At 38.2% G+C, this 59,760-nt stretch overlaps 2 protein-coding genes across 5 annotated transcripts; one reads left to right on the top strand and one right to left on the bottom strand.

Annotated features, from left to right (window-relative positions):
• The first annotated feature begins 1,305 nt into the window (after positions 1-1,305).
• Positions 1,306-29,129, top strand: AK3 (adenylate kinase 3). 3 transcript variants are annotated; one of them, XM_082656085.1, is made up of 5 exons: positions 1,306-1,678; positions 14,573-14,692; positions 15,875-16,047; positions 16,694-16,812; positions 26,205-29,129. In XM_082656085.1, the coding sequence occupies exons 1-5, from the start codon at positions 1,528-1,530 to the stop codon at positions 26,323-26,325; spliced, it is 684 nt and encodes a 227-aa protein (XP_082512211.1). In that variant the 5' UTR covers positions 1,306-1,527; the 3' UTR covers positions 26,326-29,129. The 3 variants fall into 3 exon arrangements, with proteins under 3 accessions (XP_082512211.1, XP_082512212.1, XP_082512213.1); XM_082656086.1 differs by lacking the exon at positions 1,306-1,678 and adding an exon at positions 2,706-2,737; XM_082656087.1 differs by lacking the exon at positions 1,306-1,678 and adding an exon at positions 13,762-13,917.
• A 1,821-nt stretch (positions 29,130-30,950) lies between these two features.
• CDC37L1 (cell division cycle 37 like 1, HSP90 cochaperone) lies at positions 30,951-56,686 on the bottom strand. Of its 2 annotated transcripts, XM_082657561.1 has the most exons (7): positions 56,465-56,686; positions 50,876-51,157; positions 47,879-47,972; positions 40,900-41,015; positions 40,415-40,537; positions 36,511-36,675; positions 30,951-32,737 (listed from the first exon to the last, which is right to left on the bottom strand). In XM_082657561.1, the coding sequence occupies exons 1-7, from the start codon at positions 56,594-56,596 to the stop codon at positions 32,636-32,638; spliced, it is 1,014 nt and encodes a 337-aa protein (XP_082513687.1). In that variant the 5' UTR covers positions 56,597-56,686; the 3' UTR covers positions 30,951-32,635. The 2 variants fall into 2 exon arrangements, with proteins under 2 accessions (XP_082513687.1, XP_082513686.1); XM_082657560.1 differs by lacking the exon at positions 30,951-32,737 and having other exon boundaries at positions 36,260-36,675.
• Positions 56,687-59,760: the final 3,074 nt, after the last annotated feature.

Below are 59,760 nucleotides of genomic sequence, written 5' to 3'. Positions count from 1 at the left end.
CCTGTGCTCCGCAACGGGAGAGGCCACAACAGTGAGAGGCCCGCGTACCGCAAAAAAAAAAAAAAAAAAAACTTTATTGGGGTATAATTGCTTTACAATGGTGTGTTAGTTTCTGCTTTATAACAAAGTGAATCAGTTATACATATACATATGTTCCCATATCTCTTCCCTCTTGCGTCTCCCTCCCTCCCACCCTCCCTATCCCACCCCTCCAGGCGGTCACAAAGCACCGAGCCAATATCCCTGTGCCATGCGGCTGCTTCCCACTAGCTATCTACCTTACGTTTGGTAGTGTATATATGTCCATGCCTCTCTCTCGCCCTGTCACAGCTCACCCTTCCCCCCCCCATATCCTCAAGTCCGTTCTCCAGTAGGTCTGTGTCTTTATTCCTGTCTTACCCCTAGGTTCTTCATGACATTTTTTTTTTTAAATTCCATATATATATACACATTGTATTTTATTTTGTTCATAGTACTATCTCAAATTACCTTGCTCATTTATCTGTTTCCTTGTTATGACCTGCTTCCACCACTAGACTTTCAAATCCAAGGAGCAGGAATTTTACTGAATAAATATTTATGGCATCAATGCAAACAGTGGAGCCTGAGGAGGAGCCAGTACTTTTAGGCTCGGCTGCGTAAAAGCAACAGTTCCTTTTGAATCCGAAAGTGTGATCCTGGGAAGTAAGAGACACCCCTCAACAGACCTGTGACTTACAGCACCTCACTCATTTTCAACTGGGATTCCTCTTCTGTGAAATGAGGAGGAAGGCCCTTTTGGTTCATTGCCACCCACTGGGACTCTACCTAGACAAACGTACCTTAACGGCCTGCGTGAGAATGCGAGGGAGCAGGAAAAGTCGCTCAGCAGCAGAGGAGGAGAGGGGAAGGGAGGGGAGGGAACTGCGGGCTTGGGAGGAGGAGAGGGGGACCTCTGACGACCCAGGGAGCCGAGGGGCACGGGTGGTGGCGAGGGGGCAGCAAGTGGGAGCCAAGCGGAGTACGGCGCTGGGGTTGGGAGAGGCCCCGGGCGGGCGCTGTCGATCCCCTGGGACTGGGCAGGACGGGGCGGGGCACTGACAGGTGCGAGGTGTGGATCTGAGGGAAGTGGGGGGCATTCAGAGGTCACGGAGGAGGGCCCCCAGAGGCGGAGGAAAGCAAAGGGGATGCGGGGGGAGCTGGCGGGTGGGGAGGAGGCGCGGAGGGCCGCGGGCTGCGTGGGGCGGCCGAGTCGCTCGCAAGGGTCGCTGCTGGAGTGCCGAGGGGGCGCGGCTTGCGCGGGCCGGGCGGGATCAGGCGCGGGGGATGGGGGGTGGGGGTTCCTGGGTCGCCAGGGGCGGGCGCGGCAGCCCGACGGGGCTTGGGTGGGGCTGGCCTGGAGGCTGTCGCCTCACTTCCGGGAGCGCCTGGGCGTGGAGGCCGTAGCTTTCTTGCAGCGCTGCCAGCCGGCCCCGGCCTGCGGAGCGGGTGAGCGCACAGCCAGGCCGAAGCCCCACTTCCGCGCGGCCCCGGGCTCTCTCGGCGGCCATGGGGGCGTCTGCGCGGCTAGTGCGCGCAGCTATCATGGGAGCGCCGGGCTCCGGCAAGGGCACCGTGTCCTCGCGCATCACCAAACACTTCGAGCTGAAGCACCTCTCCAGCGGGGACCTGCTCCGAGACAATATGCTTCGGGGCACAGGTGGGAGCCCGGGCGGGAGGGGTGGCTGTGCGCTGTCGTCCCGGTGGGGATTTGTGGGCGGACGGACCGGGGCTCAGGAAGTGGGTCCCAGGAATGCGGGTCCAGGGGTGCGGGCGCAGCATCTCCCAATTGCCGCCCGGGGGGTGGGGGTGGGGAAGTCCTCGAGCTGCTGAGATACTGTTCCCCGAAACCTCTGGCCTCTGTGGATAGCTTCAGGTGGTTTATTGAGGGAAGGCACTAGGAAGTTAGGACACATTCGAAGCTCAAAGATTAAAGAAAACCACATGGCTTTGAGAGGTATGTCCAGCCCCAGTCGCAGCTGCTCCTAAGGGTCCATGATCTGTGTGTGGCTTATTCTCTGCCAGCCCTTGCACTTGGAGAACTGTTAGCGCTCTCTTTCTTTTCTTTTTTGTTTTATAAATTTATTTATTTATTTTTGGCTCTGTTGGGTCTTCGTTGCTGCGCACTGGTTTTCTCTAGTTGTGGCGAGCTGGACTACTCTTTGTTGCGGTGCTCGGGCTCCTCATTGCAGTGGCTTCTCTTGTGGAGCACCGGCTCTAGGTGAGCGAGCTTCAGTAGTTGCAGCGTGTGGGCTCAGTAGTTGTGGCGAGTGGGCTCTAGAGCGCAGGCTCAGTAGTTGTGGCGCACAGGCTTAGTTGCTCTGCGGGATGTGGGGTCTTCCCGGACCAGGGCTTGAACCCCTGTCCCCTGCATTGGCAGGTGGATTCTTAACCACAGCGCCACCAGGGAAGCCCAGCGCTTTCTTTTTTAACTTTTTGTTTGTTTGTTAAACGCTATGGAATTTTCTGGTTTTGACCTTTCCCCCATAATCTGAAGGCCAATATTATTTACCCTCCTTGCTGTCGCAAAATTGGCTTAGATCTTTAGACAGGAAAGCTGTTCTTGTGCATGGTTATCTGAAAGATTGTTTTGTTTCTCATGCCAAAAAAATTCTTGCAACTCAGCACGAAATCGAGTCAACAAACTGTACACTTTACAATGGATGGATTTTATGTAAATTATATCTTAAGAAAGCTGTTTTCCAAAAGTAACAGCAAGGTGAGTTTTTTTTCTCTCTCTCTCAAAAGTGTTAACCTTTACTTTCCAAAACAAAGTCATTTTGAAGCTCCTTTTAAAAATTAGGACTAACCCCTTGCACAAGGTAAAAAAGGATTGGAAACAGTATGGAAGTACATAATATTAAAAGTAAAACTCTCTCTCATTCCCTGCCTCAGTCTCATTCTTCAGAGGGGAGCAGTGTCTCGTGCTTGCTTTTAGAAATCTGTATTTGTGTATAAGCACATACAGGGTATATGTATATCCCATGTTTTATGCAATATGTAATCCTACTAAATATGTGTTCTGCACCAGTGTGTTTTCACTATATCTAGGATATTTTTCCACACGAAAACACAGAAATCCATTTCATTATTTAACATTTGTATAGGTATCTATTTGCTGGATCTGCCATGGTTTATTTAACCGATCCCCTATTGATGGGTTATATAGGTTATTTCTAGGTGGGTTTTTTTTGTTTGTTTCAGAATACTGACATTCAAATGAAAAAACTGTTTTTAGCTTGTCTTGTGGAGTTCTTTGGTTTATCACCTAATCTGGTGAATTACTACTTTTATTTTTCTCCTAACATTGATCTTTAAAAAAATCATAAAGTATTAAACTTCAGAAGGTTAAACTGTTTGGCTCACTTCGTAGTATTCTTGATGCAACAGATTGCATTAGGTAACAATAAACAACCCCCGGTACTGCACCAGCTTGGGGCAAGGTTATTCAAAGTGGGAAGGAGTAAAGAATACTTAAGTGATTCTCTGAAAAATAACTCAGCAATGAGGCATAATTGCATGTTAGAGAACACCTTCAGTGAAGAGTTAAAGATATGTTAACTTGGGAAAACACAAAACATTGAAAAAAATTAAATTTAAAGCAAATTAAGTAAACTTTTATTTTAAATTAAGAAACAACCCTCTTTGTTTATCCTTAACATCCCATGACAAGCCCGCCATCCTCTTCCTGACTCCACAACATGAAAAGAGAGGCTAGAGGGAGGGAGGAGAGGATCACTGGGAAAGATGTGCAGCCTGTTTTAGATGCCTGCTCTTTCTGGAGTCTCTACAGGCAATTCTTTAACAAAGAAAACAGAAATGGAGTTGAGGGAGATGTCATGAGATTGTTATTACAGATGTTCTGTATCTCAGGACTAAGAATATATTCTCAAAAAATATATGTGAATGGATTGGATATTTCCCCCAGGATCATAGCCAAAGGAGACGTGTAACCTTTTATTTAAAAAATAACTGCTTAATGTTTTTTGATACCAAGAGTAAAGTATATTTACTATAAAGGAAGGAAAACAATTCATGGGAGTATAAAAAAGAAAATTGAAGTCCTGTATAGTTCTACCACCCAGAGACAATTATAATTAACCCTTTGGTGCTTTTTCTTTTTTTTCTTTCTCCTTATTGTTTCTTTTTTTTTGTTTTTTTAAATATATATTTATTTATGTTATTTATTATTTTTGTCTGTGTTGGGTCTTAGTTGCGGCACACCGGATCTTCGTTGAGGCATGCAGGATCTTTCGTTGCAGCACAGGCTCTTCCTTGTGGTGCGCGGACTTCTGTCTAGTTGTGGCGTGCGGGTTTTCTCTTCTCTAGTTGCGGTGCGCAGGCTCTAGGGCACGCGAGCTCAGTAGTTGTGGTGTGCAGGCTTAGTTGCCCCGTGGCATGTGGTATCTTATTTCCCTGACCGGGATTGAACCGGTATCCCCTGCATTGGAAGGCAGATTTACCATTGGACCACCAGGGAAGTCCCTCTCTTTTTTTCTCTGTTGCATTTGTATGTCTTTGCAGACTTGTTGTAGTCTAAATAATTGCTTAGATACCTTTTTTCACACTTATGTGAGCATGTTCACACATCACTAAGCAGTCTTTTAGTTTCATCAAGATTGCACAATTGTTAATTGAAACATTTTCCTATTATTATACACTTATGTGGTTAACCATTCTTTGTTATAATTAATACTGTTATGACTATCCTTGTACACGAACATTTGGCAGCATCTCTACTTATTTGCTTCAAATAAATTCCCTAGTGATGAATTTCTATAAATACAGTACCATCAGATATGCTAAGGAAGGATGGTGCCAATTTACTTTCCAACCACCATTTCATGATGATGCTGTATTATATAACCCATGGCTGTATTTTATAGCTAAAGTTTAAAATCATCCCAGCAGATGCGATAAAGACACTGGAAATATGTGGGAACCTGTTGACTGTAGCAAACCTGGAGTAACTGTAGACCACCACTGAACCCTGCAGTCAGGAAACGTGAGCCTGCCCCTTTGTCATTAGTCCAGCCCTCTCATTTAGAGATGAGGAAACCGAGTTCAGGAGAGGTTAAAGAACTTGCTCAATAATAAAATCCAGTCACTGGGAGACAAAAGTGGACACCCAGGTCTCCTTGTATGCCAATTAAATTACTCTCTCCATTATGCAACATTTCCAAAATTGAGGTTCATGAGATAATTTTAGGTAGACAAAAACATTTCTCAAAAATTTTTCTCAAAAATTAAATGCAAATAAAAAATAAAATTTTTTATTTCAAAGTGTATTTGAAAAATGATAACTAGCACACCAACCCTTTAATTTTGTGAACATTATAGCTTATTAAATTAAAAAGCTGGACTTCCCTGGTGGCCCAGTGGTTAAGAATCTGCCTGCCAATGCAGGGAACACAGGTTCGATATCGCTGGTCTGGGAAGATCCCACATGCTGCGGAGCACCTGAGCCTGTGTGCCACAATAGTGAGCTTGCACTCAAGAGCCCGCGAGCCACAACTGCTGAGCCCATGTGATTCAACTACTGAAGCCCACGTGCCTAGAGCCTGCGCTCCGCAACAAGAGAAGCCACCGCAATGAGAAGCCCATACACCGCAACAAAGAGTGGCCCCCACTTGCAGCAACTAGAGAAAGCCTGCACACAGCAATGAAAACCCAATGCAGCCAATAAATAAATAAATAATTTTTTTTAAAAAATTAAAAAGCTGAGTCACTTTAAAGAAAATTATACAGTAAATAATAGTTCAGCTATGGCAGAAATTGTAAGGTTGCCATGTGATTGCCCAAAGTTTGAGAAACTGCACTGCAGCTTAGTGCTTCTCAAAGACAATCCTGGACTAGATGGCTACCCCTTTTGGATCTCATTTGTTCTCATTTGTAAGTTGGGGAAGTTGAACTCAGTAGGTAATCCTCAAAGCCTCTGTCAGCTCCCAAGTTTCTGTATGTCTAACAAAACTTCTATTATGTAGACACAGGCAGCATAGATGTGCCTAATTAGAATGATATTGACAGAGCAAATTTTTTTTGTAATGGCAAAAATTTTGATTTGTATTGAAATAGGCAATACATTTGCATGGTTTTGAATTCCAAAAAATTTAAAAGGACATTTAGTGAAAAGATCCTTTCAGAGGTATTTCATGCACATACAACCCAGAGTTTACCTATTCTTCCCTCTGTTCTTTTTTTCTTTTTTACACAAGTGATAGTAAACTGTAAGTACAGTTTTCTACCTTTAACAATATTGCTTTCTGTGAGGATTGCTCCATTTCTTTTTTTCTAACAAGGTAAGTTAGGCCTTTCTAAAATTCCATGGCTAGAATCCAGGATAGGGACTTCCCTGGTTAAGTGGTTAAGAATCAGCCTGCCAATGCAGGGGACATGGGTTCAAGCCCTGGTCCAGGAAGATCCCACATGCCGCGGAGCAACTAAGCCTGTGTGCTGCAACTACTGAGCTTGCGCTCTAGAGCCCACGAGCCACAACTACTGAAGCCCACGAGCCTAGAGCCCATGCTCTGCAACAGGAGAAGCCACTGCAATGAGAAGCTCACACACTGCAACAAAGAGTAGCCCCTGCTCGCCACAACTAGAGAAAGTCCACGCACAGCAGCAGAGACCCAATGCAGCCAAAAATAAATAAATATTTATTTATTTATTTATTGGGGGGAAAAAAAAAGAATCCAGGATAATCCAGGCAGCTCATCTCTCTAGCTGTCCATTCATTCATCCATCCATGGATTTGTCAAGCACCCAATGTGTGCTGGGTACTGGAGATACAGAGACAAGTATATTTCACTGCAGGTGCTCACAGTTGGAACATGGGCAGGCCGATGGCCATAAGTCTACTCAGGCTGCCATAACAGAATAGCACAGACTGGGTGACTTAAAACAATAGAAATTTATTTTCTCATAGTTCTGGAGGCTAGAAGTCCAAGATCAAAGTGACAGCAGGATTGGTTTCTGGTGTAGCCTTTCTTCCTGGCTTGCAAATGGCCACCTTCTCACTGGGTCCTCATGTGGTCTTTCCTCTTCCTCTTCTTGTAAGGACACCAGTCATATTAAATTAAAGTTCCCCTTTATGACCTCATTTAACCTTAATTACCTCCTTAAAGGCCCCATTTCTAAATACAGCCACATTGGGGGGTCAGGGCTTCAACATATGGATTTTAAGGGACACAATGCAGTCCATACCAACATGTAAACAGGTGGTTTCAGCAGTGTGATAAGTGCTGAAACAGAGATAAGCCTGTGACATTATGGAAGTCCAGAGGAGGAACTTTTGGTTGCCTCGGAGGTTGAGGGACACCTCATCATGAAGGACCCTTTAAGATGTATCTTGAAAGGTGAGTGAGAGCTTATCAGGCAACAGAGAGGAGAAAGAGGCGTGTGCAAAGACTAGGAGGACCCAGAGTATGTGGAGCTCCTTGCTGGGGCCATAGTTTGATGGTTGGGTAGAAATGGTGGGGAGGTAGGTGGGGGAGAGATAAGATGAGGCCAGACCCACTTGGACTTTTATACAGTTCTTGAGTTGACATTCTATCCTGAAGCACAGTGGGAAGGGGAGGAACATAGACCTGGAATGGGAATTCTTTCTAGGTGCTTCACTGAGGAGGAGTCAGATTGAGTGATGGTTGGAGGGAGGACCAGGGTCAAGGGATGTTTTGATTTTCAGTATAATTCTTGTGAAATATCCTATGCATGAAAGTATTATAATTTCTTTGATGGTTAGAAGAAGAATAAAATGAACACCCATTTACCCACCATCAGACAGAAAACCAGTACTTTTGGGGTCCCCATATGTGCCTACCCATCACATTTCCTTCCTGCCCCCCCAGAGGTAACCACTATGTTGACTCAGTCTTTATTATTTGAGAAAGTTTCTTTTTTTTTTAAGCCCGTGATTGGGTGTAAAGCTATCATTTGACTCATTCCTGTTGTTTTCCTAGTTTTATTTCAACATGTTTTTAAAGTAAAGTTTTATGTACATTATAATATAACAATGCTAAAAGCACTTTTTTTTTTTTTTTTTGCGGTACGCGGGCCTCACCGCCGCGGCCCCTCCCGCTGCGGAGCGCAGGCCCAGCGGCCATGGCTCACGGGCCCAGCTGCTCCAAGGCACGTGGGATCCTCCGGGACCAGGGCACGAACCCACACCCCCTGCATCGGCAGGCGGACTCCCAACCACCGCGCCACCAGGGAAGCGCTGAAAGCACTTTTGGCAGGAACTAGATTAATTCTCTGTAGCCCTTTCTCTTGGCATATATAAAAGAGAACTGTATTTACAGGTTGGTCAGGCCCTCTTTTGTACTTCATAGCTGCTCAAACAATAAGTTGTTTCCAGTTAGTTCGGATATGAGGTGTGGTTGGTTTGAGTAGTCTTATAAGAATGACCAGATGTTAAAAGGAGATATAGAATTAAAAATGGTTTTTTTTGTATTAATGTATCTGTGTTTTAGAATTTCTGATTATTATCCTTAAAATCAAAAGCGGGTTTTAACCCTTCCTATTCCCTTTTAAGCTTCCTTTTCTGTTTTTATTTGTGAATAACTTTATAGAAAATCAGTTTATTTTGAATGATTTACTTTTAAACTAGCTTTTTGTGTTTTGTAGGTGTGGAAGCTCCCGAATTTGTTAACTTTTTGAATAAAAAAGGAAATGTTTTTTTTTAATGTGGAGTCTATTTAGATACAACATTAAATTATAGGCAATCAAGGGAATAAAAATTTACTAAATGTCCAAAGAATATGCTAGACAAAAGTCCTTGCGTAATTTTAAGAGGGAGTAAAAACTTGAAATATAATAAACAAACTGCTTAGACTATGACGTAGAGAGTTGAATCATTTTTATTTTTCTTTTAAATGGAAGTATTACAGGCTTCAGATTTTGATAACTATTGTGTTTAGTGGTATAGAAAGTTGTTAGTGATATGAAAATGATTATTAGACTATGCATGGGACTATCTACTCATAAAACAAAATATTTGGAGGTTTTTATATTATCAGTTTTTTTTTTTTTTTTGTGGTACGCGGGCTTCTCACTGTTGTGGCCTCTCCCGTTGCGGAGCACAGCCTCCGGATGCGCAGGCCCAGCGGCCATGGCTCATGGGCCCAGCCGCTCCGCGGCATGCAGGATCCTCCTGGACCAGGGCATGAACTCGCATCCCCTGCATTGGCAGGCGGACTCTCAACCACTGTGCCACCAGTGAAGCCCTATATTATCAGTTTTGATGATAATTATTCCTGAGTAGTGTTGGTTTTATGAGTGGCTTTTTTTGTTTTGTTTTGTTTTGCTTACCAGGTAATTTTCATCTTTAATTTTTTTTTTGGCTGTGTTGGGTCTTCGTTGCTGTGTGCGGGCTTTCTCTAGTTGTGGCGAATGGGGGCTACTCTTTGTTGCGGTGCGTGAGCTTCTCATTGCAGTGGCTTGTCCAGTTGCAGAGCATGGGCTCTAGGTGTGCGGGCTTCAGTAGTTGCAGCATGCAAGCTCAGTAGTTGTGGCATGCGGGCCCTAGAGCATGCAGGCTTCAGTAGTTGTGGTGTGTGGGCTTAGTTGCTCCACGGCATGTGGGATCCTTCCGGACCAGGGTTTGAACTTGTGTCCCTTGCATTGGCAGGCGGATTCTTAACCACTGTGCCACCAGGGAAGTCCTACTTTTTCTAAAAAAACATCTTTATTGAGATATAATTCACATTACATAAAATTAACCCTCTTAAACTATGAATCAGTGTTTTTTTTCAATTACATTCAGAGTTGTGCAACCATCACCACAATCAATTTTAAAACATTTTTATCACCCCAAAAAGACACCCTATTCCCATTAGTAGTCACTCTCCATTTTCCCCCAATGCTCCCAGCCCTGGACAACCACTGATCTTCCTTCTGTCTCTCTAGATTTGCCTACTCTGAGCATTTCATATAAATGGTGTGATGTAATACGTGGTTTTTTTGTGTCTGGCTTTTTCCACTTATCATGTTTTCAAAGTTCATACACTTTGGGACTTCCCAGGTGGTGCAGAATCCACCTGCCAATGCACACGGGTTCGAGCCCTGGTCCAGGAAGATCCCACATGCTGCGGAGCAACAAAGCCCATGTGCCACAACTACTGAGCCTGTGTGCCACAACTACTGAGCCCGCGTGCCACAACTACTTGAGCCCGCGTGCCTAGAGCCTGTGCTCCACAACAAAGAGAAGCCACAGCAATGAGAAGCCCACGCACCACAATGAAGATTAGTCCCCGCTCGCCACTACTGGAGAAAGCCCGTGCACAGCAACAAAGACTCAACGCAGCCAAAAAAAAAAAAAAAGTTCATACACTTTGCAACATGTATCAGTACTTCACTTCTTTTTATGGCTAAACAATATAATTTTGTATGGATATTCCACATTTTATTTACCCACTTGTCATTTGATGAAGATTTGGGTTGTTTTCTCTTTTTGGCTATTGTGAATAACGTTGCTGTGAACATTCACATACAAGTTTTCGTGTGAACTTACATTTTTATTTCTCTTGGAAAAATATACCTGAGTTGAATTGCTGCGTCATGTAGTAACTCTGTTTAAACCTTTGAAAAACTGCCACACTGTTTTCCAAATTGTCTATACCATTTATAATCCCACAAGCAATATATGAGGGTTTCAATTTCTCAACATTCTTGCCAACATTTGTCTTTTTTGTTGTTGTTGTTATGTCTTTTTGATTACAGCCATCCTGGTGAGTGTGAAGTGATATCTCATTGTGGTTTCCATTTGTTATTTCCCTAATGACTAATGACGTTGAGCATCTTTCCATGTGCTTATTGGCCATTCATATATCTGTTTTTTTGTATTCAGATCCTTTGCCCGTTTAAAAAAATGGATTTCCTTTTTAAATGCTGAGTCATAAGAATTCTTTAGATAGTCTAGATAAAAGTTCCTTATTAGGTATATGATTTACAGGAATGTTCTCACATTCAGTGGATTGGATTTTCACTTTGGTGATGGTGTTCTTTGAAGCATGAAAGTTTTAAATTTTAATGAAGTCCATTTAAGAGTTTTGTAGTTTTAGCTCTTACATTTAGGTCTGTGATACACATAGTGAGTTAATTTTTTAATATGGTGTTAGGTAGAGGCCCACCTAACCTAACCTGTTCTTTTGTGTATGGATATTCTGTTTTCCCAGCACCACTTGTTGAGAAGACCATTTCTTCCCCCATTGAATTGGCTTGGTATCCTTGTTGAAAATCAATTGACCGTAAATGTGAGGGGTTATTTCTTGGCTCTCATTTCTGTTCCATGTGTTCACACAAAAACTTATATATGAATATTCATAGCAACATTATGTCTATCCTTATGCCAGTACAAACAGTCTTTTGAAATCCGAAGTGTATGTCCTCCAGCTTGGTTCTTCTTTTTCAAGATTGTTTTCAGCTATTCTGGATACCTTGCATTTCCATATGAATTTTACAGTCATTTTGTCAGTTTCTACAAAGACACCAGCTGGAATTTTGATAGGATTGCATTGAATCTGTAGATCATTTTCAAGGAGTCTTGCCATCTTAGTATTAACTTTTCTAATCCACGAATATAAGCTATCTTTCCATTTAGTTAGGTCTTCTTTAATCTCTTTCAACAATGTTGTGGTTTTCAGATTACAAGTTTTGTGCTTTTTTTTTAAATTTTATTTTATTTTATTTATTTTTTTTTTTTTTTGCGGTACGCGGGCCTCTCACTGCCGTGGCCTCTCCCGCTGTGGAGCACAGGCTCCGGACGCGCAGGCCCAGCGGCCATGGCTCACGGGCCCAGCCGCTCCGCGGCATGTGGGATCCTCCCAGACCGGGGCACGAACCCGCGTCCCCTGCATCAGCAGGCGGACTCTTAACCACTGCGCCACCAGGGAAGCCCAAGTTTTGTGCTTTTTTAAAAGAGTATTGCTAAGTTTTTTATTCTTTTTGATACAATTTTAAATGGAATTTTCTTAATTTCATTTTCATATTGTTCATTTTTGTATACTTTTGATCTTGTACCTTGAAACTTTGCTGAACTCATTTATTAGTTCTAATAGTTTTTTAGTAGATTCCTTAGGATTTTCTAAATACAAGATCATGTCACCTGGAAATAGAGATAATTTTACTTCTTCCTTTCTGGATGCCTTTTGTTCTTTTTCTGGACTCATTGCCCTGGCTACAGTCTCTGGTACAGCGTTGAAATGGCAAGAACAGATCATCTTTTCTTAAGGCTATTCTTATACTTAATATAAAATTAGGTACTTTATTAGTTAATCCCATCATCTCAATCCATTTGTTGCCATTAGTTGAGGGCTTGTCCTGAAGAGTGAGAGGGGAGGGGAGGGACCAATACTCGTTTTAGGGACTCAGCCCTGGAGAATTACGATTTTCCTCAATACTGAGTTTGAGCTCTATGTTCCCCAGAGCAGTGGTCAAAACCCTGACAACAGAGAGGTGCACACATTAAGTATGTGGACCTTTCCAAGAGGGTATTTTAGAGAGTCCTGGGCGCTCTCAGAACCCAGGGCCTCTTCCAGATGCCGTTTATAAACCCAAGCAGTACACCTGTCAAATGGCAGCCAATTTCCATGTAGTTAATGTGCTTAGTTAGAAATCTAAAGTTTCATGAATTTGACAATTTAGGATATGTTCTGAAGTCAGTATGTCAGTCCATACCAAAAATTATGAAAACAGTCATAAACTTTAAAAAAAAAATTTTATTGGATTATGGTTGCTTCACAACGTTGTGTTAGTTTCTGCTATACAGCAAAGTGAATCAGTTATATGTATACATATATCTCCTCTTTTTTAGATTTCCTTCCCATTTAGGTCACCACAGAGCTCTGAGTAGAGTTCCCTGTGCTATACAGTAGGTTCTCATTAGTTATCTATTTTATACATAGTAGTGTATATATGTCAATCCCAATCTCCCAATTCATCCCACCCCCTCTCCCCCCTTGGTATCCATGAAAACAGTCATAAACTTTGACTGTTTAATCTCTGAATCCTGAGAATTTATCCATCAGAAATAACTCAGAAGCACCCCCCCAAAAAAAAGAAAAAAGAAGTGTTAAGATCTTTAAAAGCGGAAGTGGTAGGGAAAAATCAAGACTAATTTAAAAATTTAAATGTCTAACAGTATATATTGCCATGATAGAGTATTTTTTAATTTTTTTTTTTAGAGTTCTTTTTTTTTTGATGACTTTTTTTTCGCTGCGTTGGGTCTTCATTGCTGCACGTGGGCTTTCTCTAGTTGTGGCGAACAGGGGCTACTCTTCGTTGCTGTGCTCATGCTTCTCATTGTGGTGGCTTCTGTTGTTGCGGAGCATGGGCTCTAGGTTGTGCAGGTTTCAGTAGTTGCGGCACACAGGCTTCAGTAGTTGTGGCTCGCGGGCTCTAGTGTGCAGGCTCAGTAGTTGTGGCGCACGAGCTTAGTTGCTCCGCGGCATGTGGGATCTTCCCGGACCAGGGCTCGAACCCGTGTCCCTTGCATTGGCAGGCGGATTCTTAACCACTGTGCCACCAGGGAAGTCCAAAAGAGTATATTTTTATCAAACATAGATATATACTGATGGAGTATTAGTTACCAAAAATGACTAAATGACTATATAAAATCACTGAAAAATATTTACAAAATGATGCTAAGTGAAAAAAGAGCACAAAACTATAAGTACACAGGTTTGTTTGTTTTTTTTTTCTTTGTTGGTAAGCGGGCCTCTCACTGTTGTGGCCTCTCCCGTTGCGGAGCACAGGCTCCAGACGCGCAGGCTCAGCGGCCATGGCTCACGGGCCCAACCGCTCTGTGGCATGTGGGATCTTCCCGGACCGGAGCACGAACCCGTGTCCCCTGCATCGGCAGGCGGACTCTCAACCACTGCACCACCAGGGAAGCCCAGTACACAGGTTGTTACAGTGGCATGAAAAATTCTTAATGTGTGTAAATAGTTTGGTAAGAGATGATGAGGAAATGAAAATACTGTTGTGTAAGAATGACATACAATTATAGGTAATATATAAAAGTTGTTCATAAATTCTTTGCATGTATTTCATTAATAAAAATATAACATGATCACAGTGCTGATCTGGTCAAAAACTGAATTGTGACAGCAGCATCTCTTAGAGGATTAGAAAAATCTCTATAGTAACATGATTGCCGGCACTTAAACTGAGCCACTTAAAAATAATGACTATTTCAGTTTCTTATTTAAAAAGAAAATACTTTCAGTTAGTATATATATTTTTTACCCATAGAAAATTTAGAAAAACACAGAAAAGTGAAAATATGTTAAAAAAAAAGAAAAGAGAACAATTCTGTCACAGAGATGACTACTGCTAACATATTGGTTTATAGCTTTCCATTATTTTTATGTAATAGAGATTTTGAAATAGGCATAGATTATTTTGTAATCTCTGTTTTTATCACAAAAGTTGATGATGCACATTTTCAAATGAGTGTGTTATCCAGGGGGTGTCTTTAGGTAACCAATTTCCTAGAGGACTAGAATGGGGTAGAATAGATGCACTTGCTGACTTTTCTTTTTTCCCGCCTCTGCTATAGAAATTGGTGTGTTAGCCAAGACTTTCATTGACCAAGGGAAGCTCATCCCAGACGATGTCATGACTCGGTTGGTCCTTCATGAGCTGAAAAATCTCACCCAATATAGCTGGCTATTGGATGGTAAGTGGAATATTGAGAATATTTCAACTGCCCAAAAGGATGCGTGCAGACAGGAGAGTGAGGATTTCATGTGCTACAGACATGGATGGTGGGCAGGGGGCCTGAGTGCTGCCACTCCCCACCCTGGGGCCTTGGGGGCCAGTCGTCTTCTCTGGCATGCTTTTTTTAAATGCAAAGAGGGAAGTGGACTGCATGATTTCTAAGCTCCTTCAGATATGACTTTTTGTTCCTTCCCCGCTTTTTGAGAATATTTAGGATAAGGGACGATCACAAAAGGAAGAAGGAAGACTGGAGAGTAACTTAAAATCAGCTGTAAACATTCCCCAGCCAGAGGTGTGGCGGGATCCTTGAGGATATGTTGATTTTTAGTTTCTAGAGAGAGGTGTTTATTATAAGGAATTCGCTTACACAGTTATGGAGGTGGACAAGTCCTAAGATCTTCAAAGCAAGTCAGGAACCTGGAGACCCAGGAGAGCCGGTGGTGTGATGGTGTAGTTCCAGTCTGAAGGCAGATGAGACCCAGGAAGAGGTGATGTTTGAGTTTGAGTTCAAAGGCAGGAAAAAGCCATGTCCCAATTGCAAGGCAGTCAGGCAGGAGGAATTCCCCTTAATCTTCTGGTGAGGCCAGCAACTTTATTCTATCCAGGCGTATCCACATTAGGGATAACAATCTGCTTTACTCAGTCAACTGATTTAAGTGTTAATCTCACCCCAAAAGACACCCTCACAGACACACCCAAAATACTGTTTGACCAAATATCTGAGCAACCTGTGGTCTGGACAAGTTGACACATAAAATTGACTATCACGGCTGCCCTACAACTACAACAAGGTTGTCATCAGCCTTCCTGGTGTTACTGCTTTTGTTCAGATTGCTCAATATTAACTAATTTTCTTCCTTCTCCCCTTTCTCCCCATGGCTCTTTCTTCCTTTGTTCATTTTTTTTTTTTTTTTTTTTGCGGTACGCGGGCCTCTCACTGTTGTGGCCTCTCCCGTTGTGGAGCGCAGGCTCCGGACGCGCAGGCTCAGCGGCCATGGCTCACGGGCCTAGCCGCTCCACGGCATGTGGGATCTTCCTAGACCGGGGCACGTACCCGTGTCCCCTGCATCGGCAGGTGGACTCTCAACCACTGCACCACCAGGGAAGCCCCCTTTGTTCATTTTTAATTTACTTTGTAAAGGTTTTCCAAGGACACTTCCACAGGCAGAAGCCCTGGATAGAGCTTATCAGATAGACACAGTGATTAATCTGAACGTGCCCTTTGAGGTCATCAAGCAACGCCTCACTGCTCGCTGGATCCATCCAGGCAGTGGCCGTGTCTACAACATGGAATTCAACCCTCCCAAAACCATGGTGAGTATTTAGGGGGGGAACTGACTTGGCCTTACGCGTAGCCAATTGTCTCCAGTCCTCTTGCACTCACAGGTGACCTTGGATACCTTCGGATGACCAGAACTCCTGAGGGCATGTTCTCAGGTTACTTGGTGTAGTCAACTGGTCTAGTCCAGTCAGCTTGGTAGTAAATGCATCCCCAGGAGCAACGGGGGTTTGTTATTCCTTCAAAAGCATGTATTGATTTCCTACTCTGTGTCAGGGAGTGTGTTAGAAATTGGGGCAGTAGGGATTAATGACACCTTGGGTTATTTAGGGCTTGCAGTTGAGATCCCCAGTCTGTAGCTGAATCTTTTTGTATATATATGTTTTTAATGTAATATATATAATAATAATATATAACATTAATATATAATATAAAATTATCTAGAGGCTGCTTAGAAAACCTTTTGCTCTAAAGAGAAGGTGATTGACACTGTGGAAATGATCGTGGGGTCTCATGGCTCTGTGTTGCAATGACCTGGATTTGGATTTGATTCCATTTATTTAAAAACACATTTTTGTTTGCTGCTTGCATAGATGTCTGTTTAAAAATCAGTTAACTACCTATAAAAATATCCTTCAAAAATATGATATTTGATGCCAGCATCTTCTAACTCCCATTTAGGGCATTGATGATCTGACTGGGGAGCCTCTCATTCAGCGTGAGGATGATAGACCAGAGACGGTTGTCAAGAGACTGAAGGCTTACGAAGCCCAAACAGAGCCCGTCCTGGAATACTACCGGTGAGTTGGTCACTTTTCACAACTTCTCTTGTATGATGAATCACTAAATCATTTTCTGATTATCCATGCTTTATAGCCAAAATGCTAAAATACCAGAAGATCCAACTCAAATTGGCTTAAATAATAAAGGAAATGTTAAAATGTTGTATACTTTGATAAATTGTCTATCAAAACAAAAGCTTAAGCTTAAAAGAAAGTTTTTTGCTTTCATTTGCTTTCATTGTAATAGCTGTGGAAATCAATAAAATAGACTCTTAGCAAAAAAATAAATAAAATAAAAAAAAATAAAGGAAATGTATTTGCTTGTGTAACAGAGAAGTCCAGAAGGTAGTTTGGGCTTCATTTGCCCCTAGGTTTGATCAGAATTTTGCTCTTCTCTCTGTTTTGTATTGGCTCTGTCTTTAGGCTTCCTGCATAGTTATACATGCTTGCCAGGAACAGCCACAGCATTCTCTTTATGAAAGGCTGAGGGGTCGCCTTCCCCCCAGTGAACAAAAGCCTTAGATTGAACCAACTTGAACAGCCACTGTGGTCAGGGAATGCTTTGTATTCTAGGCCTAGGTTACTGCCCATTCCTGAACCAGTCACTGGGATCGGAGAGATTACACTCATTGGTCCACACCCAGAGCAGGGAGTGGGTCAGTCTCACCCAAACTCTGTTATCTAGTGGAGGGAGGGCTGGAATGAATGCCGGGGAGGCAAACCTAATGGTGCCCACTCCCTGTGACAATAGAGGACACTACAGCACAGAAGACTCTCAAAGGACATAATCCTCAGATCATTTATTTGCCAAACAGTCTTTAGAAGTTTATATTCAAACAGAGTTTTGTTAACTCTTAAGGGAAGTCATATCCCACCACAAATATGGGAACTCTACTGAATTAATAATTGACTCAGGCTAAGAAATAATTCCGTTTCTTTACTCAGCCTTCCCCTCTCCTAACAGAGGATTGATTACATTCACTTTCCTTTCATTCATTCACTTACTGAAAAATGACTCAGCATTAGGACATGACAGTGCTGTGGTTAGAGCACAGACTCTGGAGCCAGAGTGCCTAAGTTCAAATCCCAGCTCACCATTTATTAACTTGACCTTAACCTCTTGTTTAACCTCTGTTTTCTCCACTGTAAAAGGGGGATGAGACTAAAGGGTTGAAAGATGGAGTTAATATGTGTAACTCTTAGAATTGTGTCTGACACACATTAAGCACTATATGATTATTAGCTATTATTATTGTTGTTGTAATGGGGTAACTATGCAGTGAATTCTGAAGCAGTAGTCTCCAAATTATTTTAATAGTTATTTCTGGAGGGTGAAATTACAAGGGAGTAGCTGTTACTATAATTTTGTGATTGATTATATAAAGAGCCTGGCTCTGCAGATTACCAGCTGTGTGGCCCTGGGCAAGGTGTTTCAACTTCTGTGCCACAAATTCTTCATTTGTAAAATCAGAGCAGTATTAAATAGTACCCACTTTATAGGGTTGTTAAGGGAGTGAAGTGAGAGAGCCCCTGTAAAGACTTACAGCAGTCCTGGCACTGTTAAATCACTCAGTGGTAATGATTATAATTTACTCGGTTGACACTGTGCTAGCTAGGCCCCTGGTCCACACAGATAATTAGACCCAGTCCCTGCCAGCCCCAAAGAAACTCACCTTCTTTATGAGGCAAAGTGCTGGGTAAACAATATTCATCATACAATGTGATACGTGCTTATGTGAATCAGAGACCTAATTCACCCTAGCTTAAGCAAAAGGGAAATTTATTGGTCATGTAACTAAAGGGTCCAAAGGTAGATAGTTTGGGTCCAGGTGTTCAAACAGTGTCATCAGGCCTTAGTCACTCCACTTCCTTATGTTGGCTTCAATCTCAGGTGGGCTCTCCCTGTGTGAGCCCCTCAACATTCCAGCTTACCTCCTACCAGTTTACCCTAGCAGAAAAGAGAGCCTCTTTGCCTGCAAAAGTCCTGGAGTTAGCACTAACTAGCTCTGATCATGTCCATACTTGAGTCTGGGAAGTAGGGACAGTACCATCTGAATCTCACAGACTGAGTTTGGTGAAAAGGCTGTTTCCCTAAAAGGCATTTGTTATTCGTTCAACAGTAACCAGAAGAAGGGAGAACACATTGTTGCTGAGCAGATAACAACACTGTGAGGCTATTAACAGAGGTAATAACAGAATGCAGTGGAAATACAGTGGCTGTAGGGATTAGTTCTGTAAAATGTGGGAAGGGAATTTGGGGAAGACCGTAGAGATGAAGTGTATGGCCCGGGTCCCTATCTCAGGAGGTAACCTAGTCTTTCTCGGCTTCTGGCTTTTGCTACCTCTTGCCACCAATCAAAGCATTTCCGTCTAAGCTCCTGCACATAAAACTAGGACTAGACTTAACCAACAATTAAAAGTGGTATTTGCAGCAGCCTTAGAGTCTGCATTGTTATTTTAAAATACCGACAGTTGTATTGTTGCTCTTAAAACTTCTCAGCTGTGGGACATCTGATAGTGTAATTAAGTCTGCGTTTACAAGCTTTTACTTTTTAGAGGAACAATAGCTGAAGCTGGCTCCATTTTATTACGTAGAAATTAAGGTGACACATATTCGTCCAAGGTACACAGCTTTAGGACTGAATAGGTGCCTATAGTTGTTCCTTCAGTAATTAACCCACTTCTGACATTGGCTTGACTTTAAGGTGGCTCTTCAAGAGGCTTACAACAGTGAAGAAGCTTGTTCTCTTGAAAGTTTTACAAGATGTCTGTGAATTTAGAAGCAGGAGGGCTTTAGCAGATGTTTCTTACCAAGAAAATGGTGGGAATTATTTAACTTAGTCTTAACTGGCAAATCTTATGAGGTATCCAGAAAGGAATGCTTTTGTTCCCAGTGAAACATCTTAAAATCTAGTGAAGGGCTTCCCTGGTGGCACGGTGGTTGGGAGTCCGCCTGCCAATGCGGGGGGCGCGGGTTCGTGCCCTGGTCCGGGAGGATCCCACGTGCCGCGGAGTGGCTGGGCCTGTGAGCCATGGCCGCTGGGCCTGCGCGTCCAGGGCCTGTGCTCCACAGCGGGAGAGGCCGCAGCGGTGAGAGGCCCGCGTACCGCCAAAAAAAAGAAGAAAAAAAAAAATCTAGTGAAAAGGTTGCAGAAGTATGACAGATCCTGTTTTTAGAAAGTAATAAACCAGAGTTCTTCATTTGCTCTTCTGCAGCCTTTAAGCCAGTGTGTATATGAGTATCTGGAGGAGGACAGTAAATAAGAGGAATGCCAGAATCTCTGGCAGGAATCTGTTTTGAAAAGCAGCCCCTGGATTCTGATACTTCTCACCACTGAACCCTCAGGAAACTGGAGTGAATAGACTTTGGATGCTGGCATGGTAACAAGCCAGAGAAATCTGCCTGGGGAGAAATGGAGAAACCCAATAGGAAACAATAAAAACAACGTTTTAAAATTCCCTTTTCCCTAAAATGCAGAAGGAGAGCATAGAGAAAAAATAAACCAAGTGAAAGAAGGAAGGATAATCAAGTATTAGAAAGCTGTCATGCAAAGGGGTAAGAAGACAGAGAAAGCCAAGGATGTTCTGGTGTTTGGCAGGACCTGTGTTTGGAAACCTACTACCATTTTGGTGATTTGGGTTATTGCTTTACATCCCTAACACATAGTTTTATCAGTAAAATAAGGAAACTTGAGCTTTAAAGAGGATTAAGTGAATTATTAGCACTTAGCACATGCTCAAAAAATGATAGGTGCATCTTAAAAGTGACCGTTTGTGTTAGCCAGAGTGCACAACTGAAACCAAAATCTAGGTTTTCCAACACCCAGCCAAGTGCCTTTCTCTTTTGATCACACAGACCTATACTTACTGACACCCTTAAATCTACACTATCATCTTTTAAGAATCATTTTGAAAAGCTCATTAGGAAAACTCAGACCTGTGGGGGTTTTTTCTTTCATTTTTTAAAAAGTGAAGTATAATTGACTTACAATATTATATTAGTTTCAGATGTACAACATAGTGCTTCAATATTTTTTTATTAGAAAATGATCACAATAAGTCTAGTTACTGTCACCATACAGTTATTACAATATTATTGACTATATTCCCTATGATGTATATCACATCCCCATGACATTTATTTTATAACCAGAAGTTTCTACCTCTTAATATCCCACACCTATTTCCCTTATTCCCCTGTATCCCTCCCCTCTGGCAACCAGCAATTTATTTTCTGTATGTGGGTCTGTTTTTCTTTTATTACGTTTGTTCATTTGTTTTGTTTTTTAGATTCTACAAGTGAAATCATACAGTATTTATATTTCTCTGACTTACTTCACTTAGCTTAATACCCTCTAGGTGCATCTATGTTTTTGCAAATGGCAAGATTTCATTCTTTTTTATGGCTGAATAATATTCCATTTTATATACATACTACATCTTCTTTATGCATTCTCCCGACACTTAGGTTGTTTCCATATCTTAGGTATTATAAATAATGCTACAATGAACATGGAGGTGCATATAGCTTTTTGAGTTAGTGTTTTTGTTTTCTTTGGATAAATGCCCAAAAGTAGAATTGCTGGATCATATTGTAGTTCTATTTTTAATTTTCTGAGGAACCTCCATACTGTTTTTCACAGTGGCTGAGCCAATTTCCATTTCCATCAACAGTGCATGATGGTTCCCTTTTATCCACATCCTCACCAACACTTGTTATTTGTTGTTTTTTTGATAAAAGCCATTTTGATAGGTGCGAGATGATATCTCATTTTGCTTTTGATTTGCATTTCCCTGATGATTAGTGATGATGAACATCTTTTCATGTGTCTGTTGGCCATCTGTATGTCTTCTTTGGAAAAATGTTCAGGTCCTCTGCCCATTTTTTTAATCAGATTGTTTATTTTTTTGATGTTGAGTTGTGTAAGTTCTTTGTATATTTTGGAATTAACCCCTTATCAGATAAATTATTTCCAAATATCTTCTCCCATTCAGTAGGCTGCCTTTTCGTTTTGTCGATAGTTTCCTTGGCTGTGCAAACCCTTTTTAGTTTGATGTAGCCTCATTTGTTTATTTTTGCTTTTGCTTCCCTTGCCTGAGGAGACAGATCCAAAAAAATATATTGCTAAAACTGATTTCAAAGAGCATACTCCCTCTGTTTTCTTCTAGGAGTTTTATGGCTTCAGGTCTTACATTTAAGTCTTTAATCCTTCTTGATTTTGTGTAAATGGTGTGAGAGAGTAATCCAGTTTGATTCTTTTCCATGTAGCTGTCCAGCTTTTCCAACATCATTTACTGAAGAGGCTGCCTTCTCCCCATTGTATATTCTTGCCTGCTTTGTCATAGATTAATTGACCATACAAGTGCAGGTTTATTTCTGGGCTGTTTATTCAGTTCAGTTGATTTATATATATGGTTTTGTGCTAGTATCATACTGTTTTGATTACTGTATCTTTGTATTATAGTCTGAAGTCAGGGAGCATGATGCCTCCAGCTCTGTTCTTCCTCAAGATTGTTTCAGCTATTCAGGGTCTTTTGTGTAACCATGCAAATTTTAGAACTATTTGTTCTAGTGCTATGAAAAATGACGTTGGTATTTTGATAGGGATTACACTGAATCTGTATATTGCCTTGTGTAGTATGGTCATTTTAACAATATTGTTCCAATCCATGAACATGGTATATTTTTCTATTTTTTGGGGTCTTCTCCAGTGCCTTATAGTTTTCTGAGTACAGATCTTTTACCTCCTTGGTTAGATTTATTCCCAGGGTTTTTTGTTTTTGTTTTAATGCAATTGTTAGTGGGATTTTCTTAATTTCTCTGATAGTTTATCAGTGTATAAAAATGCAGCAGAATTCTATAAAAAGAGGGAGAGGACTCAAATCAATAAAATTAGAAATGAAAAAGGAGAAGTTACAACAGACACCGCAGAAATACAGAGCATCATAAGAGACTATTACAAGCAACTCGATGCCAATAAAATGGACAACCTGGAAGAAATGGACAAATTCTTAGAAAGGTATAACTTTTCAAGACTGAACCAGGAAGAAATAGAAAATATGAACAGACCAATCACAAGTAATGAAATTGAAACTGTGATTAAAAATCTTCCAACAAACAAAAGTCCAGGACCAGATGGCTTCACAGGTGAATTCTATCAAACATTTAGAGAAGAGCTAACACCCATCCTTCTCAAACTCTTCCAAAAAATTGCAGAGGAAGGAACACTCCCAAACTCATTCTATGAGGCCACCATCACCCTGATACCAATATCAGACAAAGATACTATAAAAATAGCAAGTTACAGACCAATATCACTGATGAATATAGATGCAAAAATCCTCAACAAAATACTAGCAAACAGAATCCAACAACACATGAAAAGGATCATACACCATGATCAAGTGGGATTTATCCCAGGGATGCAAGGATTCTTCAATATACACAAATCAATCAGTGTGATACACCATATTAACAAATTGAAGAATAAAAACCATATGATCATCTCAATAGATGCAGAAAGAGCTTTTGACAAAATTCAACACTCATTTATGATAAAAACTCTCCAGAAAGTGGGAATAGAGGAAACCTACCTCAACATAATAAAGGCCATATATGACAAACCTGCAGCAAACATCATTCTCAATGGTGAAAAACTGGAAGCATTTCCACTAAGATCAGGAACAAGCCAAGGATGTCCACTCTCACCACTATTATTCAACATAGTTTTGGAAGTCCTAGCCACGGCAATCAGAGAAGAAAAAGAAATAAAAGGAATACAAATTGGAAAAGAAGAAGTAGAACTATCACTGTTTGCAGATGACATGATACTATACATAGAGAATCCTAAAGATGCCACCAGAAAACTACCAGAGCTAATCAATGAATCTGGTAAAGTTGCAGGATACAAAATTATTGCACAGAAATATCTTGCATTCCTATACACTAACAACGAAAGATCAGAAAGAGAAATTAAGGAAACAGTCCCATTCACCACTGCAACAAAAAGAATAAAATACCTAGGAATAAACCTACCTAAGGAGGTAAAAGACCTGTACTCAGAAAACGATAAGACACTGATGAAAGAAATCAAAGATGACACAAACAGATGGAGAGATATACCATGTTCTTGAATTGGAAGAATCAATATTGTGAAAATGACCATACTACCCAAAGCAATCTACAGATTCAATGCAATCCCTATCAAATTACAAGTGGCATTTTTTACAGAACTAGAACAAAAAAATCTTAAAATTTGTATGGAGACACAAAAGATCCTGAATAGCCAAAGCAGTCTTGAGGGAAAAAAACAGAGCTGGAGGAATCAGAGTCCCTGACTTCAGACTATCTACAAAGCTACAGTAATCAAGACAATATGGTACTGGCACAAAAACAGAAATATAGATCAATGGAAGAGGATAGAAAGCCCAGAGAAAAACCCACGCACCTATGGTCAACTAATGTATGACAGAGGAGGCAAAGATATACAATGGAGAAAAGACAGTCTCTTCAGTAATTGGTGCTGGGAAAACTGGACAGCTACATATAAAAGAATGAAATTAGAACACTCCCTAACACCATACACAAAAATAAACTCAAAATGGATTAGGGACCTAAATGTAAGACCGGACACTATAAAACTCTTAGAGGAAAACATAGGAAGAACACTCTTTGACATAAATCACAGCAAGATCTTTTTTTAATTCACCTCCGAAAGTAATGGAAATAAAAACAAAAATAAACAAATGGGACCTAATGAAACTTAAAAGCTTTTGCAAAGCAAAGGAAACTACAAACAAGACAAAAAGACAACCCTCAGAATGGGAGAAAATATTTGCAAACAAATCAATGGACAAAGGATTAATCTCCAAAATATATAAACAGCTCATGCAGCTCAATATTAAAAAAAACAAACAACCCAATCAAAAAATGGGCAGAGACCTAAATAGACATTTCTCCAAAGAAGAGATACAGATAGCCAAGAAGCACATGAAAAGCTGCTCAATATCACTAATTATTAGAGACATGCAAATCTAAACTACAGTGAGGTATCACCTCACACCAGTTAGAATGGGCATCATCAGAAAATTTACAAACAACTAATGCTGGAGAGGGTGTGGAGAAAAGGGAACCCTCTTGCACTGTTGGTAGGAATGTAAATTGATACAGCCACTATGGAGAACAGTATGGAGGTTCTTTAAAAAACTAAAAACAGAATTACCATATGACCCAGCAATCCCACTACTGGGCATATACCCAGAGAAAACCATAATTCAAAAGACACATGCACCCCAATGTTCATTGCAGCACTGTTTACAATAGCCAGGTCATAGAAGCAACCTCAATGCTCATCGACAGACGAATGGATAAAGAAGATGTGATACATATATACAATGGAATATTACTTAGCCATAAAAAGGAATGAAATTGGGTCATTTGTAGAGACATGGATGGATCTAGAGACTGTCATACAGAGTGAAGTAAGTCAGAAAGAGAAAAACAAATATCGTATATTAATGCATATATATGGAACCTAGAAAAATGGTACAGATGAACCAGTTTGCAGGGCAGAAATAGAGACACAGATGTAGAGAACAAATGTATGGACACCAAGGGGGGAAAGTGGTGGGGGTGGGATGAATTGGGAGATTGGGATTGACATGTATACACTAATACATATAAAATAGATAACTAATAACCTGCTGTATAAAAGAATAAAGTAAAATTTAAATATTAAAAAAATGCAACAATTCTATATATTAATTTTGTATCCTACAACTTTACTGAATTCATTTATTAGCTCTAACAGTTTTTTGGTGGTATCTTTAGGATTTTCTATATATAGAATCACGTCATCTGCAAAATAAGTTTTAGTTCTTTCCAATTTGGATTCCTTCCCCCCCCCGCCCTTGTCTGATTGCTGTGGCTAGGACTTCCAATACTATGTTAAATAAAAACGGTGAGAGTGGGCATCCTTGTTTTGTTTCTGATCTTAGAGGAAATGCTTTCAGCTTTTCACCATTGAGTATGATGTTGGCTGTAGGTTTGTCATATATGGCCTTAATTACATTGAGGTATGTTCCCTCCATACCCATTTTGTTGAGAGTTTTTATCATAAATGGGTGTTTAATTTTGTCCAAAGCTATTCTGTATCTATTGAGACAATCGTATGATTTTTATTCTTCAATTTGTTAATGTGGTGTATCACGTTGATTTGTAGGTATTGAACCAGACTTGCATCCCTGGGATAAATCCCACTTCATCATGGCATATGATCCTTACTGTTGAATTTGGTTTGTTAATACTTTGTTGAGGATTTTTGCATCTGTGTTCATCAGTGATATTGGCCCGTGATTTTGTTTTTTTATGCCTCAGACCTGTCTTTTTTTTGTTTGTTTTTCATCCTTAGGAAAAAAGGGGTGTTGGAAACATTCTCCGGAACAGAAACCAACAAGATCTGGCCATGTGTATATGCTTTCCTACAAACAAAAGTTCCACAAATAAACCAGAATGCATCAGTTACTCCTTGAGGAAAAGTGCATATAACTAGTAAGATGAGCAGAAGCTCCTTGTCTGTGCATTTAGAAGTTCATTGTCCTAAGACTCTGGCATGTATAAATTCTTTGAAAATTGTGTTTTATTTCTTTTGATTTTATTCTGGAAATTAAGGATGTGCCAAATGAGTCAGATGTGAAGATTCATCTTTTGAAATGTCTATTGTGTTTTATCCAGTTATCTTCTATGGATGCACAATTAAAAAACATCAGAGATGTCTCAACTTTTGAAAATTACTGAGCAAAATTAAAAGAGCAGTTGGTAATAATCTAAGTTTTGTTCAGAAGAGGAGTGGTTGATAAAGTTTCCTTATTTTTCTTGAAAAGTAAAAAAAAAAAATTCCATGTCACTTGTGCAAAGTGTCTTATCAGAGGCTTTTGTGTAGACTGATGCTAAAAAAGAGATCTCTAGCACTGTGGTACAGTTTTGTGGGACACTGTGTCTACAGAATTCCAGAAAAAAAGCAACGGGATTTACAGATTAGTTGCAGAATGCAAATTCACTGCTGCCTTTTATTGACCTAAAACAAACAGACTGCCAGATATTTCTCCAGCAACATCGAGGTCAGCAGATAATTGCATTTTGGGGTCTGCAACCATGGTGAGCCATGTGCAAGTCCTCCTCACAGCAAGGGAAGGAGAATGCTTTTATAGAGGGAAAAGGAAGCTGGGAGGGCTATAGTAAACAGAGTCCGTGGCTTTTCATTGGCTGAGTCCTTGCCAGGAAAGGAGAGTCTGTCTGCTTCTGTTGGGCTCTACTATCTTCACAAGTCATGAGAGCTCCCCCTTCTGGTCTCCTGACTCTAATTGAGGTCTATTATTTTTTTATACTTTACACTAGCAAACTTATAGTAGCCATATATGCTATATTTTGTTGTTAAACATACTTTCAGTTTACTCCAGATTTTCGATTTGCTATAAAAGTATCAATTAGCATATAGGAAAATATATTTTTCTATGACTTATTTTCTTTTGAAAATAGTTGTGTACTGAGGGATATGATTTGTTAGAAATTGACAGCATAAGTTCTTGCAAAAGCACCAAAGTTGAATTTTCAATAGAATATGTAATTAAACTCTTACGTTTTCAGGTGTTACTCACGTTAAGAAATGTGTATTTAGGATCTACTTGCCAGTTTCTCTTTTTGATCCAAATGTATGATCTGCCTTGATGAGTAACAAAGAGAAAGAAAGAAAAGAGACAGACAGACAGAAAGAAGCATAAGAGAAAACCCATGGCACTACGTAAAAGAAGCATACTTTTTCATTAGGAAATCAATCATGTTTGCCTGGGGAAAATTCCCTTGACATAAATAACAATCATGATTAGTAAAGGTGTAGCAATTAAAAGGATTTACATGACATGTTAAAAAAAAAACAGGAAACTGATTGATTTTGCTTGGAAGAGTTCTTTATTCCTAATCAAAGAAGTTGACAGCTACTAGTGTTAACTGCTATCCTACCTTAATGGGGAAGAATTCTGCCGGTGAATGTAATCTGAGCAGCCATTTTAAAACAAAAAATGATTTGATTCCTTAGTGGGGCAACGGGATGCGTGCTTACACGGTGGCCTCTTAGGAAGAGCAGGGCAATGAGAGGTGAAGGAGAAATCCGACAATATCTTCAATCTCTTACTTGGTGCTAGATGAAATGAAACAAGTCATCGTATAAACAATTATTAACTGCCTTTGAAAATTTGGCCCGTTTTATGCTAGGCACTGAAAATACAAATGCCAGCAAGCGATTCTTACATATCTTGTGGGGGAAAAAAACTTACTTTTCTTAGATTTTTAAAAATTCAATATTGATCTTTCAAAAGTGTACCAAGGCTTTAAAGTATTATGGTAAACATTTCATCCTTCACGAAACTTCCTTTAATGCCTTATTTGAATGTTAATATTATGTGCATTCTAAAAATGTTGGGAACTACTAAACTTATGAATTATCAAACATACATTAATATCAGTGTATTAGAATTAAATGAAAGTTTAGAACTGTGGATATTACATTGTCTTTGGTAATTCACAGGGCCCACTCTATCTTACCTTCCCTTCTGCTGCCCTGATGTCTCATTTGCTTCTGAATTAGTGTCTGCTTTCTAAATAATAATTGTCTTAAAACAGTACTATTTTAGATACATAGGCTGGTTTCATTTTACACTTTATCTCCTGCCATAATACTGCAGCCATACTGGCCTTCTTGACACCTTCAGGAGATTTAGAAATCAAAAAGAGGGATAGAAGAACATAGCTATGAAAATTAAGACCCTTCTTCCTGTGATCATTCCCTCCCCACTCCCAAAACAACCCAAAGTTTTGCACATACATCCATTACTTTGGGAGACGCCCACACTATTAAAAAAAGAATTTGTTTTCTGCTATAATAACTATCATTATGATTTATGTGTCACATGAAAATATGTCTGGAGTTGAATGCCATTGCCAGAAGCTATTATGCCTTAGTTAAAACTAATAAGACTTCAACCCATTACCTTATTTTCTAGAGTACCACAAGTTATTTTGGTACACATTTCATAAGCAGAATGTGCTGTGGGAAATGCAAAGTGGCGGTTAGTACCATCCAGAAATCTTATTTAATTCCATTTGAAATAGTTCAGATTTCTAAACCCTACCCCACAGCTGCTTCCCCTCCAGCTATTTACAATGGTATTTGAGCAAAATATTTTGGACATTCACTTTGTGACAAAACTTACCTATGTTAACAATAAATCATGGTAATTACAGACCTCAGATTATATTAAATTTCTGTAATACTGTAACCAACAACAATAAATTTGTATTTTAAAACATGTTTATAAGTTGTCTTTTCATTAACAGAAGAAAATATTCCAAGACACCGGTAAACTGCAGAAACAGCCTTCCTATCTTTGCAATTCAAGATTCTGATTTTAGAAGTTATAAAAATTTTAAACACAGAATAGTCTAGCTGTGTTTAAAGCTTCTGGTGAAAGCCCATATGTTTTGCAGAGTCCACACCCAGCTCTAGCTTTTTTTTTTTTCTTTAGCTCACTAATGATCACGTTTTTCCATATAGCATTGAGTAAAACGTTAAACTGTCGTGCAGGTCAAATTGCACGACAAAGTGTAAATCAGTCTGGTGGTGTCATATTTTACCAAAGGACTCTTAAGTGTTTGAAGAGTAAATAGCATGACAAATCATGCCATTTAAAGAAACAAGTGAAATATGTGAGAATCTTTAAAAATCATTTTCATACTTAGAAAACATCAAACCTTAAATCTAATTCTTCAAGCCTTATGAGAATGGTTTCAACTTCATTATTAGATGGTAAGCAATTCATAATCAACTTTTATTCATCTTTGTATCCTCCCCCCCAGTTAGCTTACATAGTAAGCAAGCAAATAAATACTTACTGGATGAGTCAGCTTCTTAGAAGACCTGTGAAATAGTACGTACATGTCCATTACAGATGGGAAATGAATGCATAGACTTTTAAAATGCATATGATATAGCAGCAATGAAATGAAAAGCCTGGCCCTCAGCTGAGACAAGTACGTTTCTGTCCCAATCAATTTAAGAACTGAAATACATGACTGACTTTGAGAACAGTAAACTGACATCTTTTTATTTTTCTCTGAAACTATGCCAAGATTAACTTCAGGATCACTTTGCCTAAACCCACAATGTCTTCATCCTGTAAGAGAATCTACTTAACTAAACTATATCCATGTTCTTTGGGCATCATCTAATTAGTTCACTTTTAAAAGGGTAATAGGAATGCCAGGCGGACAGAAGTCCCGATTTTCCTAGAGAGAAGTTACAGGAGATTGTGAGCTTTTAGGCAATATTTGAAAGAGCCCACTAATGGTACAATTGGATAAGAATGTTACTCGTCTTTCTCTCCTAGAGAATAATCTTAAATCAGTATTATTTCCACCACCATTAATAAAATGACACTGAGTTAACAGGGAATAGTGAAAACTATTTTTTAAAAATCTTAAAAAAATCTTTTATTGGAAGATTAATTTTATCAAATGAAATAATCTCTGATGGACACTTTGATGTCAAAGGTGTTTTGCTTATTTGTTTGGACTTTCCATGGTTTGTATAGTTTGGAGAAAATTGTCTAACGTGAAATATAAATTATTCCTTTGCTTAGTATACTCTTATTATTTAAGAAACAGAAGACATTTCTCCTAATAGGAGTTAGTTCTTAGTAGTAAAGCAAAATAAAGAAAAATAAAAAGGATATCAATTTATTGTTCTGAGTACTATAGTACTGCTAAATTGTAAGTTATTGCAAATTATGGCATCAGTCAGTAGTTCCCAAAATAAATCCAATCACTTTCACACTGATACAACACTTCCCTTTGAAAGTAAAAGAATACACATAGCCAAATTTTAAATAGTTCTTCTGTTTTAGAAAACAAAAGCCAAAAAATCCTTCCGGAATAGTTTACTCAGTTGGTTGATAATTTCTCTCCTTCCAGTCTTCAGTTTTTAATACCTCTAACCTAAGGCAAAATGAAATTCAAAACAATTTTAAAGCTTACAGGCAAATCCTGGGGAAAAGTGAGAAGAATGAAAAGTAATGGTTCAAGTTACATTTCTGTGAAACTGGGGATTTTATTCCTATGTTCATTCTCCATTTGATAGGAAAAAGCAAGAGCTTGCTCCAAAACAGAAAACAACAACAAAAAAAAACTTCTATAACTAGGTCATTGGTTAAAAAAAAATTCAGGCTGATGAATACTACCATATAAATTAGTCAAACATTTTATTATAGAGTATGTATTTATATCAAAAGCACAAAAACAGCTTTATTCTTAAAACCAGGAAGATTGTGATGTTACATACGTAGATTCAATAATTCCAGTCCATTTCTATGGGTACTAAGTGCCTTATCACCTCAGATTAGTTAAAACAAGGTGCAAATGAGGCCAAGATAACAGGTCTGATCACCATGTGGGTCCCTTGGCGTTACCTGGCTTCTCAAATTGAGACGCATAGTCCAAATCCCATTTAGTCATCTTCTAAATGTTTGCTACTAGTCTCAATGGGACTGAGCCAAAGACTACATTGGTTTCAAATCAAAGCTCATGTTCCTATAAGTCAGAAGGTTAATCCTCAAATAATAAGGACAGAATAATTAACATTGTCATCTCATTCCAAATAAAATGAATAATCAAATATCCTGGCATATTTAAAGTGAATTATATAGGAAGTAGTAAAGCTCAGAAGCATTCCATGGTAACTGAGCTAAAGAGAGGAATGACAAATGTAGTAAAAGCCATCATTACCAGTAAGGATCACCAAATTCTTAGAAATATGTAGTTAGCTCCAAAAGATTTCTCTTGCCTTTTTAAAAAAGTCTTTGGGCCATATCAGAGTAAAACAAACAATAACCACAATTTTAAAAATCAGATTATTTTTCCCTATTTGTTCTTACAGGCCATTAGTATTCTTTTAAAACTTGCTCCCTGAGAGATCCCAGACTATGTCAAATAAAGAAATTAAGAGTGAGATTGAAGTTCCTCTCAGTAAAAAAAAAAAAAATCTGTATTAGCTTTATCACTTTTTATATCACTATATAACCCTAATATTAAAATGTCAACAGGGTAAAATCAACTACTAAGGAATATAGTTCTGAGAATACTTGGGGATAAATTTAGTATCTATATAAAATTGATATTATAGTCAAGGATTTAACTGATGGTGCCGAAAAAACAAATGTAATATTATTTTAAGGAGAAATATTTTGTTTTAATTTGTACCACCCCACTTACTTAGTAAAGTAGATTATCAACTACTGATTTATTGCTTTTAATATGATGAAACACCAGATTTGACAGCTAAATTAGCAATAGGATACAAGTACATTTTTATCTTTAATCATTTTTGTAGAGTAGGACATGTACATATCCATATAAAAAGACTGTAGCAGATGCCTCCTAGAATCAACCAGTTCTTGTAAACATTGCATTTGTGCAGATTTTCATACTTTGATTCCAAAATTGAGAACAATAAGATTAAAGGCAAATTTAGTAGCTAAAAAAACCAAAATAATGTCCAGTTTGACTTCTTGCAACATGTGGTACCACTCCTCTCTTCAGAAAAAAAAAAAAAAAAAAAAAAAACCTAGCAGCACATGAAAAAAATTTTACAAAACGTTTCAGTACTCTTTGTTTTCCCTCCCATCAAAAACCGAACAAAAATAAAGTGCAGCACCCATAAAAGTGTCAAGAAAATAGCCAAGTTCTTCCTTTCTTGTAACAAAATAGCACTTGGCTTCAGCAGTCTTAACCAAATTATACAGTGTCCATCATTTTGGGTTCATCATCATCTTTATGTACCACTGAGTTTAAACTGCAGAGAGCTGTATTGATAGAATACTGAAGATAATCTGGATTCTGAAAAGAAAAAAGAATGAATGAATGATAATCAGTTTTATGCCAGTATATGCAGTTGCATATTCAGTTTTGCATTCTCTATTTCTCTGCAGTATAGCAGAACAGGAAAAAAGATGGACTTTGAAGTCAGACTTGGGTTGAAACCCAAGAAGATAAAGAAAAAAATTAAATAGATTATTACCACTTAATCCAAAGAGATGTGATAAAGAGAGAATGATGTATGTGAAAAATAGAAATGTAATAAACACTACCTTTTTCCTCTGTTTAACAAAACTCTATAATTTTAATTATTTAATCATATAAGACTATATCTTCCATATGATTATATGTACATAGCTACTGATAATTTAAAAGATAAACATGGCTTTAAGCCAGCAATGTATTATATGTATTACGAAGATTACTAATTATAACAGTAAATACTAAAATTACAAAAACACTTGAATAAGGAAAAAATATATTTACTAAGTAAATATTATAGCTATCTTCAGAGTCTATTTTGGTTTCTCAAAGGTTAAAACAAACCCAAGTGAGAAATTGTTAATCTTTTGAAAGGTACTTAGACTCGTATTTAAAAAGTTGAAAACAAAAGAACAGTTTAATTTAGGTTTTGTTTATTTTTTAAACAGCAGAACTCAAAAACATTCTAATTTGTTCATTTCTAAAACTAGGAACAGAAAACTTTATTCAATAAATGCAAAAATAAACCCATTATTATTACAGCATCATGAATAGAGACCTAAGCCCTTAAGACCTAGGACTTTAGGAAATTCTTCCCCAAGAATTCAGTTTTATCAGTTGTTCTGAATATCTGCTCATACTTAGAGTTTTATTATGTATCACCTACTTTCATCTGTTTATCTTATTTAATAAACATCAATGAGGAAAACAGTCCACACAGGGCATAGATATCTTAAACCTCCCCATACCAAAGGGAGGCAGGGTTTTCAAAAGGTCTCCTTAATAAAGTACGATACTTTGTGATTCTTTTATTGTAAAAATCAAAAAGTAAGCCAGAAGTTAGTTGGATTATTCTCAATCAGGTTTTTATGAAGGAAGTGGCACAAATAACTGACTGAGGTCTGGAACACTAAAATAACTTTGGACCTCAGTTCTAACCCTGCCTCTTCCACTTAGTATAATGCCATCCTCAAAGAGAAAATAATTCATCAAAATTTAATAACATTAAAAGCTAGTATACAGGATAAGCCTAAGGTAACTGTTACTTATATCTCTGTCCAAGAGGCCTTGGTTTAGTTCTCTCAAAGCTAATGATAATGGTATTTGGCTTATTTCACGAGACTGCTGTCAATTAAAAAAAGATTAAAAGCTAAAGTGTTATCCAAATTTAAGTTTTATAAAAAATTATTAATAATCTTGTTACATTATCCCATTCTCCAAAGAAACAGAGTGCTAAGATCTTTTCTGACCATCCAGGCCCAATTCCAAAGGCCTTCAGAACAGAGCTTACAATTACTCTCTATTAAGACTAGGCTCCAGATTTTCATGGAGAATTTTGAGTATTAGAACTGGCTAAAGAGATTCTCTAGAATTCATCTACCCACCTCCTTAAGAACTGAAGACATCATCATGAGGAGACTTAAGAAAACAAAAAGCAATCAATATACCTAACCTAATGTACACTTAAATTCCACTGATTACCCTATATTCTCATCTAATAACATACTCAAAACATTTCTTGTCCCAGAGACCAGTTCCTCCCAAGAGCACACAACTGAGTGTCTTGTCCTATTTCTAGCATATGATTCAACAATATTCTATGATGTAGGTCAGTGGTCCCCAACCTTTTTGGCACCAGGGACCGGTTTTGTGAAAGACAATTTTTCCACTGGCCCGGGGTAGGGGTGGGGGGATGGTTCAGGCGGTAATACAAGCAACGGGGAGCAGCAGATGAAGCTTCGCTTGCCCGCCGCTCACCTCCTGCTGTGCGGCCCGGTTCCTAACAGGCCACGGACCGGTACCAGTCAACGGCCCGGGAGTTGAGGACCCCTGATGTAGGGGAATGAATGAGCAATGGAGTAGAACAGAAATCCAGGATTAGCATATTAGCTCCATCACTTACTGTATTGACTTCAGGTAGATTACTTAACCTCCAGGAGGTTCAGTTTATTCATCCATAAAATGAATGAAAATGTGTCACAGCATTTTTGAGAAGATTAAATGAGACACCATGTAAAAGTGTTTTGCAATTTATAAACTGATATAATAAAAATGGGATGTTATTGTTATGGTTAAGCTCTTCTTCCAAATCTCTCAGTTGACAACTTAGTCCCTCAGGTTGTCTCTCATCTTATCCTATCTATCATCTTATCCTTCTCTCAAATAACAGTGTTTCTGTGGATCTAGCTGAAATCTTATCTTTTCCCTCTTACGTTTAGAATCAACAACATCCTTCAAAAGTCTTTTCCTCTGCATTCATTATGTAACACCTTAGTTTTAGGAGGTTTATATGTTGAACTTACAGAGACTTAGTCATAAAATTCCTTTGGAAAGACTGCGTCCCTATGGGCTATTTCTCACAGAACTGAAGAGAAAATTTTCATTTTATTTAAACAGCATTAAGAGGTAATGTGTAGGACAAATTGAGAGAGAATATTGCTTACATGTCTAACTAAGGGTTAACATTACTAATTATTTAAAAATCGGACCTTAATTATTTCTATCCTTGAAAATAATATTTTTGGCTGAGTTGAATGTGATCAATTGCTTTCCTTAAATTGTCCCTTTGGCCTACAATACATATAACCAGAATAGTGAAATTATAGATACATAAGGTCAAGATATTGAAAATCTCAATTTCTACCACTCTGAGCACAGGCTCCGGACACGTAGGCTCAGCGGCCATGGCTCACGGGCCCAGCCGCTCCGCGGCATGTGGGATCTTCCCGAACCGGGGCACAAACCGGCGGACTCTCAGCCACTGCACCACCAGGGAAGCCCCACACTGCCTTTTGAGTGAGACTTCCCTTTCACTGTGTAGGCAACAGGCTAAACTGGCTAAAGCTGTTCCTAAAATCTTAGGGCCTGAAAATGAGAAATGAGAGATGACTGGTTCAATTTAAATGCTACTAGAACCAAAATGGGCAGTAACTTTTAATAACTTAAAACAGTAATCCTAAGTAGAATCAGGCAGACCTGTGGTCCAACCTCCTCTTTGACATAAATTCTTTCACACTAGTGACATGGTTTTAGCTTATTCTAATAGCAGATTTCCAAGGGGCTCAAAGAGTTGGCCAATATTACCATAAAGAACAGCTTAGCATAAGTTACATTAATTTGTAGTAAAATGTTACATCTGGTAGGCAACACCAACATTCAAAAAGATAATACTACTAAACTCATGCAACAGATCATCTTGGTTGCTACTTGGACATATGCTTTGAAGCTAATTCATCTCAATAAATCTTAACAGTATAGTTCTACTTAGAATGGAGATGTTCCTCAGGAGCCATCTTGAGAAGTTTATGATTGAGATGATCAATAGGTAACACTTGCCCTTAAGAATGCTTAGGTGGTCCTCATCCCTTCTGTATTTAAAGGAGGGGAATTTGGTATCTCTCTAAATACCTAAGAGATGAACAAGATTTAATGCTAAAACATGGCATGAGATGAAACTCAGAGTTATCTTTTGAGGCAAGAATATTTAAAATGACCACACATATATAATGTATAAGAAGAAAGAGAAGTTCAAAAGAACAAAAATTATGTAAACTAATACATTTATAAAATAAATATTTACTTTTCCAACTTACCTGTGGTAAGGATTCTAATAAACCTATAGATCCAACACCAGAATGGGGAACATTATTCTGAACTGTCATAGGTTGGAAACTTGGTGATTGAGAATAAAGTCTTACTCTTGACTTGAAAGCTTCAAGTTCATTTTTGAATGCTTCAAAATAACCTTCTTCCTCTGCCTAGAAAACACAAAAAATAAAGACTGTGTTTTTCAAGACTTCCAGACCAGAGTAAACTCTAGCAAGCATATATTAGGCCTGAAGTGGAAGAAGTAAAGATGAGGTGAATAGTTTCAACGTAGAAACCACCAAGATCTCTGTCAGATTTCTGAAAACTGCCTGTTTCATATGAATATTAAAGATTGGTTTGTTCCATTTCCCTCTGCTTCAGCAAAATAAAACAAACTAATAAGAAACAACCCGTCTTTACACATACACACTAATAAAATGAAAGAAGGTAGGCTTCCTCTGTATTTCTCTTGATTTATCTATATTCTTGACAGGATCCAAAATAGTCCTCATTTAACCTCTCATTTTCTCCTCTCCTCTTCCCACTGCCAAGCAACAGCCAAGGGATATTCTTTAAACCTTCTAATTCTCTACCAATTAATGAGGGAACACTATTATTGTTATTAGTAATTCTCTGACCCTAAAATCCCTATTTGTAAAAGCCATGAAAGCCAATTAAACTCAACATTCAACTTCGTTATGAAAATACCTTAGTGTTTTAGTTAAGGAAGTACCTTCTTTTCAAGATTATGGAAAGAAAAAAGTACGATGAGTTATGTTGAGGGAAGGGAATTCTCTCCCAAGGTGTATATAATATAAAGCAAAATTCTTAACGCAAAACATCCTTTTGGCAGTAGCCTCCAATTATAAACGTTTCCTTTGCAGATTAAAAAATGACACAGAGCACATCCTACACAATAGATCACAGAATTTAAGTTCAAGTGGTGGAAGAGATTTTGTCGAAGTCTCATTCCTGAATATCAATGGGCCCATTCGTCTGCAGTGCGATTTTTTTCTTTTAATGTAGTTTACGTTGTGTAACTGGATTAAAACCTATGGATTAGTTACTAGCATCAATATCTATAAAAATAATGCAGACAATGTTCTGTGCTGCCATTCTGTCTTTTTAAGAATTTAGGAATCATTTCTTTAATTATATTATAGCATTTCACTTTAGTCAATATATGGTACTCGTGTGGACACATGCAATGTTAGCCTTCATATCCAAAAGTAGTCCTTCTGAAATGGTTATGTAGCAAACCATTAAAGGAATCAAGTGACACAACTGCTGACCTTACTTCATGCCTAAGGCCTAGGGATTTAGATCTAGAGAGACTTGATTGATTTTTGTTTTATTAAGCAACCTATGGGTCACTTGCTCAGTTTCTCTATGTTAATTTTCTCGTTTGTAAAAAAGAAATAAAAATCCTTATAAAATGTTATGAGGATTTAATGAGTTAATCCATGTAAAGTGCCTAGAATAATACCTGGCACAAAGCAAGCACCTCATGAAAGTTATTCCTTAATTTAAAAGAAATTATTAAGAGCACAATGTTAAGATCTAAGACTGCATAGCTGTTCAGTTCTATTTTGTCAAAGTAAATTTCAAGGATACATATAGTTTGACTATGTTCCATTATCTTACTAAGCACTAGTTCAAACATATCCATTAATGTAAGATGAAAAAAGAAAGTATGATTTTTTTTTTTTAATGCCTATGTGTCAAGTGAAAATTTAGAATAGTCATCAGAAGCCTAACTAAAATACCAACTCAATCGATTACTCATTAAGGGCTTCCCTGGTAGTGTAGTGGTTAAGAATCTGCCAGCCAATGCAAGGGACACGGGTTCGAGCCCTGGTCTGGGAAGATCCCACATGCCGTGGAGCAACTAAGCCTGGGTGCCACAACTACTGAGCCTGCGTGCTGCAGTTACTGAAGCCTGTGCACCTAGAGCCTGTACTCTGCAACAAGAGAAGCCACCGCAATGAGAAGCCCGCGCACCACAACGAAGAGTAGCCCCTGCTCACTGCGACTAGAGAAAGCCCGCGCACAGCGACAAAGACCCAACACAGCCAAAAATAAATAAATAAATAAGTTTATTTTTTTTAAAAATTGTTTACTCATTAAAACTACTGTCTTGGGAAAATTTTGTATTTTAACAGTAGAAGTAGAAGATAGGACTGCTGCCACACTACTTTTTTTTATTTTAAAAACACAATGTTTTTCTCTATAAAAGGAAATACGTTGACTGTAGTATATGAAAAAGAAAATGGAAATCACTTATACTTCTACGACGCAGGTATAATCAAAATTAAACTTTCGGTATATTTCCTTCTAACTTCTAACTGTGTATGCTAAAATGTATCATATATGCAAAAAAGAGCATGTAAAATATTTACGTACAATTTATTGGGCAAAAATCCCACTATGTACCCACAAAAATTAGGAAATAGATCATTACTAGTATCTTAGAGATGAGTTTCAAAGAGCATTCCATCTCTCTCTGAGGTTACCATTATTGTAACTTGTCCTAATCACTCCTTTGCCTCTTCAGTTTTACTGCTTAAAATTTATGTATCATCAACAATATATTTAGTTCTGCTTGTTTTTGAACTTTATAAAAAATATAAAATTAAAAAAATGATACCAGATATATCATTCTAAGACTTGGTTTTTTTTTGCTTTCTTGTCTTTTTATCCATGCCAATGCTGATTAGTATATTACCAAATGAATATACCACAATTTATTCATTCTACTGTTAACAGACATTTGGGTTGTTCCCAGACTTTTTGCTATTATGAACAATTCTATTAAGCACATACATGAGTGTCTCTAGGGCAGCAGTTCTCAAACTTTATAGTCAAAGGACTCCCTCATACTCTTGAAAATTATTGAGGAACCTAAAGAGTTCCTGTTTATGCGGGCTATATCTATCAATACTTATGTGTTAGAAATTAAAACTGAGGAATTAAATATATATTAACTGAAATATAATAACAAACTCATTACATGTTAACATTTATAACATACTTTTTTTAAAAAAAACTATTTTCAAAACAAACAATTTAGTGAGAAGTCTGGCTTAACAGAAGATAGCTGTATTCACACATCTGCTTCTGTATCAATCTATGCTGTACACTGATGAGAGAATGAGAGTGAAAATGGCAAATAACATCTTAGTATTATTATGAAAATAGTTTTGACTCAGGACTAATGGAAAGGGTCTTGAAAACCCTCAAGTGTCCCTGGACCACATGTTGAGACATTTTTCTCTAGGGTATATACCTTGGATAATTTCTCGCTGTAAGCACTTGTCTTGTTCAACTTTACAAGGAAATTTTCCAAAGAGGTTATACCAATTTATACTCCTAGAGTCAGTGCATGTGAATTCTTATTGCTCTACTTCTTGTACAACTTTTAAATTATAGTAATAATTTAAATTAGTAAATTTAGTGAGTGTGAAATGTTATTTAATCTTTCTAGACATACCTATTTTTCTTTAATATAGCTGACTTCATCCTGTATATATAAACATGTATCACTTCTTTTGACTTTATAGCAAAGCATTTTCTCAGGTTAAAAACTTTTCATAAATATAATTTTGATGGCTGCATAATATTCTGTGTACTACAGATTTTTTTTAACCATTCCTCTAATTTTCCTGAATACATACATTCATGTGAATGGCTCTCAATTTCACATACATGCTGTATAGTATAGCTTCTTATATAGCTCCTTTAAATCTATATTAGCATGAAAACAACAATATAATTTTTCTTTTCCTTATAAAATCTACAGAATTTAGCCTGTGGCATCCTGGTTGGATGGCTTCCATTGATGTGTATGGACAAAAGAGGTCTCAGCTAAAACCTAGCCTTCCCATTTAACAATACCAAATAGCTACTTACTTTGGCTTTCTGGAAAAATAAGCGAAAACATCCTCTTGGATCCACATTACAGTTTTTGGCCATTTCCATAATAAACTGCATTACAACTGCTTGATGTGCTATTTGTTCCATCAGAGCCCCTTTCTGAAAGTAACAGATTAAAATTATAAGAAATATATTTAATATTGTGATTACTATTTGGATTTTTAAAATATGATTTTTAAATAGGTTAAAAAAGAAAAAGGTTTATAGTATCAATACATGGGAACAAGAGAGGTGAGGGGGCAGGCAGGCAGGGAAAGCACATTGGAAACAAGTTTCCCTATGCTAACTGAAATAACTAAAAAAAATTCCAACAGTAAGCTCAAGTAGATGTGAAAACAAAACAAAATTATAATTTCATTTAATGACCTTCCTACTTTCATTTAAAGTAACGGAAAAAACAAAAGAAAAAAGTAAATCAGAATTCCACTAATGTTCCCAGAAATTCAAGTTTCACATGATACCTGTTCAGCTTCTAGATGAAAACACCATAAAATAAGATATTTAGCAGTTTCTTCACATACAAGGTATGGATGGTCAGACAAAAATCTCTGACTATCATCCCATCGACTTAACATACCTGTAAAAAAAAGAATTAAACCATGAATGTCAAATACTTTCCTCTTGTAAGCAAAGAAATGGTATTTTAAAATGATTCTCTTTAAAGACAACTCACATTACCATAGCAGTATGTTATGGTAAAAGAGCAAATGAAGAGCAATAAGAAAGCAATACCCAGCATATTGGAAATAGCTTTCAAAATTCATAGCAAACTTTATTTCAAATAATGTCAGGCTAAAGTAGGGTGATTGGTTTAAAGCCGTAAGTTCTACATCTGGGGAATGCCCGAAGTCCCAGGCAAATAGAGACTCCTGGTCATTCTAGGCTAAAGTAAGTACAGATAATTTCAGGAGATTCAATATTATTTATTCAGAGAATACAAATTTTTCTGTTAGAAAGATGCATAAGAAAGCAAAACCTCAAGAAACTACACTGAGCAAACAAAGACTTAATAAAAGATTCAGAAAAACTACATTTCTTCTAATTTATTAAAATATGTCTAAGATAATATGGTAAAATGTCAACAGCATGGGAAACCAATCCAGTAAGTGTTATAATAGTAAATATACTCTAACCATTTTAGTGATGTTAACCATTTAGTCATGATGACTGTTTATACATAGAAAACAAAATCTTTTTAAAATTAGTTAAGCATATTTGAAAATAGCTGCCATTTTGCTTCAGAATACCAAACCAGTCCAAATACTACTAAAGGTGTACTGTCATCTTTACCCAAATTAGTTAAGAAATTTGGTCAAAAAGTTGATACCACCCAAGTAATTAACAGAACCAGCAAAGTGTTGAGCTTTATTTAGACTCGTCCAACCAAGAAAGTTACTGAGTCATCATGGAAATTTTATAAGGCTATCTCAATAGTCTGGCAATAAATCTTTCCTCTAGACACAAAATGAACTTCTGAAGTTCCACATCAGAACACAAGTAAAAACAAAACTGAGGACAAATGTCTTTCTGAGAAATACACAGCAACACATGGAAATTAAATAAAAATAATGATTTTTTTTCCTCATTTAAAAAATTGGAAAAAAGCATTTTAGCATTTTCTCATAAAGAGTTTTACAAGCTTTAGAGAGTTACTTCCCCAACACTTTGGATACAGTGACTAGGTCATTTTAAATTTTGAGAAACAATGATTATTTAAGTTACTTTAAACTACTTCTCAAATTATATAAAGAATCTAATTAATAATTTCTGTGGTCAGAGCTAAAGAAAGCATAATTCTATTTCTTATACCTGAAGCCATAAAATAAATCCTATAAAGCAATTTTGCCTTAGCTTTGTTAAACTTCTGAAGAGGGAATATTTTTAACTCTATCAACCATTCAGAGAGATCACTGCTTCTCCGTTTACTTCTCCATGGGCAGCATTGTGACTTACTCAGGCACCAAATTCCTACCCATTCTGGTTTCTTTTGCAGGAAAGATATATACGAAAGGGTTAGTGACACTTGTAGGGGCCGTGAAGAAGGGTGTCACTAAACGTTAAAGGTTTTAAACTACTTAATAACTGAGACAAAATTAACACTTAACATAGCTTTTCTTTATCTGAAAAATAATTGTCAATACTTGATTACAAAAATGCATACTAAATTATTATGAAATTGAGAAGTTACATTACAGGTAGTCCATTAAGACCTCTGTGGGAAGAGTGTGGAATTTTATGAACAAAATATATCAAGAGAATCAATGGCTTAGTGGAACAGAACATACCAGAAAGTACACATATTACTTTGGAATTTATAAAGAAACTTAAAATCAAATGGAGAGTAACACAATCTAACATGATGACTCTAGGACTAAACTGCCTAGGTTCAAGTATTGGCCTTACCACACCTTGGGCAAGTTCTATTATACCTCTATGCCTACGTTTCCCCATGTGTAAAAGAGGGCTAAAAACAGCAAATAACTCATAGGATTTTTGTGAGGACTAAAGGAGTTAATACATATAAAGCACTTAAAACAGTACCTGACAGAAAGTAAACACCTGATAAATACTAGGTATTATTAACACAATATGAACAATTCATTCATTCATTCATCCATCAAATATTAAGCTAATCCTTTTTTTTTTTTTTTTTTTTGCGGTACGCGGGCCTCTCACTGTTGTGGCCTCTCCTGTTGCGGAGCACAGGCTCCAGACGCGCAGGCTCAGTGGCCATGGCTCACGTGCCTAGCTGCTCCACAGCATGTGGGATCTTCCCGGACCGGGGCACAAACCCGTGTCCCCTGCATCGGCAGGCAGACTCTCAACCACTGCGCCACCAGGGAAGCCCTAAGCTAATCTTTTGGTTAAGGATAATCTAGTCATTTAAACTAGCCAACCAACTTCTCTGAATGCTTGAAAAACCTTACTTTGACAAATTAAAATATTTTAATTATGTATCTTCACCCATATATTTTTTTCTGGTGAATGTCTAAATCCCAATCCACCCTTTAGCTCTCAATATTCCATCTGATTCCTAAAATGGTCCCCAAATACACTTCATTATTTATTTCCCTTTCCTTTTTTCATTATACTGATAGAATGATAAGATTTCAATCCTTTGAATTATACTAAGTATCTTAATTTGTCAATATACCAAAAACCTCCCAACTAGGTTGTGAACTTCTTAATGAATGATATATGACCTATTTTTCAATATATCCTGAGCTCCAGATCTCCTGTATTCCCAATCATCTACCACCAGACAGCTACTTCTACCTACATGCCTGCACATAAACTCATCTTATTTGAAAATGAACCCATTCTTCTCTCCCTGCCCATCTACATTGCTTCCTAGGTTCCATGTCACCCAATCAGGTATTTCAGAGATTCTTCTGACATTTCCATTCCTCCCACATCAAACTTATCACTAAGTCCTGTGGTTATGCTATTGCAATCTGTTAATATGGTGAATCACATTAATGAGTCTTCTAATGTTAAGCCATCCTTGAATTCTTAGGATAAACTCTTTAAAAATATTTTTTTCAGATTATAAAAATAAAGTATATTCATTGTGAAGAATTCGAAAAATCCAGAAAATAAAAACCACCTGCAATGCTTACAAGAGGTAATCAATGTTAACATTCTGATGTATTTTTCCCTCTGGCTTATTTTTTAATGACTTTTAGAGAAACAAAATTAGAATCATATCATACATATTAATTTCCTACTCATTTCACTTCACATTCTAAGAGTACTTTTATTAAATGTTTTTCAAAAATAGGATACTGCTGTGTTTTTGAAAAGCAATATGTAAGTGATTACATTGAAGAGACTGAATATCCACCTACAGCACAACTGATTCTAACATAGTATCTATGCAAATATTTACAGCTTTTAACAAAATCTCCAGTGGCAATATCCCACACAGATTCAAAAAAATGCTGAATCACAGCTAACTTTGGTTGGAAGTGAACAGATGATGTGCCATGAAAAACTGTGTTAGATCACCAAAAATCAGCTCTGATCATCATAAAGACAGTGATGTCAAAGATGCATATGACTTTGAAGAAAACTGTTCTGTGAAGTTTAAAAGAAAACAGACTTTATTTCTAAATTGGTATTTTATATTTATAAAACATGAATTAACTAAATTAATAAGTAAACATAAATATGGGAGAAAAAATCAGTACTTCACAATATTCCATGACATGGTTGTACCATTAATCATTAGATGGTAAATTCCATCTAATTACAAGGGGTAATAAAAGCAATATAAGAAAGACAGTCAAAAAATATCAAAAGATACCATAAGGGAAACTTAGGAGGAAGTCTGAAGAATATACATACGCATGAGACCACAAAGTAGTACAGTGTCAAGCCTTTGCAGCCCTTCACAACCTCCCATGTTCTAGGCCCATGTCTTCCAAGAGTCTGGAATGCAAACCAAGTTTGGAAAGCCTCCAGCTAGAAGCTCTAATCACAGCTGCTATTCCAAATGCGTTTACTTCAAAGGATTATATGAATGTAGTCATTATTCTGACAAATGCCTTTTTTTCCTCTATTACAACAAGCACACAACTCCAGAAACATCTGCTTCCACCCAGGTGGGACAATTATTAAACTTTCACTGTCTTGCCTCAGGTCTCTCCATCAACTCTGTGCCATAATTTAGTCCCCAGAGACTTTGACTATCTCATCATCCCACATGACTGCAAACTGGTCTACTGCACTCTGATGGAACTTGGTGAGCAAGAAGGAGCAGGTATCCCATTTGTCTCGGTATGATACAAACAAACATGCCAGAAAGTGGGAAATAAAAACACAGGAAAATTTTGGGAGCCTACTTACTACCTTAGTAACATTTCTGGGGATCCAATGGGCTGTGGCAAGTAGGATATCTTGCCCAAAGCGAAAAGTCAAGTGTATTTCCACTAAGAAACAGGCACAATGTGAATCTGGGAATGGCTGTCAGGTCTGGTTGGCTTTGAAGACAGTAAGCCTCTGGTTAGTATTAAAGGATGAGACATGGAAGCCCACTCATGCAATGGCAAAACAACTGTTTATTAGTCACATATTTCCACAGCCATCTGATTGTTTGTACAATATTTTATAAACTAAGGAGTCATGGTGGTATATTTGAGATTATTCAGAGATTCAACAGCATGGGATCTCTTCATCAAGGGTATTCCAGGTTAGCCACTGAATACCTAATTTACCAGTAGCAGAAACCAGTGCTGAAACCTCAATATTGAAGAGGCCAGCCAACCATCAAGCTGGAAGGACCAGCCAACCATCAAGTAATAGGTTGATAATCTTGGTCCCGTTTCATTTTGGAGGAACCAGTGGTTCCTCACTTGAACAAGACCATTTGAGATCTGGTATTGCCCTCCCTCTTTGCCATGCTTCTACCAGTAATGCATCTGTGGTCTTACTAAATGAGTTGTTCCCCATACCACATTATTTCTTGATCCCCAAACTCAATTTACAGCAAAAGAAATGAAGACAACAGGCTCACGAAATTCACTGGTCTTATGAACATTACTACACAGAAGCAGTAGGTTTTATAGGATAGTGAAATGTTTTATTGAAGACCCACATAATTATAGTGCCAGGTGGGTTACTACACCTAGTGAGGTAGGGATATTTTCCCAAATAAAATTCTTTCTGACCACAGCACTCAGTTTATAGCAAAAGTGAGGGAACTATTTTACATGCACTAGGTTTCCCATGGCTCCAAAGCAACTGGCCTACAGAATGCGAGCTGTGTGAAAGCACCTTGAGGGATGCTATTCTACCAGATGCATCATGCTCTGAAAGAGTAATCAGTACATGGTACTCCTTTTCCTACAGAACGCGCAGGCCTGGGAAATAAGGGCTGTAGGTGGGAGCTGCAACTCACATTATCACAACTAAGATGCATTTACAAAATTTTTGCTTTTTATTCTTATAATTCAGGGGTCCGCTTATTTAAAGATTTTAACATCTACCCAAGGGATGACTGTATATCCATTTTTTCTATTATAAATAATACTGGAATGATAATATTTGCAAAAATAAACTTCGCTTACTTCTTCAGACACTATTCTTGAATTAAACAGAATACGTAACTTATTTCACTTTTTAAAAATAAAAAGTATGAGGGCTTCCCTGGTGGTGCAGTGGTTAAGAATCTGCCTGCCAATGCAGGGGACACAGGTTCATGCCCTAGTCCGGGAAGATCCCACATGCCATGGAGCAACTAAGCCCGTGTACCACAACTACTGAACCTGTGCTCTAGAGCCCGCGAGCCACAACTACTGAAGACCGTGCGCCTAGAGCCCATGCTCCTCAACAAGAGAAGCCACTGCAACGAGAAGCCCGCACACCGCAACGAAGAGTAGCCCCCGCTCGCCACAACTAGAGAAAGCCCGCACGCAGCAACGAAGACCCAACATAGCCAAAAATAAATAAATTTATTTAAAAATAAAAAGTATGAGAAAAATGAATAAATTTTATGAATAAACTTTATGAAATAATTCTATGAATAAACTGCAAAAAAAGGAAAAAAATCTAAAGTAGTATCCGTTATACTGACATAAGGATGAATGAAATTCTAAATACTTTGGGAGAGAAACACCAATAGGAAAAAGGTCTCAAAATGTCATTTAAATAGCTTATTAACATACTCCAAATAAAAACTATGTTTACTAAATTGACACATATATACTTCCCAGTAGCATTTTCACTCCAGCAGTATTGTCACTGCTTATAATTCTTAGAACATAGCATACTGTTTCCCGACTCTGCCTTTGGACATGCTGTTGCCTTGCCTCCCTTATCTACATGGAGAACTCTTACACGTTCCTTATAATCTAACTCAGACGTTTCTCCTCTGGGAAGCTTTCACTAAAATCAACCCCCATCCCACTGCTTTTCCCCAACAGAGAAAACTATTTTTCAGTTCTTTGTATATGTATTTCTATTACTTACTATTTATTATAAATTATATTCTATTACTTATTATTTATCTGAATAACAGTTGAAGGATCTACATAAATTGTATAGCATCATATCCAAAACCTGAAAAAAATGAATGCTAATCTTACAACCATAAAATAATCAGATACAAAGGAAGCAAAGATGAAAAAAGACAAAAGCAAAGACTAGTTGGGAAATGGAAAGAATCTAGGTAGTAAAAAAGACCATGTTTTAGAGGGTAGGATTATATAATAATAGATTGAATTTTGCTTTTCTTCACAATTCAGTTTACTCTGTCACTCTATTTTTTTACGACCAAAAAAAAGTCTAAAACAAGAGCTATACAACTGTGCCAGAAGCAGCTATGCAACTGGAGTTTGTCACTCGTCTTCTTTTTGGTCCCCATTTTATAAATCCACCTTTTGTACACATATTTATGATACCAAACATTACAAAAGAAGGAAACTCAAGTAGTAGACTTACCAAAATGTCTGATTTTCTGCTCATGTTTCTGCATAAATGATTTTGATTTATCTTCATCTTCTGTTTCTTTTCTTTTATCCTGATTAATAAAACTCTAAGGAAAAAATTTTGAAGTTAAAATCAGATTTTATATTCTAATTGGATTTTCTTTCTCACTTATTGAATGCCTAGCAATCCTTCGCATATACACTATAAAAAGGTGATGTAGTAAACTCATATTACATCATTAAATTCATCTGTAAAACTCTGTTAAAAATTAAAATTTTCTTGGGCTTCCCTGGTGGCGCAGTGGTTGAGAGTCCGCCTGCCAATGCAGGGGACATGGGTTCGTGCCCCAGTCTGGGAAGATCCCACATGCCGCGAAGCGGCTGGGCCCGTGAGCCATGGCCGCTGAGCCTGCGCATCTGGAGCCTGTGCTCCGCAGCGGGAGAGGCCACAACAGTGAGAGGCCCACGTACCGCAAAAAAAAAAAAAAAAAAAAAAAAAAAATTAAAATTTTCTTGTAATGAAGTTTCATTAGTCTTATTTAAAGTGATATATATGTAGAAAATTATACAATTATTTTAGAAATCAACAGAGAAAAACAAATGAATTAACTCTTCTGTAAAACTGAATTTCCCTATCAAAGGCAGGTATAGAAAGATCCTTTACATGCATAATTTATGTTTTGCATTATTCATTTCCATCAAATATTTGCAGCTCTACTGTCATCTTTGGAGTTCTTGCTGGAAACAAACTCAGAAATTCAAAGCATATAGAGTATAGTTACAACAAAATTTCTGATAAGACATAAACCTAAAACAGACCTTTGCTGTAAACTTTTTTTAGGAGAGGCTAAACAGTTCGATTCTGAAATCAAGTACAAATTTCTATTAAGGAAGTGCTTCTTTTCAGTTAAATAAGTCATAAAACAGACGAAGATGAAGTTTTTATCTGGCCAGAAAAACTGGCAGAACAATTTCTCAGAACATTATGTGATCATGTTTAAACCTTGAGATCATCACTGCCAAAAATGAAATTTGAAAACTAGCTCTCTGACAGTTTACAATCAGGAAACACACAAGTTTACATATTTCAAAATAAAAGCATTTTTTTCTTTATATATTCTCCATCTAGACCAGCACTGTCCAATAGAAATATAATCCAAGCCAGAAATGTAATTTAAAGTTTCTTATCAGCCACATTAAAAAGCAAAAGAAACAGATGAAATTAATAACATATCTATTTAACCCAACATATCCAACATATTATCATTTCAACATGTAAGCAACACAAAAAAGTTATTAATGGAATATTTTACTTTTTTTGATACTAAGCCATCGGAATCTGGCGTGTATTTTACACTTACAGCACATCTCAATTCGGACTAGCCACATTTCAAGTGCTCAATGGCACATGTGGCTAGTGGCTATCAAGTTGGACAGCGCAGACCTAGACCAGTCCTCTCAAGTCTCAAGCTCCCAGACAAAATCAATGTACGATTTTGAGCAAATGACTGGAACATAAAGAGAGTCCTAATTAATTTGTGGTATAAATGTAAGCTATGTTAGAATCCAACTTTAAAAAAAAACAATTAAAAGAAGAGAGAAAAATATTTTCTTTGTGACCACTGTGTTAACAGAAGAGACATTAACTTTATAAACAAAGAAACATTGTTTTGACAATTCCCTCTGGAATAAAAAAACTATTTTAAATAGTTTTGGGGTATAAATGCAAACCAGAAATAAAGTAATACTTAAGATGACACATCCCTTAGAACAACATATACAGAGACAGCGAGTCATTCAGTGAAAGAATTATTCTGTTGAGGGGAAAGAAAAATATATAAATTAGTACAATCACAGAAAAAGTCTAGAAAGATATGACTCATTGTTAACAGTGGTCATCTCTGGGAAATGGAAATGAAGGAAGCCTTTCAATTCTACTTTACAGGTTTACGTTTTTGTTTTTTACAAGAAGCATGTTGTACTCTTACAATTTATCTCCATTAAAGAAAGAAGTACTGATAGGGCTAGTGGTACTAGACATTTACCTGTGTGTATTACTTATTGCTGTAGCAGGACCAGAGCTAGTCCAGGGGAAGGAAATTAAAGGTGCTTCGGGGGGAGTGCTGAGAGTGGATGCCAGAGCAGAAACAAGTAGTGTTAAACACTACGAGTAGAGAATAATGACGGTTAAAGATAAACTGAATGCAGACTTAGACAAGAATGAGCAGTCCATACCTAAGTCTTGAGAGTTAAGTTTAGTACAAATAGAAAGAGTACTACTTTAGACATTAGATGAAAATGACTTTATTTCATTGCCCACTTCTTTTTCAGATACAAAAGTCAAAGAATAAGGCCTATATACGTAATCCAGTGAGAAACAGAAGACCGCTCTTAATAAACTAACTTGGCAAAAGTATTTTACTACTCCTTTCAGCAATAATGCTTGTAACACTAAGACCAGATTACTGTCTTGAGGTTTACTAAATACATACTGGTAAATAACAGTGAGAGACTTTGTTTTATTTGATAAAACCAGTAACTATACATTAGTGTTACAAAATTGAAAGCAAGCTGATAAGCATAGCAACATGAGAAAGCACTGGTAACATCTGAACTTTACCACATACCAGACCCCATGCTATCTATTTTAAGATGTTACCTTATTTAGTTTTCATACCTACTCTTTATAGTTGATGAAACTGAGCCTTAGAGAAGTGACTTGCCCAAGGTCAAAAGCCAGCCTGTGAAAAGTTGAGATTTGAGGCAGTCTGACTCCAGAACCCATGCTTATATTCAGTGTGCTATGCTGTAGCCATATAATTGGATTAAGGACTACCCACATTAGACACTACTGGGGATAACACATTTCTGTAACAATCACTTTTCCTAAACTGTCAACACTGAATACTGTTTATAAGATTCTGTTGCTTTGTTAACAGATATGCACAACTGGTTTGTACAAACACTTCAGTCTTTCCTTCTTTCATTACGGTCCAATAAAAGAGAGTACCTTATTAAAAACATCCTTGCTAATGGCATCCATGTTCCACAGACACATTCTCTCTCTTTGTACTAGAGCCTCTTCTTTCTGCCGCCATTCTTCTTCCCGTTGCCTCAGTTCTGATACTGCTGTTTGTGCTTTGGCATGTTCCTGATCCAAGGACTCAGAGTTATGCAGTGCTAAGCTACCAAGTTTCTGCTGAGCTTCAGCGAGATTCCATTTGCACGCCACAGAGCTCTTCACAAACTCTTTCTGCTTTTGGCAAGCCATTTCAATTCCATGGCTATATATCTGTATTAAAAAACAAAACAAAACAGTATTTTTAAGAAATGAAGAAGGCAACAGAACAGGTATGTTTATGTAGCACAGTTCAAATTTCTATTAGTCACGGATTTCTGTACAATGTTTTTGGTACACAGGTATCCAGCCTTCTGTGTTTGCAGTTAAGAGTTTTATATTATAGACCTTGTTTCATCAACTAGACTCTAAGCTTCGTTGTTAATTTGTGCCTCTCCCCTGACAACTAACAGCAACAAAAAGCCTGGCAACTAGCACAGTGTCTTGCATACAGCGGGACCTCAACAAACATTTGATTTATAGTCTTCATAATCCTGAAACAGAATAATAAGAACAAAAGCTTAAATCTAGTTCATCATCTTATCACTCAACATGGTGAAAAGCAGACCTCTATAGAGCTTTGCTTTGCAAGTTCTTCACTCAAAGAACCTTTTATTTAGAAGTAATCACTTCTTGGTTTCTATTTTCTCTCTGTGTTATCCCAATCCTTGGTAATCTGAGTTGTTATTATTGGAAATTTCTATTTAAAACTGACTACATCAGATAGATAACCTTTAACTTAATCCTAATCAAAACAGACAAAGTTGTTTAAAAAAAAAAGTCACTGGTACACCCTGGTGACTCTGTTTTTTTTTTTAATATCTTTACTGAAGTATAATTGCTTTACAATGGTGTGTTAGTTTCTGCTTTATAACAAAGTGAATCAGTTATACATATACATATGTCCCCACATCTCTTCCCTCTTGCGTCTCCCTCCCTCCCACCCCTCTAGGTGGTCACAAAGCACTGAGCTGATCTCCCTGTGCTATGCAGCTGCTTCCCACTAGCTATCTATTTTACATTTGGTAGTGTATATATGTCCATGCCACTCTCTCACTTTGTCCCAGCTTACCCTTCCCCCTTCCCGTATCCTCAAGTCCATTCTCTAGTAGGTCTGTGTCTTTATTCCCATCTTGCCCCTAGGTTCTTCATGACCTTTTTTTTTTTTTAAGATTCCATATATATGTGTTAGCATATGGTATTTGTTTTTCTCTTTCTGACTTACTTCACTCTGTATGACAGATTCTAGGTCCATCTACCTCACTACAAATAACTCTTTTTATGGCTGAGTAATATTCCATTGTATATATGTGCCACATCTTCTTTATCCATTCATCTGCTGATGGACACTTAGGTTGCTTCCATGTCCTGGCTATTGTAAATAAAGCTGCAATGAACATTTTGGTACATGACTCTTTTTGAATTATGGTTTTCTCAGGGTATACGCCCAGTAGTGGGATTGCTGGGTCGTATGGTAGTTCTATTTTTAGTTTTTTAAGGAACCTCCATACTGTTCTCCATAGTGGCTGTATCAATTTACATTCCCACCAACAGTGCAAGAGGGTTCCCTTTTCTCCACACCCTCTCCAGCATTTACTGTTTGTAGATTTTTTGATGATGGCCATCCTGACCGGTGTGAGATGATATCTCACTGTAGTTTTGATTTGCATTTCTCTAATGATTAATGATGTTGAGCATTCTTTCATGTGTTTGTTGGCAATCTGTATATCTTCTTTGGAGAAATGTCTATTTAGGTCTTCTGTCCATTTTTGGATTGGGTTGTTTTTTTTTTGATATTGAGCTACATGAGCGGCTTGTAAATTTTGGAGATTAATCCTTTGTCAGTTGCTTCATTTGCAAATATTTTCTCCCATTCTGAGGGTTGTCTTTTCGTCTTGTTTATGGTTTCCTTTGCTGTGCAAAAGCTTCTAAGTTTTGTTAGGTGGTGACTCTGTTCTACTAAGAATCAACAGTAATTAGTTTTAACATTTATTTTTAAAAATTTTTTAAATAAACTTATTTTATTTATTTATTTTTGGCTGCACTGGGTCTTTGTTGCTGCGTGCAGTCTTTCTCTAGTTGCGGGAAGCGGGGGCTACTCTTCTTTGTGGTGCGCGGGCTTCTCATCACGGTGGCTCCTCTTATTGTAGAGCACGGGTTCTGGGTACACAGGATTCAGTAGTTGTGGCACACGGGCTTAGGTGCTCCACGGCATGTGGGATCTTCCCAGACCAGGGATCGAATCTGTGTCCCCTGCACTGGCAGGTGGATTCTTAACCACTGTGCCACCAGGGAAGCCCACTTTTAACGTTTGTTGAACCACCACGTGTAAAGCATCGTGACGGATGTTTAATTCCTTATATTCCTCAGTTCTATCAAACAAAAGCTAAAGGCACATTCTTTATGATTTCTTAGCCAAAATGTAGATCAATTTCAAACTAGGTATTCAGAATAATTTTACTCCAATCTATTCCCTTATCTGCATCACTATTCAAGCCCTTGTAATTTCACACTTTAATTATATAAATATACTCTTTCTCATTTCAAGCCATTCTCTACTCTTCTAGACTTGGAGTGATTTCTCCAAGAAACAAATATGATAATTTTACTGATTCTTAGAGTCTTGGGATAAAGCGCAAACTCTGTGGCATGGCATGGTCCCTCATGATCTCACTTCCTATTATCTCTCTAGACTCAGTCCTAGTCACTCTTCTACTTGTTTGCTTATTGTTTACATCCCCTTCCCACCCCTCCACCCCATTCAATGTGACAACTCCCCCATCCCTAAACCTCCTATCTCCATCCCAGATTCCAGCATTATGTCCCTTCCCTCTTACCCTGTCCCTCTCCACCCAAGTTATGCATATTTCTACAGTGGTGTTTTCACACAATACTGTGCTTATTTGTTTAACTATCAGCTTCTTGAGGGGCTAGAATGCAATAAATCTTAGATGAATAAACGACTCGACTTCTTGGAATAGACTAGTGGTGGTTAGGAATTCTAAGACAAGTAGCATGCAAGGCTTCTTTTTTAGCTAAGTCTTCAGGCAAACTTAGATTTCTATTGGAGGGAATGTGGACACTTGCTATTCAGATGTTTTACTTGTTTAGCAGGTTTGGAGCCCAGATACCACTTGGTCCTAACCAACCAAGTAAGGTATTTATTTTTACTTTTTGCTACCTTAGAATAGGGTTAAGAATAACTGCAGACTAGCTATGCTTAAAAAGGGACTAGGAAGAGGAGAAAAATGAAGCTATATAATTTATTTTGTAAGAAAAGACAAAGAAATACTAAGAAAGGTAAGGACAAATGGAAATATCTTGCATTGTCAAATTATGCGGGAGCAAATTCTCAAATCACCTCTCAAATCAAACACAGAAATCTTATTTCTAAATTCTAAAAATGATTTATGTTTATATCCTTCTGCACAGACTACACAGACTATGTTTGGGCATTTGAGTAAACTATCCAACATGTATTGAGATGATTGATTATATTTTAATAAACAAAGATTTGAAAAAAGAACTGTTAGCATTAAGGTCTACTAATGTAACTTTACATAAAAAAAATTCCCAAACAGGATCTCTAAGTTCCAAACTGCATTTAACTGGATCTCAGAACTATATATCACACATGACATTAATATAGCTAGTTTCCCTATATTTGGTAAAATTACACCAAGGCTGTTTTTATAAAGATTATAAAATGTTTATAAACTGAATTAAATATTTTATTCTTTCCAAATATTCCAAAAGAAAAACTTAAGTTCTAAAACTTAAATCCAGCAAGACAAGTAAGTAGGTTTGTTATAAACACATGAACTAATTTAGGATTAGAAATCATTTTGCAAATCTTAGTACCATTCAAAGTTAGTTTCAGACAAATAAAATTTTACATTACATCACAGGATGGGCAGTACAGTAGGTGGGAAAAAACACTGTACTAGGTGTCAGAAGTGGATTCTAGTTTTAATTCTGCCACTGCCTAGCTACATGGCCTCAGGGAAATCACTTTTAATGTAGGATTTAAGCCTAATCATTTCTAAAATTCCTTTCAGCTAAATAAGCTTATAAATTAATATACAGCTATTTTTAAAATTCAGTTTCTCTTAGGTTACTCTTTAGATTCAACCACAATGCAGTGAAATTCTTGAGACCTTTCTATCCTCTCTATACTCCTTCAAAACTGACAATGGCAGCTGTTGTTCATTCTTTTTCTATCTCTGTAACACATTCATTATGTGCTTATATAACACATTTTGTATATAAAGATGACACCAGTGATCCATAATTAGTGGGTGACTACCAACCTATCAACTCTCATTCTGTCCTCCTAAAAAAATGTCTTGTACTTTCCCAGTGACTGGCTGGCCGAAGTACAGTCTGTGGTTATGAAACAGCATTTTTCTCTGTGCAGCCAACCAACCCTGTGAGCTGGGCATAGGATCGATGACCCTACACTTATTGGCAAACAATTTAAATCACTCATTTTCATTAACAGCTAGCAAGATGAGTCTAGAGAAAAACAGTTTTAATTCAGTTAAGCCCTGGGGGATCCCATTTTGCAAGAAGCCTAGAAGGCAAATACCTATAATCCATTTCATTGAACCTATTAGTGTTTAGTCCGTGATCCTGAAATATACTTCGAAAACACTCAGGTTAGGAGAAAAACCGGGACAAGGTGATATGAGTACCTAAGCACTCCCTAAGATAGGACCAAGAAAATCCTAAGTGGCAGTATATCACATTTGGATAAGTTTCAGAGGAAAGAAGGCTGGGCTGAAAACCACAAGTAGCGGCAGGAATCTGAGAAAGAAGTCTGAAGGAAAAGGCAAACGTGTGCCTATATATTTTTACTGAAGAATCGTGTGAAGCAAAACTAAAATCAGAAACGTAAGGGGAAAATGGCCACGCGAATGGGCGAGATTTACGCCAGCATCAATAGCAAGGTTTACAGAATTTGCTCAGATGTCAAAAGTCAGTGAAATAAACTGGATCTCAAATCTTTATGTCAGGAGCTCAGTGAATTATTGAAACACAACCATTCACTGTTCCCATCAACTGTGCACAAATATTAGTGCCTTCAAAAGAATAAAGTGCTCGGATTAGAGCAGGCACAAGAGGACAAAGGGTCAATGTTATAGAGTGAGTTGTCCCAAATCTGGGTACCGTCAGAAGACGGGTGGAGGGGAGAAACTTCTTCCAAGGGTGAGGAATTAGCCAAGGTGAAAAGGTGTGCGTGGAGGTGAAGGTTGGGGCTATATGGCCAGACCCTCTTCGAAGACCTCAGTAGATGCTACAAAGTGATGGGATGGCTTCAGGCTCCCGACGCCCGAGGTTGGGGGTCGGGAGTCGGGGGCGGGAGAAGGGGGAGGTGGGGGCTCAGAACAGGGCACAGAAGAGGGTCGCAGAGACAGAGGGCTCTGGGGGCCTGGTGACGGCTCCTCTCCATCCCCCCGCAGAACACGGGCCCCTTCTCACCTGGGTGCCGCCTCCGGGCAGCTGCGGGTAGCGAGGAGAACCGGGGGACACGTCCAAGTCACTCTCTTCCTCAGCCTCACCTTCTGCCCGAGGGAGGCTCCAAGGTCCTGGCGGCGGCCACGGCTGCTCCATGTCCGGCTACCCCCGGCCCTACAATCCCCACTGCCAACAGACTTCCCGTGAGCGGAACCTACTGCGCGGAGCCAGCCGCCCCAGCCGGGGGGGCCGTTACCCAGAATCCCTCTGCCGGCGGCGACGCCGACGCACGCCCGGCGCCAGCCTGTGCCGCGCCACCGGCGGACGGCGGAAAAAGACGTACTCCACTTGTTACGTCACTTCCGTATAGGAAGGCGTAGGTCGAGGGAGGTGCGTCCCGGAGTTTGGGAGGCGGTTGTGGGTCTGGAATGGTTTCTTGTTTAAAACTACTTTTTCTGAAGCCTTTCAGTGCTGCCAGTTTACCCTCCAGGCGCTGAGGGTCATGTAGTATTAAATACTTGTCTGGAGTTTCCTACGCAGTAAACGGTGGGTCCTAGGGGCCGGGAGGTGTTCGGACCGAGTGTTGTCCACTGCGTATTGTGTAAAAACTGTAATTCATTCCTGTACTCGTTACTGATATGTAAACCAGTTTCTGAAGCGGGGGTGAGGGTGGCGGCAGTTGAAGTGGAGAGAAATTTTAAAAACAGAGACAACTTTTCTCTCGTTCTGAGTTACGAGCAACGAGGATTCTGCGAAACTTGGCTGGGAAGAAGAGTATGCCAAAGATAGAGTACTGGAAGGAGCAGGACTTTAAAAAACACAGTACCATATAAACAATGGAATATTACCCAGCCATAAAAAGAAACGAAATTGGGTCATTTGTTGAGACGTGGATGGATCTAGAGATTGTCATACAGAGTGAAGTAAGTCAGAAAGAGAAAAACAAATATCGTGTATTAACGCGTATATGTGGAACCTAGAAAAATGGTACAGATGAACCGGTTTGCAGGGCAGAAATTGAGACACAGATGTAGAGAACAAACATATGGACACCAGCGGGGGAAAGTGGTGGTGGGGGGCTGTGGTGGTGTGATGAATTGGGCGTTTGGGATTGACATGTATACACTGATGTGTATAAAATGGATGACTAATAAGAACCTGCTGTGTAAAATAAATAAAGTTCAAAAATTATAAAAAAAATACAGTACCACTAATAGCGGATGTGTAGGAAGGGCTTCAGTGTATTTCTACGTATCTCGTTTAAATCGTAAAGATTTGTGCTCTCATTATCCCGTTTTTTGAGAAGAAGAAATAGACCCCATTATGCCTAAGGTCACACATTTTAAGGGGAAGAGGTAGGATCAGCCCAGGGCGTATGACTTCAAAACGTGCACGTTTAACAATCAGGCATTGCTGCCCTACTCATAATTAGAGACCCAAATAAAAATAACGAGACGCCGTTTTTTCAATCTTTTGAAGTTTGTCGATACCCAGTGTAGGCAAGATGTGAGGAGATGCTGTTAGAATGTCACTTGGGTAATCTTTCGGGTGGGGTAACCTGACAGTATCAGAGGTTTAAGTGCTTTGATTCGGCAATTTAACTACCAGGAAATTATCCAACAGTTATTTTTGCACCAATAACTAGTGATTTATCCGCAAAGGTGTTTATTGCAGCTTTTTTCTTTTTTCTTTTTTTTGTGGCAAGGAACAAAAAGCAGAAAGTATATATAACTGTGCTGATATAGAAATATCTCCAAAATGTGAGTAAAAAAAGGCAACTTACTTTCTTATATGTATATTTATATAGCTATACGTATCTGTCGAGAGACAGTAATCCAGTTTGTGTAAAAACAGTTCTGTGTGTGTGTGTGTACATGTGATAGAAAATTCCTGGAAAGTAAACAAGAATTATTAATGATTACTCCTAGTGGGTAAGGCTGGGGAGGAAAGTTTCTGAGCATCTTTACTTTCTTTTTTTTTTTTTTAATTGCCGTACCCCGCAGCATGTGGGATCTTAGTTCCCAGACCAGGGATCGAACACATGCCGCTTGTATTGGAAGTGGGGAGTCATAACCACCGGACTGCCAAGGAAATCACTGAGCATCTTTACTTTCTACTCTTAGTTTTCCTGTATTATGCTGTTCCAGTATTTTCCAGTGACTATACGTTATACCTTAGTAACTAATTACAAATAAAAGTTGAGGAGCACTGTGCCTGAACCTTTTGAGTTTAAGAGTGAAAGCCATAGGAGAAAACATGACAGCAGCTAAAGCAGGAAGGGAGAGGAGCCAAAAACAGCTTTATTCACTTGTGGCTTTTTACTACTTGAAGAACATTTCTCAGAAACTTCCAGTGACTTCCCCTTATATATTATTGGCCAGAACTGGCTTAAATAAATTGATTCATTCCCTGGACCTAAATGCATTGCCACCCGCACAAAACCGGGATTCCATTGGCAAGGAAGAAGAGCTTATGGCTCTTAGGGAGGCAATCACATTGTCTTCCATAACTGTTTAAGTTCTTCCATAACTGTGCCATCTAGTGCCAGCCTAACTCCTGAGTGTCATTTCTTAACTTCCTCTACCCCCTGCCCAGTTTTCTCTTAGTATGCTCGTTGGCCTCCTTTCAGTTCCTCAAACATATCGATTTCTTTCCTGACTCATGGCCCTTTACATTTGTTGCTCCTTTTGCCTGGGTGTCTTTTCTCTTTGTTCTTTAAAAGTCTTGTTAGTGGTCATGCTTTTCTTTTTAGGTCTTAGATCAACTGTCATACCCTTAAAGAGGCTGACCTGACCACTGGGTCTAAATTAGGTTCTTCTTCCCTCTAACGTGTAACTTTCTATCTCACCCCCCTGGATATTTCCTCCCTAGCATTTATCATACTGTTATTATCTATGTTCACCTATTTATTTTATATCTTACTTCACTAGAATGTAAGGTCCACAAGGGCATAGATTGTTTCTTGTTCACTCTTATGCCTTCATGGTCCAGAACGGTACCTAGCACATAGTAGGTACTCAATAATATGTGTTGAATTGATGAATAGGGAACAAATGAATGGAAACAAGGATAAAAGGAAAGGTGTAGGATTACACACAGACAGAAGAGGGTAAAACGGGAATGGGAAGAGTTATATTTTGGTAGGAGAAGAAAGGGTGGATATAATGACATCAGAAGTAGCCTCATCTTAGCCATGGCCGACTTTGGGGCCTGAATCCTGTGCCCAAGTACAGTGGACACTTTTTACAAGTCTTGGAACTAAGTCATACTCTTTTCTGCTTTCTTATATCGGATAATATAATTCCTTGGAAATTGCTTTG

Source organism: Grampus griseus (genome assembly GCF_964374135.1).
Source record: "Grampus griseus genome assembly, chromosome: 6".
Classification (NCBI taxonomy): Eukaryota; Metazoa; Chordata; class Mammalia; order Artiodactyla; family Delphinidae; genus Grampus; species Grampus griseus.
The sequence above is the reverse complement of the archived record's forward strand: the minus strand, read 5'-3'. Positions and strand labels throughout refer to the sequence as shown.

Excerpts from the sequence above, each read along its gene's own strand:
- AK3 (XM_082656085.1), top strand. The coding sequence starts at position 1,528 with ATGGGGGCGTCTGCGCGGCTAGTGCGCGCAGCTATCATGGGAGCGCCG. Across the intron at positions 14,693-15,874 it reads ATATAGCTGGCTATTGGATG|GTTTTCCAAGGACACTTCCA; the intron begins GTAAGTGGAATA and ends TACTTTGTAAAG. Across the intron at positions 16,048-16,693 it reads TCAACCCTCCCAAAACCATG|GGCATTGATGATCTGACTGG; the intron begins GTGAGTATTTAG and ends ACTCCCATTTAG.
- CDC37L1 (XM_082657560.1), bottom strand. The coding sequence starts at position 56,596 with ATGGAGCAGCCGTGGCCGCCGCCAGGACCTTGGAGCCTCCCTCGGGCA. Across the intron at positions 40,538-40,899 it reads TTCATCTAGAAGCTGAACAG|AAAGGGGCTCTGATGGAACA; the intron begins GTATCATGTGAA and ends TGTTACTTTCAG. Across the intron at positions 36,676-40,414 it reads TATTTTTCCAGAAAGCCAAA|GCAGAGGAAGAAGGTTATTT; the intron begins GTAAGTAGCTAT and ends TGTGTTTTCTAG.